Below are 70,949 nucleotides of genomic sequence, written 5' to 3'. Positions count from 1 at the left end.
ACCGGGTCTTGGGGCTGGCTCTCGCTATCGCGAGGTTGCCCTTCAAGACGGTGCGCGAGGTTTCGGAGGTCGTACCTCGAGCTCGTCGCTCGGGTACCCGCGGAGGTAGTGGGTAGATGACTCATCTCTCGAGAGTCGTGAGAACGAAGGGAGAAAACTGGTAGAGGGAATGCGTCGTCAAGGTCGAGAGATCCCCTCCTTCTAGCGCCAAAATGTTGTCGCTGTTTTTCGGACAACTATTTAGGAGCCAAAGACGGTTAGACCCAAGGCCGGACCAAGTGGTCTCGTCTTGACTCGAGCGTGTCGGACTTGGTATCCCAAGTCGTCCCTTAGCTGTGGATGTCCCTTGAGTTCGTCAAAGTACCTGAAAAAGAGTAGAGAACACGTGAACTACAAAGGGGAAACAGGGGGGGTGCCCCTGTTTACCTCTCCGACGCTCAACATTAGTGTGATTGAGGTGGAGTATAGAGGTTTTAGGGGTGTTTAGAGGCCAAAGATGAGCGAAACGAGCGAGGTACGAGTTCGGCAGCGTTTCGGGACTCAAAAATGGATTACCTGGGTCAAGGGAGGGACCCTTGTATTTATAGGCAGCCAAGGGGTGGTTTGAAGACCCCTTGGCCGAGTGAGCAAGGTTGGGTCGGCCATTGGCCGACTGAAGCTTTGCCTCGGCCAATGGCCGAGTGAACTGGGCCGGCCATTGGCCGGCTGAAGCTTTGCCTCGGCCAATGGCCGAGTGAGACCCTTGGGTCGGCCATTGGCCGACTGAAGCTTTGCCTCGGCCAATGGCCGAGTGAACTGGGCCGGCCATTGGCCGGCTGAAGCTTTGCCTCGGCCAATGGCCGAGTGAAACTTTGCCTCGGCCAATGGCCGAGTGGACTGGGCCGGCCATTGGCCGGCTGAAGCTTTGCCTCGGCCAATGGCCGAGTGAAACTTTGCCTCGGCCAATGGCCGAGTGAACTGGGCCGGCCATTGGCCGGCTGAAGCTTTGCCTCGGCCAATGGCCGAGTGAAACTTTGCCTCGGCCAATGGCCGAGTGAGACCTTTGGGTCGGCCATTGGCCGACTGAAACTTTGCCTCGGCCAATGGCCGAGTGGACTGGGCCGGCCATTAGCCTGCTGAGGCTTTGACTCGGCCAATGGCCGAGTGACACCCTTGGGCCGGCCATGGGCCGGCTGAGCATATGGCCGGCCATTGGCCGGCTGGAACTTGGGCCGGCCATTGGTTTGGGCCGGCCAATGGCTGAGGCAAGGCTCCGCCGTCAAAGGCCTCGCGCCGGTCGCGCGGGTCGAAGTAATGTCTTTTTCCTCGTCGGCCCTAGACGGGCCGACAACACCTAGGATCTGAGATTGATGGGAAGAATGTCATAGATATGATCTTAAAAACTCTCCCCGCATCTCTTGATACCTCCAAGATGAACTACTCCATAAACAAGCTAGAGTACACTGTTACCAAGCTTATGATGGAACTTCACACTGTTGTAGCTCTCACTAAGAGAAAGAGGAATAAAGGAGAGGCACCTGCTACTGAGCACAAAGCCTCCGCCTCTGAAACTAAGAAGAGACCTCACAAGGCCGATAAAAAGAACTGTCCTGCGTATCTCAAAGCAAAGGAACATAGTATTGTACTAGTTACCGAAGCATGCTTAGTAGCTGATAATGTATCAATGTGGATTCTTGACTCCGCTGCTACTAACCATATTTGTTGTTCCTTGAATGGTTTCAAGAAAACCAAAAGCTTAGAGGAAGGCGAGTTCTGTTTCAAATGGGGTGATTGGAGCCTGATGTCTGCAAAGACTGTGGGATCCGTGACGCTGTCTTTTGAAGACCGCACTTTAAACTTTAATAATGTTTATTTTGTTCCTACCTTTGGGAAGAACTTACTATCCGTTGCTCGTCTTCTTGAGCAAGATTATTGTTTAAAGTTCATTAAGAATGGAATTTGTATTTCGTTTCCTGATAATTCTTTTGTCACTGATGCATGTATGAAGAATGCTCTTTTCTACATCTATCCCACTCAACCTTCTCTTTTAGACACCGAAATAGATAATGATCTAATTAGGGAGCCAAAGAGGATCAAACTTTCTGAATCCTCCGATCTAACAAAATCCACATACCTATGGCACTTAAGACTTGGTCATATCAGTCTAGATAGGATTAAGAGACTTGTGAGGGACGGTCCACCCCAAGCCTCTGCAATAGGTTCACTACCTACTTGTGAATCCTGCATAGAAGGAAAAATGACTAAGCGACCTTTCTCCGATAAGGGTCGAAGAGCCACTGAGTTGCTGGAACTAGTACATTCTGATGTATGTGGTCCGCTCAGCCAACAGGCACGTGGAGGATACGAATACTTCGTTACCTTCACCGATGATTACTCACGATATGGTTTTGTCTATTTGCTCAAACACAAATTCGAGACCTTTAACGTATTTAAGGTCTTTAGGGCTTTAGTGGAAAAGCAAACTGGCAAAGTGATCAAAATCCTTCGATCTGATCGAGGTGGTGAGTATATGTCTGGAGAGTTTGATGACTTTCTTAAAGAAGAAGGTATCGCTTCTCAGCTTACCGCACCTGGCACACCTCAACAAAACGGAGTGTCAGAGAGAAGAAACCGAACTCTTATGGAGATGGTTAGATCAATGAGGAGTTACTCATCACTCCCTCTTTCCTTTTGGGGATATGCCCTTGAAACAGCCGCTTATATTCTGAACCAAATTCCGTCCAAAACGGTTCTTGGTACTCCTTATGAACGATGGACTGGCCGTAAAGTAAATCTTGGCCGCATCAAAATTTGGGGTTGCCCCGCACACGTGCTGAGGCAAAAGACTAGCAAGTTGGCTAGTAGGTCAGAATTGTGTCTGTTCGTTGGATATCCAAAGGAAACCAAGGGTTTTACTTTCTATAGTCCCGAGGACGATAAGACTTTCGTTAGCACGAATGCTCGTTTCTTTGAGAAGGACTCTATGAACGATGCAAAACCTAGAAGCAAAATTGTGCTTGAAGAAAAGTTGGGTGAGGAAGCTTCTACCTCATCTGTAAGAACTGTTCTTACCCCAACTGAAACATAACCTAACTCTTCAGAATCTCGTCAAGTAGTACTTTGACGTGGTGGGAGGGCTACTCAAAAGCTTGACAGGTACATGTCTTATGGAGACTCTCTCGTAGCCGTCTCTGACATGGATGATCCTGTTTCCTATAGCCAAGCGATGGCTTGTTCTGAATCAAACCTTTGGCTTGACGCCATGAAAGTTCAGATGCACTCGATGTATGTCAACAAAGTCTGGAAACTTGTAGACCTTCCTGAAGGGATTAAACCCGTAGGGTGTAAGTGGATATACAAGAAGAAAATGGGTCCTGATGGGAACGTCCAGACGTTCAAAGCACGACTTGTGGCGAAGGGTTATACCCAACAAGAAGGGATTGACTATGAAGAAACCTTCTCGCCAGTCGCGATGCTTAAATCCATCCGCATACTCCTATCCATAGATGCAGCTCTCGACTATGAGATCTGGCAAATGGATGTCAAGACAGCCTTCCTGAATGGCAATCTTGACGAGCGCATTTACATGGCTCAACCAGACGGTTCCACGGAAGGTCAAGAGACCAAGGTTTGTGAGTTGCTTAAATCCATTTATGGACTAAAGCAAGCATCTAGGTCATGGAATATTAGATTCGATGAAACTGTAAAAAGCTTCGGCTTTGAACAGTCAATAGATGAGCCTTGTGTTTACAAGTTAATACACGAAGGCAAAGTTGTGTTTCTGGTACTATATGTCGATGATATACTACTCATTGGTAATGACGTGGGTAAGTTATCTGAGGTTAAGGTCTGGCTAGCAAAGCAATTCGACATGAAGGATCTAGGAGAAGCCGCGTACATTCTGGGGATCCAAATCTTTCGAGATAAGAAAAACCGGACCCTGTCGCTCTCTCAAGCATCTTATATTGATAAGGTGATGGATCACTTCTCGATGCAAGACTGCAAGAGGGGTCAACACCCTTTAGGCATGGAGTTTCACTCTCTAAGGACCAGTCTCCCAAGACTGCACAAGAGATTGAAGACATGAGGAAAATTCCTTACGCCTCTGCCGTAGGAAGCCTCATGTATGCTATGCTTTGCACTAGACCTGACATATGTTTCGCCGTTGGCGTGGTTAGCCATTTCCAATCCAACCCTGGACCCGAGCACTGGATTGCTGTTAAGCATGTTCTTAAGTATCTTCGAAGAACTAGGAACTTGATGCTTACATACTCAGGTACTGACCTGACTATGACGGGATATACCGACTCCGATTTTTAAGCAGATAAGGATTCCAGGAAATCCACTTCGGGATCTGTGTTCATCCTTAATGGTGGAGCTGTTGTGTGGATGAGTATTAAGCAATCTTGCATTGCTGACTCCACAATGGAAGCAGAATATGTAGCTGCTTGTGAAGCATCCAAAGAGGCTGTATGGCTTAGAAAATTCCTTAAGTATTTGGAAGTTGTTCCAAATGTCGACGAGCCCATGACCCTTTATTGTGATAATAGTGGGGCTGTCGCTAACTCAAAGGAACCTCGAAGCCATCAGCTCTATAAACATATTGAGAGGAAATACCATTTGACTCAAGAGATCGTGTAGCGCGGAGACATGGAAGTGAAGAAGATCTCAACGGTGGACAACCTAGCAGATCCATTCACAAAGGCCCTAGCGAACAAGGTCTTCGACCAACATCGAGAGATATTAGGCATGAAGGACTACACACATCTTCTTTGAGTCAAGTGGGAGTTTGTTGTCAATGGTGCCCACAAGAAGGGTTGTAATCTTTATATTGCACATTTGATGTAATAAAGTCTCATGAAGACTCTTGCTTGTAATTGCTTATTCATTAATAAAAAGTTGAAACGTTCATTCATTCTTCCATGTCTGTTTGAAGCTTTATGATAAAACATTAGTCTTTAGTCCATAAACAAACTAAACAACTTAAGAAGAGACAAATGTAGATTTGCATGAACAAACTCTTCGTAGTTTGCTTAAAACGATATATTCGCAATCTAATGGTCAAAGGACTATTGACCTCAATATGATTGTTAGGAGAATCTATGATGTCTGGTTATGAGGCATTGAGAGTTGGAGACTCTATAGTTCTTCTAGGTATCTTCCGAAGGTACTGAATTGACCAGTGCACTTCTAGAGACAAGATAAGAACAAACCATTTAACCTCTTATGTCTCGAAGTCACTACGTATGAATTGCATCGTGCTTACCTTAATCCTGAAATGAGACATGCCATTTCACAGCTTACATATTCTCATTTGAGAAAGTCAGAGTTCGGACTCACTATGTGATTCCGAACAAAGCCTATTGGTGAAGTACTAAGTTGTGAGAATGTCATGAGTAACTTTGTGAAGTTCTCATAGATATGGAATTCATGTACAAGATTGCTGAAATACAATGTATATCACCTCATGCTTTGTTCCTTGGAGTGTGAATAAATGAACTGGCCAGTGTCCAAATTGAGCCCTGACTCTTTTAGATGAAACAATGTGACTTGTTAGCTCCTCGTCAATACATTGTTTCTTACTTATTCACAAGCGACAAAGGAGTTGAGGAAATAACAGCTAGAAGGGTCAAATGGTAATTTTGTAAATCCCGACTAGCTGATGATATTCATGAAGGGTAAACACTGATAATATTCTGTGGATCCACTCATTACAATTAGGTTGAATTCTTGAGTAGAAAATAAATTCATTTGAACCGAGAGATTTTCAGTGTCAACTCTTTAGTGGAGTCAGTTGACATTAAGCTAAACTTGGAAAAGGTTTGTGAACTTTTGAGTCCAAGTATTTAGCTCAACCTTTGTTCATTTGTATCCATGAGGTCACTGTCACAAATCACATCGAGTAGGAATAGTTAAACTGGAAGCTAAGTCAAAGCAAGAACGAAAATTGTCAAAAGGGTATATTTGTCTTTTGAGACATAGGATGAAATGAATGTCAATAAATTTTTTGACAAGGTCATTTGATGACTTGATATCACTCGGCCAAGTTAGTTCAATTGGGCCTTGTGGATTAATTTCATTTCATAAGAATTTTATTAAAAATTCTTACTAGGCCTTTTTCATGTTGTCATGAACAAATGAAGAAGCTTCTAGAAGCTCCTTCTAGAGTGAAATAGGCGCCCAACATACCCAAAGAAAGAGAGAATATTTTGTGCATAAATGTATCAAGATACTTGCCAAAAGAAAAAGAGGAAACAAATTACCTATGCAAGGCATAGAGGAATTCGGCCAAAGAGGGAGAAGATAAATGAGGAAACAAATCCATGTGGCATAGGTAATTCCTTACACGCCCAAAATGAAAAAGGGAAACAAGGGATTTGTTCATGAATATGTGATATTCAATATAGAAGAGGAAACTACCATATTGAAGGTAAAGCCTCTCCTATAAATAGGAGCCTCATTCTTCTCATTTTTCTCATTCCACATAAGTTAGAGATTGAGAGCATCTCTCTCTAGACCTTGTGGCCGCCCCTCTCCTCTCTCTCTCTAATTATTTTCGATTTTTGTTTTGGCACATAGGTCCTCATTTGACCTAGTGTTTAGCTCTGCGACTTCAAGACTCGTTCTTAAGTCGTAGTGTTTAAAAGTGCCCACCCACTAATTCTTTTTTTCTCGAGTGATTTAGTGATAAAAACTTTCGTGGTTGCTCGAGTTAACGAGGAAAGAAAGAGAGACGTGCTGCAAGGGAGACGAGCGTTGCAACTTTCTAAAAGCTTCTCAAAGTTCAAGCTTCAAGAAAGGTTAGTAAAGTTCTATGCTCATAATAGTTTTTATTTACATGTGCTTGCTCTTTGTCTAGGTTAGTAAAAACCGTTTTACTTTAAAAAGAAAATTTTTAAAATTCCGCCGCTTAACGAAGCGTTAAACTTTTTCTTAAACCCTAGATCAATTCCAACAGAAGGATCTCCTCCTGAGACTGAACAACGAATTCCTTCCAGAAGAATCAAGAAAAATCATCCTGCTCACGATGTGATTGGCGAAATCAGTGAAGGAATAAAGACTCGTCCAAAGCCTCTGGTTAACTATCGGGAGATGATTGGTAATCTCTGTTTTGTCTCTAAGATTGAACCTAAGAATGTTAATGAGGCTATTGATGATGAATATTGGGTTAATGCTATGCAAGAAGAACTTGTTCAGTTTGAAAGAAATGAAGTCTAGGAGCTAGTTCCTAAACCTGACAATGTGAATGTCATTGGAACTAAGTGGATTTTTAAGAATAAATCTGATGAACATGGTAATATAACTCGGAACAAAGCTAGACTTGTGGCGCAGGGCTATTCACAGGTGGAAGGCGTAGACTTTGATGAAACCTTTGCCCCTGTTGCGAGACTTGAAGCTATCAGACTCCTGCTGGGCATCTCTTGTCACCTGCACTTCAAGCTTTACCAGATGGATGTTAAGAGTGCTTTCCTCAATGGGTACCTGAATGAGGAAGTCTATGTAGCACAACCAAAAGGGTTTACAGATCCTAGCTCTCCACAGCATGTCTACAAACTCAGAAAAGCTCTCTACGGCCTTAAGCAAGCTCCTCGTGCATGGTATGAGAGACTGACACAGTTCCTTGTGCAGAATGGTTATACCCGGGGTGGAGTTGACAAGACCTTGTTCGTGAAAAAGGAGAATGGCAATCTCATGCTAGCTCAGATTTATGTTGATGATATCGTCTTTGGAGGAATGTCTAACAAGATGGTGGACCTTTTTGTCCGACAAATGCAGTCTGAATTTGAGATGAGTATAGTCGGTGAGTTAAACTACTTTCTGGGTTTTCATATCAAATAAATGAATGATGGTATCTTTATCTCTCAAAGTAAGTATGCCAAAAACTTGGTGAAGAAGTTTGGTTTGGAAAATTCTTCTCACAAGCGGACCCCTGCCGCTACTCACATCAAACTCTCTAAGGATGAGCATGGAGAATCTGTTGATCAAAGCCACTACAGGAGTATTATTGGCAGTCTTCTTTACCTTACTGCCAGCCGACCAGACATAGCCTACTCTGTAGGTGTGTGTGCGCGATATCAAGCCAATCCCAAATCTAGTCATCTGGCTCAAGCCAAGCGAATCATAAGGTACATCTCAGGAACTGCCAATTTTGGCCTCTTATATACTTATGATACTTCCTCCACGCTTGTGGGATACTGTGATGCTGATTGGGCAGGAAGCACGGTCGATAGAAAAAGTACCTCTGGTGGATGTTTCTACCTTGGAAATAATCTCATCTCCTGGTTCAGCAAGAAGCAGAACTGTGTTTCCTTGTCCACAGCTGAAGCTGAATACATCGCCGCTGGGAGTAGTTGCACTCGGCTTCTCTGGATGAAGCAGATGCTAACTGAATATAATGTTGGACAAGATGTCATGACATTGTTCTGCGACAACATTAGCGCAATCAACATCTCAAAGAATCATGTTCAACACAGTAAGACCAAGCATATAGAGATCATACATCATTTCATTCGAGATCTTGTAGAAGAAAAGAAGATCAAACTTGAATACATTCACACCAAAAAATAGCTTGCAGATATTTTCACCAAGGCTTTGGATGCTAACCGGTTTGAAAGTCTCAGATCCTCTCTTGGTCTATGCGTTATTGATCAATAGCAATTACTGTTTATCGGAGGGAGTTTTGGTCTTATCATATGTGCTGACCCCTCTCTGATTCTTGTTCACATTCCTTTTGTGAAAGTTCTCTCATGGGCCCATTTATCTGGTTGGCCCATTCGACTGTTTTGCAGGGCTAAAGTGCCAAGTGTTGTTTCTCTGGGCCTAAGATTGATCAAGGCCCACTTTATATCACGACGTCATTTTCCTCTGTGCCTTGCTCTCATTCGTGCAGACGGTTCCATTCTCGAGAAAGAAAGGGAAGTTACCTCGTGTTCGAATTTTGAAATTTTCTGTTTTTCTTCGTTGTTCTTGAGCCTTGATTCCCATATTTGCTCGCTTACCCTTTTCGATGGTTACCTGTGTGACAATTTTCTAAAAATTCTATTCAAAATGGTTGGCACCAGAAGCGGGATCAGCACAACCACTCCATCAGAGAAAGTGAAAGCCACAATGAAAAAGAAAAATGTCGCGACAAGGAAACCGGGCGCTGAAAGCAACATGCACGGGGTTAGGGTACGGGGACTGCACCCCAGTGAACGCGCCGATGGTCAGGCCGGAGGTGCAATCGCTGGGTCATCAGTTCCCCCTGAGAATCCATCCCTCTCCGCCGTCAGAAGCTCCATGCTCAAGAAAGCCGCTCTCTAGATCACCGACATTACAGGAGATGTAAGCTCCAGCAGTTCGTCTGATGAAGGAAGAAAAGATGATGATGCTCCAGAAGGAGAAACCCTCACCGGTGGATCTCCCATCGAAAGCCTTCACCAGATTGTTCAAGGTAATCATGTAGCCTCTGTTACCCCTACTGATATTCCTAGGGATAGGGATTCGCTTCCTCATGCTCAAGAGCCTATTCCTGTGGATGCCATTGGAGGCATGTTGAGTTTGAGTCAAGAGGTCGCGAAAGATGTGCCAACATCTTCTCCGGGGCAAGAAGGAACGACTATACAAGTCCACGATGTTGAAAAGGATATTCTTGCTTCTCTGAAAGAGAAGGTTCAGAAAGATGACGACGTGTGCCTTGCCACTCTTCTGTCGGAGAATAGAAAGAAGAAAAGAAAGGTGGTGGAAGAAAGTGATGCCACCACTTCCATCCTTGCTAAGAAGAAGATGAAGAAACCGGTGAAGATGGGTTTGAACAAGAAAAAGATGAAGGGAAAAACTGTTGAGGAGCCAATTCCAGATGTTCTGAAGGATATTGAGGAGGAAGAGGAAGATACCCGTCCTGAGTTCGTGTCCCACATCTCCAGGAAGTCTGTTGGAGGTCAAAAGCTTCCCAAGGATGTTCTCGCCGCCCCTCTGGATAATGTCTCCTTTCATGAGGAAGACCGCGTCAGAAAATGGAGGTATGTCTATCACAGATCTATTTTTCCGGAAAAGGAACTGTCTAAGGAAGCCCTGAAGATTGATGTGATCATGGAACTTTTGTCCGATGCTCAACTCGGCAAAATTGTCTCTGGAATCGGGCCCTATTATCCTAAACTAGTGAAAGAGTGCATAGTCAATTTGTCCTCTGAAGTTGATCAGCCTCATCACCCTGAGTTTGGGAAAGTCTACGTGCGTGGCCAATGCTTTGATGTCTCCTCCACTGCCATCAACGAGTATCTGGGAAGAGGAAAAATTGTCACTGTCGATCGGCTCCCCTCCTTGGATGTGATTGCCAAATAGCTCACTAACGATGAGAAGAAGACCTGGCCTTCTAAGGGTTCTCTGCCTTCCTCAGACCTCTCGGCGAAATACTCGGTTCTGTATAGAATTGGTATTGCAAATTGGGCCCCTTCCTCTCACGGTTCAAGCATCAAGTCAGACCTGGCATGCCTCATTTATCAGATTGGCACCCGGGCGTCTTTCGACTTTGGGGAGTTTGTGTTCAACCACCTGGCCAAGCATGCTAAGTCATATGCTGTGAAGCTTCCTATTGGCTTCCCATCTCTCCTGTCAGGTATGCTTGTGGCTCAGAAGAGAGATCTGCTAAGGGCTGATGACATTGCAGGTAAACCTCCCAGTGAACTCTCCTTCAGTCCTAAGTTATTTGAAGGGAAACATGCCAGAGATCTTGTTATGCCTTCTGTCGCAACTTCTGTCTCTCTTGGTCGTACCATCAAAGTTGCTCCCCTGACGGAAAATGCCAAAAGCGATATTCTCAAAGGCCTGTTGGAAGAAGTTGTTGCTCTCATGGAAGTCATTGACATCTCTACTCGAAGGAAGGCCGCTTGTGAGCGTCTTATCTCTGTCATGACTCCCTCCACCACCGCTGACGGTGCTACTACCTCTCAGCCGAGTCCTTCTGTTTGTCCTGATGATGAAGATACAGAGGATGATGTCAGTAGCGACTCTCAGGGTCCTGAAGGTCACGCCAACGATGTTCTAATCCCTCTAGTTGATGTTTATTTGTTCTGGTCTGTAACATCTAACTACCTCTTAGACATCTTTTTGTTGGTTTTCTTCGCTACTGTTGCTTGTGTTTCAGACTGAGTGTTCTTGATGTTTTGTAAGACAGCTTCATCGTACTTTTGCTGGTTTATGATATGCTTGTGTTCTAGTTCTCATTCCTTTACAGGCAGTTGTTCCTCCCTCTGTGTTGGTCTATCCTTGCCTTTGGTATTATTTTGAGGCAATCAGGGGGAGAGGCGTCATGAGGTCATTTATTTTGACTCTCTTCTTTGGTCATGACGCTGGTATGAGAACTGGTCCTGGAAGTTCTTGCCTAAAAAATAGTAAAAGGGGGAGATTGTTGATTCGTTATTTATTGGCTTTATTTTTTAGTGCAAGATGTGTGGAAAGATATCGGTTGTTATGTTTCATCTTCTGGTATGACATCTTTCCTCCAGTGTGCAGACTCTTTTTCAGGCAAGTTTCTAGTCTTTGACAGATTGCTTAGTTATTGCCTCGCTGCTGTCTTCATTACGAGATATCTGCCTTGCTGGTGCCTTCATTTCAAGATATCTCTCGCTGTTGTCTTCATTGCACGATATTCGCCTCGCTGGAATCTTTACTTTGTGATATTCGCTTGAGGTCGGGTAAGGAAACCCGAGATACCTTCCAGGATTGTTCAGCTGCTATAAAAGCCATGTGTTCCCCCTTAGCAGCCTTGACGATTTTCATCAAACACTCAGAGCTCTTAGACGTGCAAGACCGGCGGACTGGGAGGCTGTGTGTTTTGGTGATAAGCGGTGTTTTCTCTCAAACACTATTCCACAAAGATTGAGTGTCTGTGAGAGTTGGGTTTTGTGTTCTCGTGATTCAAGGTTCACGTACAGCTGAAGACTAAAGGTCATCCGAGCCAGGAGGTTGCTCGAAGGGTGGAATTGAGACGAAGCTCAAATTCAGGGGGAGTCCCTGACTAGGTGATCACTGGTGGTAATAGTCTCTAGGTTTTATTGATTTGTTGATTGTAATCAAATATAAACCTTGTGTGTACTATTGACTACAAGATAGTGAAAAACCTTTCCACTGGCAGCATGCCCCCAGATGTAGGTGTGTTTCACCGAACTGGGTAACCATATCGTGTGGACTTTGTTTACTGCACTGTTTTGTTGTTTATCCATAATCTGTGCTCAAGTAAGTTGTCGGACACATTGTCAACACATTGTGTGCGACATCTTGTCTGTGCGTCTAATCACAATTTCACTTATACTTCATCACCAAAAATATATATTTTTCCTTTGGTTTTAGGGCAATAGCTTTATTTAAGCTTCATTTATTACTTGTTTATTTTAAATGATTTTGTAAATTACTGATTAACTTGAATCAATCCTAGCGATCCAAAATCAGCCTAGTGACATAAATATTAACGAAAACATAAATGATTGACATTAGCAATTTTTCACGCAATTTTTAGAGTTTGATGATTAAAGTGCATCAAATCCAAAACTTTGACCCTTTTCACCGCTAATAACTCATTTAAAATAGTTATAAGATATTGAATAGTGCATCTTCAAATATGAAGATCCATTATTTTAATCAATTTCATTTTTTTTAAAATACATCTTCTTATAAAGATGGGGTGTATCGGTATCTCCATCTCTATCTTTAAGATAGTGATGGAGTGTAGTTGCTCTAATATATAGCATTTTGTGTAGATGTATTATAAGGTGATATATATATATATATATATATATATATATATATATATATATATATATTAATATATTATTGACAGACAAAATTAGTACAACAGTTGTCTTACGAAAAGGACTTGGTTCCGAGCACGCAGTCTCGAGAACTTCGAGTGTCTATGAAAGAGTTTTTCTAAGTACAAACGAATCTAGTAAAATAGAGAATGTAAATAAGGGTGCTTTGCAATAGGTCAGACTTCTGGCGTGTGCTTGTGTGTACAAAAAAATGTGAATTCCTCTTTTTATCCACCTCTTCTTGTATTTATAGGCCTTGGGGTCGAGTATGTAAGGTGATCAATCCTCCGTCACAGAGGTTATCAAGTAACCGCTTCCAGAACGTATGTAATGGGTGGTTATTTCCTCGTCTTCTTGGCATAATCGTCGAGATGATCCTTTTTACTTAGGTTTGAATTTGTTTACATGTGTATATATTTGGTTTGACTAGTCTTTGACCTATCATCTTCTCTTTTCTCCGAAGTTCTGCTTGATAGGGTTCGTTCATGATTTATGAACGGGTTGTTCATTATCCTTAGTGAGCCATCAGGCCTATTTGACTCGAGCTCGATGTTGGATTCCTTCCGTTTTTTGTGCCTCCAAGCTCTTGCTCGGAATATCCCGAGGCGCTCTCTTGTAAGTAGTATATGTGTGTACTATGTGTGTTGTAGAGTACACAAACCTTAAGAAAAAATTGTTGTCGGTGCTACCCACAAGTCACTGACTTGTACTGAGGCCACGACGTCCGAGAGGTCATTGAGTACTCATACGGGAGTTGCCTAGAGCGCCTCATTCTGCAATAAGTGAAGGTCGCCAAGTTCGATCCCATTTTCCGTGCCAAGGCAGAACGACTGCGCCGACGTCCTCATGAAGATGATACCACTAGCGGATCCCAGACAATCGTTAAAACACCTAGGCCGCCATAAGACTACTGCTCGAGGTCTGAGGTTGGCTTCTTGTCATTCTGGAGATCGTAGCAGAGAGGCTGTACGATTTTGCATAGCGACAAAGTGATTAGATAGAGTGTGGCCATACGTTAGTTATGCTCTAGAACTAGTTTAATTATGCATCCTTATGTGCTTGTTTGCACGTCACATGACATTAGTTGTTTTTTCTTTCTAGGTTATACTCCCGCTTACTGAGCCATTCGACTCATAGCTTTATGACCTTTGGTAATGTAGATGAGGACAAGGCTGCGATGCAGTAGTGAAGATGAAGACAGAGACCGGGTGCGTATCTCTTGACTGACGGACTAATGGGGTCTCAAACTTGGGGACAAACTACTACTATACTAATATTCTGTCAAACTCTCTTCTAGTCTATGCTCTGAAGCTATAATCTATATATGTACATATAAGCGAGGAGCTTAGAAATCTGAGTCGTTATAAGACTCAAAGTTTGTAAACTAAAAACAAAAAATTTCTCCGGATTTTGCTAACTACATTCATGGTTATTTACTTCCGCACTTAAAATTATTATATGTAATTGCTTATGATATCTTTAATGACTTTATATTTCTGCCTTGAATATCCTTCATTATATCATGTTTCGGGTTGATCGTTCCCGGCTCGTGAGCGAGCTGACGCTCGCGAGTCGTGACATATCTACTAAAAAAGAATGAGTAGAAGACGCCTAAGTGAAACTTAACGGATTAGACAATAAATTCTATTCGGCGGTGTGTGTTTGGCGTATCACAGACAAAAGATACTTAGCAGAAATTTCATGAATACAAAGTCTCTACTCAAAATGAATGACTCGATGGCATTTAGGGGAAATTTCACGGATAAGGCAACAAAGTCTATTATGCAATGTCTATTCAGCGATACGGATAAAAGACACCTAGAAGAAATTTCATGAATATAAAGTCTCTACTCAAAAGAAATGAGTAAAAGAGGCCTAAGTGAAATTTCATGAATAAGAAAACTAAGTCTATTCGACTGTGTCTGTTTGACGTATCACGGATAAAAGATACCTAGCAAATATTTCATGAATAGAAACTCTCTACTCAAAAGGGATGAGTAGAAGACGCCTAAGTGAAATTTGATGAATAAGACAACAAAGTCTATTCGATGTTCTCTATTCGGCATATCACATATAAAAGAGACCTATTAAAAATTTCATGCATAGAGAGTCTCTACTAAAAAAGAATAAGTAGAAGATGCATAATTGAAACTTTACGAATTAGACAACAAAGTCTATTTGTCGGTGTCTGTTCGGCGTATCATAAACAAAAGACCTTGCAAAAATTTCATGAATAGAAAGTCTTTACTCTAAATGAATGAGTAGAAGATGCCTGAGTAAAATTTCACGAATAAAATTAGAATGTCTATTCGGCGTATCACGGATAAAAAAACACCTAGCAAAAATTTCATGACTAACTCAAAATGAATGAGTAGAAGATGCTGAAGTGAAATTTCACGAATTAGACAACAAAGTCTATTCTACGGTGTATGTTCGGCGTATCTTGGACAAAAGACACATAGCATAAATTTCATGAATAGAAAGTCTCTACTCAAAAGGAATGAGTCGATGGAATATAGTTGAAATTTTACGAATAAGACAACAAATTCTATTCGGCGTTATCTGTTCAGCGTATCACAGACATAAGACACCTACATAAAATTTCATGAATAGAAAGTCTCTACTCAAAAGGAAAGAGTAGAAGACACCTAAGTGATATTTCATGAATAAGACAACAATGTCTATTTGGTGGTCTCTATTCAACATATCACGGATAAAAGACCCCTGACAAAAATTTCAAGAATAGAAAGTCTCGACTCAAAATGAATGAGTAGAAGACACCCAAGTAAAATATCACAAATAAGGAAACAATGTCTATTCGGTGGTCTTTATTCGGCATATCACAGATAAAAGAAACCTAGCTAAAATTTCATGAATCGAAAGTCTCAAATCAAAGTGAATGCATATAAGACGCTTGAGTGAAATTACCGATAATTCAATAAAAATCAAAATATATACACATTGACTCAAGTATGAAAACAATCAAAAGTTTCTTAGTAAAAATATCGGCCTCCTACCCAAAAGACGATGAAGAAATACACATGAAATAAGTTTCTCACTGTTTTTACAAAACACTAAGAAACTGGAAGGCAATGTTATAAGGAAAAAAAATATCATCGACCAGGTGATTCACCGAACAGTCAAATATATATCGAATAGCCATTTATAGGCCAAACATATATTGCCGGTAATCCCTAAACAGAATCGAGAAGATCGGAGAAGTTAGCGGTTACTAAAAGAGTAGTCAAAATAGAATGTTTACAACGGCCACGTAAATTCCAAACAAGTGCCAATTGGCCACATAAGCAAGTTAGTTATCAAAATAAATCACACACATAAAATGAACGGTTATCAACATAACCGTCAGAACATGGGTCTGATCAACTCATGTCCAGACAATCCAGGCTATAAGGACATCAAGAAGGTGGAAATGTGGGGATCTCATTTTGGGACACCCGTTATGCTTCTCACATATTATCAACACGTTCAGTATTTATTATTCTCCTTATAACTAGATTAGTCTATTATACGGATAATCCAACCTAAATTTTCATCTAGTCGACATGTTCTGGTCGACATATTCTAGTCGGCATATATAAACTTTCGTTGAGATTGTATCTATTTTTTGACATCAAAATATATATAATATATAATAGCAAGACACATTTTCTAATCTATCTAACAATTTTTTAGTTTTTTTTTATAATCTTTTCCTTTTAGGTGGCTAAAATTAAAATCTACCAGTCAGCTGGTCTTTCTTTTAATTAACGTAAACCTGTCTGTAAGTGTGCGAATTACCAAAAACAAATTAAAAAAAATAAAAATAAAACTAATAATTATAAGAAAGGCAAACAAAACGCGGTATAGTTTGTTCCACAGTACGCATTTGTATTTGATCAAAAATCTTTATTGGAACCTGAAAAGGAAAAAAAAAATGGATTTAATTGTAGACGTAAAGTCTCGGAACTGGGAACGAGAATCGTACCCCATCTCCCAGGATTTCATAGCTCTTCCTATCTTCGCTCTATTCTTTCTCTCGGTTCGGTTCTTTCTCGATAGATTCGTGTTCGAGGTACGATTTTTTTGTTTGTGTCTCCATATAAACATATATATGTTACCTCGATATACTTCCTTTTTAGTTAATATTGACGTTTCTGTTGCTTTGCTTGTTGGAGGGTTTTTTTTTTTTTTTTTTTTTTTTTTTTTTTTTTTTTTTTTGTCTATGTTATTAAAGCAACTTAATGTCACTGAAGAATTTGGCTTTTACGATTTCCAAATCTAATCTACACATATGCATTGAATCCAGATACGAAAACGATAAATGTTTGACTCTTTTTTATATTTAAAAAAAAAAAAAAAACTGGGAGAGTGTTTTACTTCAAGGTATGAGCGTCTATAAATAAATAAAACAATCGAATGGTTGGTTTTTTATTTATTTTTTATCTTAATAACTGTTAATCGGCTTTGAAAGGTTCAAGATCTGGTTGATTTTAATCAAGGCTTTTGAAGTTTTTTTTTCTTACTTCAATATATGTTCACTTTTTGGATTCTGATCCGGATCCTAAGATTCAGTTCTGATAACCTTCTCACCTGGGCAATTAATCCAGAAATTAGGGAAGAGATTGATTTTTGGGAAAGGGCATAGAGAACTAAATCTGCAGACGAAAGATGAGAGGAAGAAGATTGGGAAGTTCAAAGAATCAGCTTGGAAGTTTGTCTACTTTCTTTCGGCTGAGGTTTTGGCGCTCTATGTCACATACGATGAGCCTTGGTTCACCGATACCAAACACTTCTGGGTCGGACCGGGAGACCAAGTCTGGCCCGACCAGAAAATCAAGTGAGCATCTGAATGGCGAATCCAAAAAATCAGTGTGATTGTAGCGATATTTTTTTTTTTTTGGGTTACCTGATATATATGTTAAATCAGGTTGAAATTGAAGGGGTTATATATGTACGGCGCGGGGTTTTACACATACTCGATATTCGCTTTGATGTTTTGGGAGACGAGGCGGTCCGATTTCGGGGTGTCGATGAGTCACCACATTGCGTCGCTCGCTCTCCTCGTTCTCTCTTACATAACCAGGTAAACCTTTTTATTTTATCATGGACTAGGAATGATTTCGATAATTTCAAACCCCTAGAAAACAATAATTTAGATGGATTATTGCGATTACAGATTTGCCCGTGCTGGTTCGATCATCTTGGCACTTCACGATGCTAGCGATGTGTTTCTAGAGGTCGGAAAGATGTCCAAGTACGGCGGTTATGAAGGGATCGCTAGCGTTTCCTTTGTTCTGTTTGTCTTATCTTGGACCGTATTGCGCCTCATATACTATCCGTTTTGGGTTCTTTGGAGTACAAGGTTCGCATGAAAAATCCCAACGTCATCATAAAATTTATGTCAAGTAGATTGTTTGAATAGAGTACTAATCGGCATAGTTACACATTTCTCCTAAACGTGATTTTTTTTTTTGGTTCTTATTCTATGGCAGCTATGAAGTTATTCAGTATTTGGATTTGGATAATGGCAACCATGATATGAAGGTGCCAATTTACTATTACTTGTTCAACACTCTCCTCTTCAGTCTACTTGCTCTTCATATCTATTGGTGGGTCCTGATGCTTCGAATGCTCGTCAAACAAATCGAAGCAAGAGGCAAGATTGGTGAAGATGTTCGATCCGGTAAGGACCAACAAAAAGAACCTGTGTTATTAACCAATATCGGTTTGGCTTTCCCTTATGTGATTTTTCTATTTACTAATCTAGTTGGTCAAGTATTGGAGGTATCAATTGAGCTATTAATAATGCTTCTTTTATTGGTTTTTTTTTTTTTTTTTTGGGCAGACTCGGAAGGTGAAGATGAACATGAAGATTGATGAGAGAACATAATTTTCAGGTAGTGTTTTCGCAATTCAAAGGATTCTCTTGGCTTTAATAAGAGGCTCTTGACTTAGTTTCTATTAGCAGAATCAAACCTGGTGTTAGGCAACAGAAGTCATTGCTTGTAGGCAATTCGTATCCATTTATTAAGAGAAAATTAATGGTCCTAGTTTTTCATTGATCATAACATGATTGACAAACTCGTCACATCATACTGTGAGACCTGCATTGCATATATTATGTTGAGCACCAGAAAGTTTAATCGTTGCTGATGAAATTCCTTTTCAAAATGAAAAAAAAAAACACAGAATCAAGTCTAGGACAAGGTATACAAGTAATTTGCCCTGCTGCTACATTATGCAATAAAATTGCCCTGGAATTCCTTTGAAGTTTTAGACACCATTTTATCAAAATAATAATATATTAATAAATTTGAAACCACCAAAGAAGATGACCGCAACAGGGATTCATTATTGTTAAATGTTTCATTTATTTTTTTTATATTATTTATTTATACGCGAAAATTGAGTATAATTTATTTGGCTGTCGTGTGAAAAACCAAAAAGATGATAAATTAATTTACAAATTGGGCTTTAGAGTTTGGTCGATTTATTTGTTTCTCTGCAAAATATAGGCAGTCCATTTGGTACCATGAGCCGCGTGGAAGAGAAGACAATATCCATATCCAAATCCAAATAGTTTGACTCTGATATTTCTTTACTGTTGAGACTGCCATCGTTTTACTTTCAAGTGATTTAGTGTTCAATTCCTTGTATGTAAAAAAAAAAAAATTCATTTTTAAATTAAAAATTTATTCATTGTATTTTGTGGTTAGATTTTTAGTTTGTAAATTATAGTGTAGAAATGAAAATACAAGCTATAGTTTACTTCCATATGGAATGAGTTAAACTCTTAAAAACGCATATCAACCATCCTAAGAAGACTAATTCCTAAAGAATTAAGAAAATCATATAAAGACGAAGCATATGGGAACGATACACTCTTATTGTTCGGTCTTCCAAAGCCCTTTTAACCAATTATTTTTTTCTTAAACTCGTGCGTACAGCATTGGTCTAGTAATCGGGTGAAATTCTCATAAATAAAAAACCTCAAAAAATAATAATAATAATAATAATAATAATAATAATAAAATCTCTAATCTTATGTATGCAAGCTTCTGACATATGCTTGAAATTGAACTCTAGTTTGGCTCTTCGAAAACGCTTATAAAAAGTTGGTGGACAAGTAACGGATTATCATTCCTTAACCGGCGTATAAAAAATCTAACAGTATGGAGATCTTGGATGACATGTGGAGGAGGTAGAGTTTCAGTGCCCTCACTTTCGATCATCTCTTCCAAGATTAGAATAGAGCATGGGATACTGCTAAAATGGCACAGATCTATGGGGAAACAAACATGCGAAACATCATCGATATCTGTATTCGCAGAAGTCCGGGAGAAGATTAGCTTTTCTGGGAGAAGAATCAAAACGGGCATTTCTTGGCCCTTACTATAGTCCGGGAGAAGATTAGCTTTTCTGGGAGAAGAATCAAAACGGGCATTTCTTGGCCCTTACTGTTGACAGCAAAAACCCAGATTGGTTTCAGGGCTTTTGCGGAAAATTTGGGTCTTTAATATCCACGAAATGGCCAAACTGTTGTTTTGGAGATCCATGAGGAGTTGCAGAAGCACTGTGAAGTGAAGACGGAACTCTTGATTAGAGCATGCAAATCATGGAATTGGTCTTCGTTTTAGAGCCTCTGAGATGGTGCCGGCCTGAACAAGGCTTCCTAAAACTAAATGTAGCTGCTTCGTTTAAAGACGGAGCTGTGGCTGAAGGCATCATCGCGCGAGGTGAAAGATGGATTTGACAGAGTAAAATCACTCTGAGCTCGACGATCGAAGCGGAGATGCAAGCGGTGCTGGAGTACTCTCATCGCAAAATTCAAGAATGATCTTAGCAGTGTGGTTGACGGCGATAAGGGGCGTTCATGAAATATGTCAAACCGAAAAACCCGAACATCCAAACAAAATTGTACTTTTTTTTAAACCGCCCCATTAAAACCCGATGAAGTTTGAGTTGTAGCCAATTCAAACCGCAATTATTTTGGGTTAGTTTGGTTTTTTATAGTCGTGAGATTGTGTTGAACCAAACTAACCGGATTGTTTAAATACTTTAATTTTGTTTAAGATTGCAAATATTTTATATTAACTATTGTTAAAAAAATTATCATTTTTTAATAATATTATAATTAAATAAAAAAAATATTCAATATTATACTTTATTATTCGCGAATACATGAAGATTTAGGAATTAAAAGGATTATTTACAGTAATGCCCTTGAACTCCTGCACGTGTAACACTATGCCCTCTCAATTTGAAAATCGTACACAGCCAACCTTAAAATCTTGCATCGTAGCAAACTTAGGCATTTTATCACATATTCTTGACGGACGTAGGGTGTGTGGTCACGTTTTTAGCACGTGACAAAGGAAAGTATCAAAACGTCCCTATCGTTGACGAGTATAAGACGTAATTTGAGAATTTAGGGTTTTGAAATTCCCAAATTAACTCGGGTCAATGAAAATGGAATCCTCTCCGTCTAGAAATAGCGTTTTGATGAGCTGTGGTCGGCATGATGAAGCCTAGTCTTCCGGCAATGCTCGTCGACGACCTTATTGTTTCTGTGGTCACGTTTTTAGCACGTGACAAAGGAAAGTATCAAAATGCCACTATCGTTGACGAGTATAAGACGTAATTTGAGAATTTAGGGTTTTGAAATTCCCAAATTAACTCGGGTCGATGAAAATGGAATCCTCTTCGTCTAGAAATAGCGATTTGATGAGCTGTGGTCGGCATGATGAAGCCCAGTCTTCCGGCAATGCTCGTCGACGACCTTATTGTTTCTGTGCAGCGTGGATCGATGACAACCCAGGACGATGGTTCTATGGTTGTGCTCGGTATAAGGTATGAAAAGTAATGTGTATTGGGATTTGACGAGTAAGCTGTGGATCTCATTGTCAAAATGGATTTTCAAAATGTCTAATACACGACCTTATTCCTTTCTGTGGATCTCATTGTCATCTGATTGAATTTGCAGAAGGGTGCTTTTACTGGATGTGGTTTTATAGACTGGATCGATCCACGAATGTGTAAGAGATCGATTGAGGTTATACCTGGATTATTGAGAAAGATAAATCGATATGAAGTTGAACTCGACAAGGAAAAAGAGTTCGATCGCAACGAAGGAGATGTGAAGGGTTGCAAAAAGAATGAAAATTGGCGACAAATTGAAGTTGAAACCAAGAAAGTGAAGCTTATGTTGATGATAATTATTGTACGATTACTGTATTTAATTTTAGTGAAGTAAAATTGTAGGCCTCTGTAATCTAAGCCCCTGTTTGGTTAACTTTTCTATTTTTGTTTTCTGTTTTCTGATTCTAAATTCTAGAAAACAGTTTTAGAAATCTGTTTGGTTATAAATTCAGAAAACAGATTTAGAATCATGTTTCTGTTTTCTTTGAAATTTGTTTAGAAAACAGAAAACAATGAAAAGTTGTTTTCTGTTTTATCTCTATACAATTGAATGGAAAACATAACCAAACAACATTTAAAATATTTTGAAACGTAATTCTAAATCTGTTTTTTAAATTTAAAAATTAGAATCAGAAAACAGAATTTAAAAACAGAAAACGAGTTTAGAAAACTAAACCAAACGGCCCCTAAGTTTTTCTGTTTTGGAATGTAATGAAAGTGAACTTAGTCATGTTCAGCTACGTTTTGTATGTGGAGTTGAAATTTAATCGAATATCAGTGAACTTACTGACATCTTTTTAGATAAGAAAGTACCAAAATAGAGTACACGTACAATATGGTTTATAAAGTACCAAAATAGATGTTCCATACATAGAAGTAATGTGCCCGATTACAGGTTTTAGTACACAAAAAATAAGCCAATGTAATCAGAGTTGTTATTTCACAAAAAAGACATTGATCTTGGCTTCCTAAAGTTAAATCATCTAGAATATGACCCTTGGCTGCAATCCATTCTCATTTCTTGGCACCATGTTGGTCTAGAATCGTGTACTCCTCTGCACAAGTAATAAGATAAGTTACAAAGCAAATGTGGCTTGGCTTTGACTCTGATTGTCACTTACCCTTAAACTTGGAGTCTGGGTTGGAGCAAATGTGGTTTGGGTTTGTCTCTAACTTTGTTGAGTTGGACCAGCAGTGGTTTGTGTTTGGGTTTGACTCTGACTCTGTTGAGTTGGACCTGCAGTCGTGGTTTGGCTTTGGGTCTGACTCTGACTCTGTTGAGTGGGACCTATAGTCGTGGTTTGGCTTTGACCCTGTTCCTGGCTTTGATTTCCACTAGCACCGGTTGTTTGGCGTTGACCTTGTTCCTGGCTTTGATTTCCAGTATCACCGGTTTGTTGGCGTTGACGATGTTCCTGGCTTTCATTTCCACTAGCACCGGTCTTCTTTTATCGTCTCCGTGCAAAGAAACAAGTAAACTAAACTGAACAAGTAAGCAAAAACTAAAGATGATCAGAAGCATACCAACTGTTCTTGTTTCCTCCTGAAACAAGTCTTTACATTATGTTCATTCTCACCACACTGTGAGTATTTTATGGTGATGTACTTTCTTGCTATCACAGTTGCACCAGGAGGAATAACTTCATCATGCTCAACACGCTGAAGCCTTTTTGGCCTTCCTGGTTCAGCTCGGTCAGGTGGGCGTGACATTGGTGTTTTGCCTTTTTTTAGGCCATTACTCCAGTGGATTAATCAGATTGATCTTGTATTTGTACGTGTTTTCATACGCTTCCTTTTTGTACATGTCGGTATCGCCACTGGATTCTCTTGCTTTTGCCAAATGCAGGAAATGGCGTGTCCAATGGTATACCTGAACAACAAGTAATATCATTACCATCTATAACTGTATGAACAATACCTGAACAACAAGTAATATCATTACCATGACATAGACATACCTGAAAGATCCCACCTTTTGCAAGAACAACTTCTGTTGTTTAGGTCAACTGCATACATTGACCCGTACATATTTGTAACTGGTACTGACCTCCTCCATCCCATAATGCAATATTCTCGGCCGATTGAATTTTATTTTTCTCATAAATCTTTGAGACCCGAGGTCCTAACTCACCATGCCATTTGGAAGCAGCAATTCTCTGTTCTGTGAATCGTTGAAGGATGTATAGTCTGATTCGTTCAAGCATTGACAAAATTGGTTTTTGTCTTGCTATAAGGATGGACCTGTACAGTAGACGTTATACACTTGTTAGTTCATCTATTGGCCCCAAAGAGGATGCCAGTTGTTATACCTGGTTCCATTGAAGCATTCACATAGATTGTTCAAAAGGATGTCACATTTCGAAGTGGCTCTAAACCCACTCCTTGCCCAATGGCTTGTACCCTTCTCGATTAGCCACTCATACACCCTGTTGTCCTCGGCTTTAATGAGATCCATTTCAGCATGAAATCTCTCAACTGAATATTGCATTGCCACTGTCATCATTTGTTGCTTTAAGAATTGACCCTTGAAAACCTGTAAAGATTTTGTTTATCAAGTTAGTAACATTTATGTTTACTAAATACAAGTAAGGAACATGTTCTCACCTTGTTAAAGTTACCCTGCAGATGTCTTGCACAATGGCGATGCTCAGCTTTACTAAACCTTTTTCCCATAGACCATTTAAAGCCTCTTTCAACCCCTTCTGCTTGTCTATGATGAAAGTCCAATGATGGCCATTGTATATTTGCACATCCTCTTTAAGCCACTGCAGAAACCACGTCTAAGTTGATTTCCCCTCGGACTCAACAACAGCAAATGTTATAGGGAACATACTGTTATTAGCATCAATCCCTATTGCAATCAAAAGCTAGCTTGTATGGTCTTCTTTAATGTGGCAACCGTCAAGACCAATGACTGGTCTGCAACTTCTGAACCCACTCTTGCACCCCTCATAGCAAATGTATACCCTCTTGAACACAGGGTTGCCTTCATGGTCAACATCACAGTCGAACTCAACAATTGACCCCGGGTTAGACCTTTTGATCTCAACTCCGTAATCCCAAAGAACAGCATACTGCTTCTCATAAGTCCCTTGAATATCAAGGTCTGCAGCTTTCTTTGCTCTATATGCCTTCATCCTAGAACATTCCAAAATATAGTCTCTTTGTACCTTGCTCATAAAATTTGATGCTAACCATGACTCATTGTCTTGAAATCCTGCAGATACGTCTTCGACAGCCAGGCAGATGGAGCAAATCTGTTTTTGTTCGTCCTTGCACATGTATGTTCACCTCTGAACTTTTTGATCATCCAAGTTGATGAATTGCCAACACACATGATGCAAAGCATACCTAATTACAGTTAAGGCCTCTGCACTCAGCACGTACTCTGTTAACATCATTCTTCTTAAAGTATATTTCTTTACCAGCCTTTATTGAATACTTTTTTATTGCGTCCTTAACCACTTTACCACTCGGGAACACTATTCCAGGCTTGAACTCCGGATTGCGCATATCAGTGTCTGGTCTAAACTCCAGGAACTTGGGTAATTTCTTCTTTGGATATCGTCGTGACAGCATATATGTATTACTGCCTCCTTCTTCTTCTTCTTCACTCTCTGACTAGTCACGTATCCTCACATCGAACTCATCTTCGTAGTCACTGTCTTCATTCAGCTCTTCATTGACTTGGCCTTTCCCTTTCTTATTCAACCTACCGAGTCCGACATCTATCCCTTGTCCGTCAATACCAAATTCATCGTCACTGCGTTCATATCCACTATCTTCTTCTACCGGACCTTGCTCTTCTACATCATCTTCTTCTTTCTCTTCTTCATCTACTTGGTCTTGCTCTTCTTCATCATCTACAACTTGCACTGGTTCAGTGGCTTGTTCTCTTTATTGCCCATGAGGATGATCACAATAAACAACTACTTCTCATGAGATGTCAATTAACTTGCGCAATGAAATAAGAAGGGCTTCATCAGTACAAATGTGCTCCTTCTCAGTCGGGGACCCTACTACAGGTACGTAATACTTTACTCCTTTCGCGTACCCTAATTTTTTTTTTCTCAAAAGGCTGTCTAAAACGACGATGGATATCAAATCCAAGTCACATTTGTCTATGAACAGATGAACCCCACCAACATACGTCATAACTTCATCGATCAATTTCATAAAACCCCCGTGATAAAGTTTGATGGTGAACAAAGTCGATGTCAGATATGAAAAGGTCAAAATATTCCATTTTAAAGTACTATTAAATTACCTTGCATTTCTATACTAATATTCCAATGACATATACGAAGGAATATAAAATGGGACCACAACCACCACCAACAACTCGGGTATAGCAATTAAATAGACAAAACCCTAAATCTGGGACCACCAAAATGAATACTCACTACAACACAACAAGACAAAAACCTAAGTTTGGGACCACCACAACGAACATCTACCAACCAAACACCAGACAAAATCACTCGATTGCAATAACCATTTTCATATAAATACGTACCATATTCAGGCATTTTTTTCTTTAGCGGCGGCTTTGCAGAGCTTCTCGAACTGGGCTCTTCTTCTTTGCCGCGATTTCGCTTTGGATTTTCGAACTGGGATCTACTTCTTCGCAGTCGACTTCATATTCGCCAAATCGAGTTTACGATTTTTTTTTCTTAATTTCGTAATGTCAAAACAATTACATTGTAGCAATTATATTATTACTGCTATTTATCCAATTACATTTTTACCTTTGTCATGTTTTAAAAACGTGATCACGCACCCAACGTCCATCAAGAATATGTGACAGAAGGCCTAAATTTGCTACGATGCAGGATTTTAAGGTTGGCTGTGTACGATTTTCAAATTGAGGGGGCATAATGTTACACGTGCAGGAGTTCAAGGGGCATTGATGTAAATAATCCTAATTAAAAATATGCGTAATTTTTATTTTAATATTTAAACTTTCTAAAGATAAGTAAAACTTTGGTTTTATTTGACATAACGTATTAGATATAATATACATATGTGATTTTCATTCGAGTTATAAAGTCATTTGTTGAGAATTATAATCCGAAAAAGTCAATCTAAGCCAATTCAATTATTTTTGGGTTGATTTGGTTTGATTTTACCTTTCAATCGGGTTCGTTTGAGTTTTAAAACTAACTAAAATATTAGTTGTAGTGGTTCGGGTTGATAGGACATGAAAAACCCGACTAATTCAACCCGATTACATCCTTAATTTAAATGTCACAGAGAGTTTAGCTACCTAACGCTTCCGAGGTCACACCATTTGTGGATATTGATTTGAATGATTTGAGAGCGAATAATCCAAAGAAAGCTAGAAATTAAAAATAGTTACAAGAAGAGCACAACCGTTTGTTTTAGTAGTGGCTTGGAAAAGTGTTATTTCAAGAATCGGGACATTCAGTCACGCTGTATAATATCTGGAGGGCATTCCTCAATGGCTACAAGGTACAATGTTTGGTCTGTTAATGAGTTTACATTTTACACAAGACAAACAGACAACAAGTATCCCGCTCAAAATAGTGGTGTTACATTATTTGTTGAAGCATTACATGTTTCATCAGCAAAGGATAAAAATCCAAAACAAGATTTTATAAACTATTATGGGTACATTGAAGACATCTAGGAAATTGGTTATTGCGGTTGCGAATCGCATTGTTCAAGGGCAAATGGGCAATAACAATCATGTTAAGTTGATAATGAAGGACTTACAATTGTCGACTTTAGACAGACCACTTACGAGAATGATTCATTTATTTTGGCTTAACAAGGAAGTCAAATATTTTATGTTTCATATCCAATCAATCCAGAGCTTACTACTACAAAAAAAAGGCCTTTAGAAGCGACAAAAGTCGCTTCTAAAGGCCAAAAAGTCTCTTCAAAATGACATTTAGAATTTACTTTAGAGGCGACTTTGTCGCTTCTAAATGTCCGTTTCTAAAGGTCAGTCGTTTCTAAAGTCGCTTCTAAAAATTAGAAGTGACATTTGTAGATGCGACATGTCGTCACAAAAGCCGCTTCTAAAACAAAAATTTGGCGCCGGAAAAAGCTCCTACGAAATGGCGAGAAGAGTTTAGAAGCGACATTTGAAGCGACATTATACAAAAATACGTAGTAATAAAATTAATTAAAAGTTTAAACAAAATAAAAAATTTTGATTAATCATTAGTGGTTCATATGAAAACGAGAAATATTGACGAAGAAGAAGATGAAGACATGTCTAATATTCCTTCGTTCACATCCGGCTTACAGTCTATTGATCAAGAGATCGATGATTTCGATGATAATGATGTTCAATAGATCATATTTTTGTTTGAAAAACAATGTTATTTTCGTTTGAAAATGTATTATTATGTTATATAGTTTAAAAATTTCACAACCTCCGTCGTGGCGAGGTATATTTTGCGCCACGGAGAAATTTTGTAGGGCTTTAAGGAATCCTTTCTCGACGCGGCGAGATGAAATGCGAAAATTCCTTCAAAGTTTTTGCCACCGCAAGAAATGTGTAGCCGCGGAAAAAAATTTTAGGGCCGCAAGGAATCCTTTCTCGCTGCGGCAACACGTATATCTTGCTGCAGCGAGATGACTTGCAAAAAGTCTCCAAAATTTTCGCCGCAGCGAAATTTTCAAGGGCCTCAAGGAATCTTTTCTCACGGCGGCAATATATATATCTTGCTGTAGCGATGACTTGCAAAAATCTCAAGAATTTGTCGCCACGACGAAATCTTCCAGGGTTTCAAGGATGTCGTTCTCGCCACGGCGACACATATATCTCACTGCGCACGAGATGATCAAAAGTCTAAACAAGGTCATTTTTTTACCTGTTTTCATCTAACAAATTAACCATTCAGTTAATATATACAATCTTAAACATTAAAACTCTCATAACATAACAATATCAAACAAAAAAGTCTCAAACAATCTTATAAATAAACAAATAAGTCTCAAACATTCTCATAACATAAACAAATAAGTCTCAAACATTCTCATGTCATAAACAAAAAAGTCTCAAATGAAAAATACATAAACATATTTTGAAGTCGTAAACGAGTCTTTACCACTTACAAATTGAAAAAAGCATAAAACTTGAAAATGATTCTAATCCTGCAAATTTAAAAAGGGTGATGTAGCTAAATAGCCAATTTAAAGTTATGAATTTGCAAAATAGTCAAAGTTTGTCTTAATTTAATGAAATAGCCCAACGTTACAATGTAGAGTTGTAGAAGCTTCATTGTATAATCCCATATTTGTACTAGTGATCATTGAACCAACGAAGTCATGTCCGTTGTTTTTACCATATTTGCTTGAATCATTTGAGTTTATTTGTTTGTTTCTATTCACATACCAAACTTTGAAGAATCCCCATCTTTTATTTGTTATCCTTTTATAAAATTCGAATTAAAAAGAAGTTGAAAGATTTTAGTATCGAGCGTCTAGTCTTCGTGGGATCGAACCGTGCTTAGCACGTATATAACTTGATGATTCGTGCACTTGCGAAAGTATAGAGAGAAATTTCCTCGCACAAGCTATTATTGAGAAAACATACTCGTGGTTAGAAAGTGATGTGTAATAGCTGCAAAAACTAATGTTTTACATTAAATTTACAACAATGTTTGTGCTCGTAGATAATCCTAGCAATAGTAACAATATCAAGCTTTAATTTTGACTTCATGATAAAGTATTTTCTAAATTTCAGTCAAATTAATTTACTATGTTTTAGTTTCCATAGCTCATAAATAGGTTTGATCTTTTACACGATAATTTTTTCTCTCTAAGTCACTTAGTCCCGTACCACCATTTATCTAACTTACTATTCTTCACCAAAGAAAACCCTACCACCAAATACTTTGAGATAATCTTTTGGAGTCTAAAACTACTAGTAAGCATTCATCTTACAACATAGATTGAGGACGAAGAGGTGATCCACCTCTTTTGGAATGGGGTAACCAATCATTTGAAGGTGAAAGGAAAAGTTATACATACCTCCCTCAAAGTCTTTTGGGACTACGCTTGTAGAATTTCTTTCAGACTTGGAATTTGTCATAGACCTTATAGCTTATATATCTTGCAAGACAGACTTATCGATAACCCTGATGGTCTCAGTAGCGATGACGATGATTTAGACGGAAGCTCTCAAGCATGGATCCACTTGGAGAAGAATAAGAGGAAGACCTTCAAAGGATGACGCAGACGAAGGCAATTCTATTGTATAGATTATATATGAAACAGTCTAGAGCTACGTATTGAAACCCTTAGATATAAGGTCAGTCAAGGTGACCATTTTCTCCTATACACAAGCGGTTAACAACATGGACTAGGAGTACAACTCATCTTCTAATCTGCCAGGCTCTAATAAAATAGTCTTTCGTTGTACCATGAATGAATAAGTAAAGTTTAACTTTGGTGGTTGTTGATGTCGATTTTCACAACGATCAACAATCAAAAATAAATAAAAGAATTGCTAAGGTTATATTTAGGTGGGTTTCGAAGAACGTCGTATAAGAAGCAATAATAAGGCAAAAATTATAATAATGGGAATATTAATTTAAATCTATTAATTTCGAAATGAGTTACAAGAGGGGCGAGGTGACGAACTCAAAAAGGCGAGCTGGAGATCGTGAATACAAGAATACAATAGAATTAATTGAAAAATGAGACTGAGAGCTTGCATGTGCGAAAATCGTCATCTCCTCTTCTATTTATAGGCGAGATGGAACCTTCTGGCCGAAGACACGTGTTCTTCGATCCACACTCCTCGCCAAGGCTGAAGTCATCCGAGATCCAATCTTCGCGGCGTGGTCTGCTCTTTGATTGACCGATCCTTCTGCTCAGGAAGACGTGGCCGAGCTGGAGTTCTTCATTGGGCCGGAAAGTGTTGCTGGACTTGGGCCGATCTGCCGAGAGCGAACTAGGCCCATAATTGATTTTGTGGGCCGGTCTTCAACTGGATTATGGGCTTTAGTCGGGCCAAAGCCCATCCGAAATAATATTAAATATTTGAATTTTTATGCCCCCACAATTAGCCCCCAAATATTTTGAAAATATTTCGCTATTTTGAAAATATTTAGCGCGGAGAATTTGAACTATTCCGAATAAAAAGGGGGAGATCGAAGATTCGGGATCACGTGGCATCGTGTGAGAGCGCGTCCTCTTCACACGTGGCGTGACGTAACCGTATTTCGTAGGTCGAAGTCGAAGAGTCGGAGAATCTGTTATCTTCGCAGATATCGATGGAAATTTCTTAGATTTGATTCGATTTGATTTCCGAAATCATTAGATTTTTTCGGGATTTTTGGTAATAATGAAACATATAAATAAGCGGACCGAAGAGTCGCTTCTTCTCATTTATATTCTCATCATCCGTGGTTAAAAAGGTAATTCTTCCTCTTTCTAACTTCTCGCTTTCTTTCTGACTTCGAGTTCTCTCTCTAAGTTCTTTAGCTTACTTGCACTTCGACTATTATCGACTATCAGTTCGACTAGCGAACTCAAACGAATTTATAGATTTAAACACTTCGTCCGTAGAACACGTTAGAACTAGATGTCGAACTCAGGACTTCGTCCATCGAGGTCTCAACCTCTCGGGAACGAGGATATTCTATTACCCTCTGCTGTGACCTCGACCAACCTTAGGAGGATCCGTGAAAAATACCAGATTCCCCCAGAAATTAATATCCTTCTTCCTCCTCCTGGGGCTACAGCCGATACCATAGTGGAGGGTTTCTGTTGTATATACGAGATCTGGCTAGAAAAATATGGACTAAGATTTCCTATTCACCCTCTCATTTTCGATTTCGCCCAGACTCTAGGATTGACCCTTCCCCAGATATGTCCGAACTTTGTTAAGATGGTAATGGGTCTGATAATTGTGGCCTATGAGGAAAAGGTCGAACTCACTTTGATGGATTTAGTCCGTCTCTGTGTGGTTAAGGCGAATTCGAAACACGATCCGAAGTGCTTCTACCTTTCGAAAGCCGCAGGCAAGGGTGTGATCTCGGGTCTGCCCTCGAAGGACAAATTTTGGGGGAGGCGATACTTTTACTTCGCCGTGAATGAGAACTCACTCGGGGATCGAGCTCGTTCTTTCTCGTCAAAATGGGCGAGCTCGCCGAGTATGCATAAGAATTCAATTCGCCTGGATTTATATTCTGCAAAGTGAGATATCTAATCATTTTTTTTTTGTAGAGAAAATCAAAGCGCCATCTCAAGGGGTCGAGTTCGCCGAGAAGTTGACGCTGCTGCAATTGGGTGAAACAGAGTGGTCGAGCTTCACTCCATTCAGATTTATATCGGCCAAAGTTTGGCCTTACCCGCCGAATTTTTCAGAACACTTAGAAGAAGGTTAGTTCAACAAACTCAATCTTATCATTTTTTTTGTTCCAAATTAATCGCCTTTATTAAAATATTTTTATTTTTTCTATAGTCGTTGGAGACAATATGAACACTCCCATCAGCGCCCGGGAGGCGAGAAAACAAAAGAAAGGGGGTGCTGCTTCGACTTCGACTCCGACTCCAGCTGCTCCTGCGGACGCTCCCGAGGTCGAACTGACCGGGGTTCGCTTGGTATCCGGGAACCCGGTCGTCTTGGTGCCTTCCGACGAGGTACCTGAGACGGCCGAGGACGCTCCAACAGGCGTCCAGGAAGCCGGGGTTCCTGAGGCCGGGGAAGATCAAGTCCCCGGGATCGAGGACGACTCCCCTGAGGGGGGCGAGAGAGTTCGAGTCCCCGAGAGGGCCGAGGTCGCGGGCGCGGCCAAAAAGAGGAAGATGCCGGCGAACCGAGTCCCTGAGGGGGGTGCTGCCGGAGAAAGGAAGAAGAAGAAGAGGAAAGAGCCGGCTCCCGAACTCGTCGGCCGGGATGGGGAAGAACCCACCCCTGAGGCTCCTGTGGCCGCGGTGACTAGGGCGGACAAAGGAAAAGCCGCAGCTGAAGGAAGCAAGTCTTCCTCGAAGTCGAGGTCTGGGGGCCGAGATGACTCCGCCCCATCTGCGTCCCGGAAGAAGAAACACGTCATCAACTTCCACTACGCGCGGGATCACCTGCTGCGTGACGATATTTACTCCTCGGCGGGGCTTCTTCGTTAGGTGACATGTTCTGGGATGGACCTTCCAAAGGTTCCTGAGCTCGCCGAAGCGGACTGGTATAGGATGATGGCATCGGCCATAACTGAGGTGAGTTTTTTTTTTATATTTGTATATAACAGATCTGTTATACTTGTAAAAAAAATTATTCTATTATGGTCGAACTAACGAGAGAGGGGTTAATTTCAGTTGTTCACCCAACTGAACCGGGGTACTTTTCGCTATGAAAAACGCCTTAACGACGCCAAGGTCAAGCAAGAGAAACTTTCTGAGGTTCAGAAGGGGACGGAGTCTCTTCAGACCGAGCTGCAGGGGATGAATGATAAGATCTCCACCCTCCAAGACGACCTCCTGGCCGCCTTACCGGCAGGGTTCAATTTCTGTCCGTCGACCTCGACGATAAGAAGGAGAAGATCAAAGGGTGGACAGCTCGCTCTAGCAGCTTCAAGAGGGAGAAGAATAAGCTATCGGCCGACCTGGAGGCTCGGGATAAAGAGCTGAAGGACGCTCTGGAAGAGATCGCTCGGATGAAGAGGACGGCGAAGGCGGAGCGAGATCGGGCAGTGCATGCGGCGAGGAAGGCGACCTCGCTGAAGTATCGCGAGTAGATACTCAAGCACCGTGCGCAGAAAGAGAAGATGGACGAGGCCGTTCTCATTCTCAAAAAGCTCAAACAGTGCCGGGGGAACAAGGAATTGATCTCGGAGGCCTTGAAGGGCGAGATCTCGGACTGGACGGCCGAGATGAAAGATACTGAGGACAACATCGCTCAGTATGAAGCCGATTACTCGGCCATCTCTATCCCCGAGATCGAAGACGTCCCTTTCACTCCGTACTCTGACCGATCTCCCACCGATGCGCCTATGACCGATGGGGAGACTTCTGTCATCAATGAGCACGGCTCCATGCTTGGCCGTGCCGACGAGGTCCTCAACTCTATCCCAGAGGGGAACGAAGAGGCGGCGGCGTCCACGCCTACCCCGGAGCATCGAGATGCCGAGGTCGAACCCCGCGACCAAGCTTAATCTTTTCAGCCCGTTCTCGTCTTTTTGAATTTAATAAATTGTTTATTTTGTTTTTAGGGCCCGTGTTTTGGGCGAAGTTTTTATTGGTTTTGATACAATCATAGGGGACTTCGGTACCTCTATTTTATTTGAATTATTAGTTATTGTTTTATGCAATTTCATTCATTTCTTAATTTTGCCAAGTTTTTTAGCTCGCCAAAATCTCTTAGGAATGCATGAATGTTTATTCTTTTATTCAGTCCGTCCGGCCGATCTGAATATCGTTATTTTGTTTGTTCCTGAGACAGCTCGGATTAGTATAATATGTTGGTCTTTTAGGTCGCCCGTACTCGGCCCAAAATGTTTCCCTTAAAGATTTCAGATGATTTCGCTAAGTTATTTAGATCGTCATGGAACTAAAAGGTTTCCCTTAGGCTAAGGTTTGAAATTGGTTCGTCGTTCAAAATCTGTTTAGTTGTCCGGATTATTGTTGGTCCGAAACGTTTCCCTTTAGATCTAAAGCCGAATTCCGTAATTAAATTTGGTTAAAATTTTAAGTCTTTTAGATCGTCGGGGACCTAAAAAGTTTCCCTTAATATTTTCGGACGAGGTCGACCCTTGTGGGTGCGATCTCGGATGACTCTGTGAGATGTCGGCTCTCGCCAGAGTCGTCGTGAGGCGTTTGCACTGCTAGCCTAGTCCGTGGTCGGGGTCACTGGCCGAGGTGCGAGCTCCGTGGCTCAAGAGGGTAGGGGGACTGTGCCTTTGTGGTAAGAGGCTGCCTACGTACCCTTATGCAGGGATCAAGTCAGACGTAGTTCAATTTTTACTGGTTTCAACAGTAGTATTTTTTGAGGTTTGAGATGTTTCATGATCTTAAAACCGGGATTCCGTTGAGTGTCTCAAGTTCATAAACGCCGGGATAGGTTACTCTGGTGACCCTATAGGGGCCTTCCCATTTTGCCCCGAGTTTTCCGGCGTTCGCCTCAGCAGTGTTTTGGAAGATTTTTCGGAGGACCAAGTCCCCTACATCGAATCTTCTTGTATTAACATCTTTGTTGTAGAATCTAGCGATGGATTGCCTATAACGGGATAACCGTGATAGGGCTGAATCTCGCTTTTCCTCCACAAGGTCTAAGGCATCGCATAGAGCCTCGTCATTTGTTGGTTCATCCTCAGGTGCGTATTTTACCCTAAGGGTTTGCACCTGATGCTCGATTGGGATGACAGATTCGACTCCATGGACGAGGGAAAACGGAGTTTCCCCTGTCGGCCTCCGCGGGCTGGTTCGGTATGCCCATAGCACGCCTGGCAGCTCTTCTGCCCATCCCCCTTTCTTGGCATCGAGCCTTTTCCTTATGGAGTCAACTATGGTCTTATTAGTTGCTTCCGCGTGTCCATTTCCTTGAGGATATCGTGGTGTTGACATTCTTACCTCAATGTTGTTATGGAAGCAAAACTTTCTAAACTTTTTCGATATGAATTGTGATCCGTTGTCCGTTATGATCTCGTCGGGAGTTCCATGTCGACAGATTATATTTTTCCAGATGAATGTTGTGACGTCGACGTCCTTTATCAAGACGAAGGCGCCGGCTTCCACCCATTTTGAAAAATAATCTGTTAAGATTAATAGAAATCTTAACCCGCCAGGGGCGGCCGGCATTGGTCCCACAATGTCCATAGACCATTTCATGAATAGGTATGGAGCCGAGATAGAGGACAATTCTTCCGCGGGTCTTTTTATCTTGGGAGCATGGCGTTGGCATTGATCGTAGCGGCGTGAGTGCGCCTCACAGTCTGCCAGCATGGTCGGCCAAAAGTAGTCTTGCCTCTTTATTTTGATGGCAAGCGCTCGTCCGCGTGCGTGATTTCCGCATTCCCCTTCGTGCACGTCTTCCAGGATTCGTTTAGACTCCTCCATCCCGACGCACTTGAGGTAGGGTCCCACGAAGCTTCTTTTAAACAGGCTTCCATCTATGATGCAAAATCTCGCGCTTCTCAGCACGAGCTTGCGTTTTGCCATCTTATCGGATGGGACCGTACCAGTCGTGATGTAATGTAGTATTTCATCTCTCCAATCCCCCCTTCTATTGTTATGACCGCGGTAGTGGTTATGTCAATGGAAGGTTGTTTGATTGTTTCGACTGGGATGATCCTTTTGAGGTCCGGATCCGAGGTAGATGCCAAGGCAGCCAATGTGTCGGCCGAAGTATTCTCACCCCGAGGAATCCTAGTCAGGGAGAATTCTTCGAATTGTTTCGTGAGATCTTTTACGACTTTCAGGTAAGCTTCCATTCGCTCGTCCCTAGCCTCGTATTGCTTTGCCACGAGTTGGGAATCGCAGAAAGCTTCCACTTTCTTTGATCCAACTACGGTAGCTAACCTAAGTCCGGCGATTAGTGCTTCATATTCGGCTTCGTTGTTTGATGCGACGAAGTTGAGCCTGAACGATTGTTCTATGGTCTCACCGTGGGGGGACGTCAGGTGTATCCATACTCCTACCCCTTGCTTCGATGACGCCCCGTCCACTTTAAATGTCCAGGTGCCTTCGACTTCGGTCACGGTGGGATTTTCCCTCGGGAGTTCGATGATGAAATCCGCTAAAACTTGCGATTTTGCGGATGTCTTTACTCGGTACTCAATATCGTATTCGCTCAGCTCCACGGCCCACTTAGTTAATCTTCCTGATTGATTAGGGCTATGTAGGAAACTTCTGAGCGGATGTGATGTCATTACTATTATGGTGTGAGATTGGAAGTATGGTCGAAGTTTTCGTGCGGCGGAAACGACGGCCAAGGCCAACTTCTCCATAATAGGATATCGGGTTTCAGCATCGACTAACGACTTGCTTGTATAAAATATTGGTCGTTGGTCCCCTTGCTCCTCTCTGACGAGTACTCCACTAACTGCCGCTTGAGACACTGCGACGTATAGATAGAGTGGCTCCCCCGAAACGGGTTTTGCCAAGATTGGGGGCGTCGATAGATACTCTTTCAATTTTCTGAACGCCTCTTCGCATTTGTCGTCCCATTCGAGCTTCTAGTTTCCTTTAAGGAGCCGGTAGAAAGGAAGACATTTATCTGTGAACCAAGAAATGAAGCGGTTGAGGGCAGCGATGCGTCCTGTCAACCTTTGGACTTCACGCCTATTACGGGGTGAAGGCATTTCTCGCAAGGCGTGTAATTGATCCGGGTTAGCCTCAATTCCTCGTTGGGTAACTAAATACCCAAGGAACTTATCGGATGATACTCCGAATGAACATTTGGTGGGATTGAAATTCATTTGATGCTTATTCAGTACCTCGAAACATTCCTCCAAATGTCCTACGTGGTCGTTCTCCCTTAGAGATTTAACCAGCACATCGTCGATATACATTTCCATCGTTTTCCCTATCTTTTCTTTGAACATTTCATTGACTAACCTTTGATAGGTGGCGCCAACGTTCTTCAGTCCAAAGGGCATGAACTTATAGCAATACGTGCCTCGGTCGGTGATGAAAGCTGTTTTTTCTTGGTCATCCGGATGCATCAGGATTTGGTTATATCCTGAGAATGCGTCCATGAATGAGAGGATTTTATACCCCGCGGTCGCTTCGACTAGCTGGTCGATGTGAGGCAGCGGGAAGCTGTCTTTGGGGCATGCTTTATTTAGATCGGTGAAATCGACGCATACCCTCAATTTCCCATTTTTTTTCTTTACGACGACGGTGTTTGCCAGCCAATCCGGGTATTTCACTTCGCGGATTGAATCTACACTGAGCAGTCTTTCGACTTCGTCGTTGACCACTCGTGCCCTGTCGGGACCGAGCTTTCGTCTTTTTTGTTTTACGGGTTTAAAGCTGGGGTCAACATTAAGTTGGTGAGACGTAATGTCGATGCTTATTCCCGGCATATCTTCGGTTGACCAGGCGAAGGTGGATTTGTTTCATTTTAAGAAGCAAATTAGTTCTCGCCGGATACTACTACTGAGCTTGGTCCCGATTCCGACGCACTTGGAAGGATCGGAGCCATCGAGCTGTACTTGGGTCGTTATTTCGGTACTTGGCACATCAAGGGAGTCGGGTTCTTTTAGCGTAGAGATGCCCTCGTCCGACTCCACGTTCATTAATTGCTATTGTTCTTCTTTAATTGTTTTAGCGCAATGTTTGTGGCTAGTGAGATAGTAGCTACGGGAGGTCGCCTGATTACCTCGGATCTCTTTTATCCCCTCAGGCGTAGGGAAGCGAATACATTGATGAAAGGTTGAAGGCGCATCCCTCATCCTATGTATCCACGGTCTTCCCAAGATAATATTGTATGGGAAGAGACAGTCTAGTACTTGGAATTCTACTATTTTATTGATTCCATGTGTTTTTACGGGTAACCTGATCGTTCCTAAGGACGGGGTAGTGGACCCATTGAAACCTGTCAAATGGGTTTGTTCCCTTTGAATCTCGTCTTCGTTGATTCACATCCTGGCCAGGGTATCTTTGAAGATAAGATCTACAGAGCTACCTCCGTCGATTAGAACTCTCGCGACCTCACAGTTAGACACGTCGATCGTGATTACGAGTGCGTCGTCATGCGGTTCGGTTGTCCCTATTGCTTCTTTTTCGGAGAACGAGATTTGAACATCTTGTTCTAATCTGATTTTAGTGGTTTGGTTACTTAACCGACGTTGATGTGTTTTGATGGAGTTAACCGTTTTGTTGAAAAATTTTGAGCCGCCCATTATGAAGTCAACCCTGTGTTTTGCGACAGTCGGCGGGGAGTTTGGTTCCCCTTCCTCCTCGGGTCTTGCTCTCTTGGGGGAGGGGTTGCCCATTCCCCTGTTGTTGCTATTGAAGATCTTCTTCTTTGGCGGGGGTCCTAGATCAACATCTTTTAGTTCCCCCTTTGCATATTTCTCGGCTAAAGCCTTTCGCATGGTCTCACAATTAACCGTGTCGTGGCCGTTAGCCTTGTGGAAACTGCAATACGCATTGGGGTCCCGTGTCCATTTCTTAGCCTGGGGACCTCCCTCCTTAATGTCGTCATTGACATTGAGCGTATAATTAGGAGGGGCGTGTTGCTTTTTGGTGTAAGGTGCGGCGTCGTGGGGATTAATCCTGGGAGGGTTATTCCCAGGATTTGTGGGCCTCACCCATGTATTGGAGGGTGGTTTCTTTTCGGCCGCGCGTTGCCTTTTGTAGGAAGCAAATTCTTCTTCGGCCTTTGCGTAATTCGCGGCTTTATGAAATGCATCCTCTAGTGTGAGGGGGCGGTTAACAGTCATCTCCAATTTCAGCTTTGAGTCGTGCCTTAATCCGTTCCTTAGAGAGGTTATGGCAGACTCGTGGCATACGTTAGAGATTTTCGAGAGTACGTCCTGGTAACGGATCATGACATTCTTCAAAGATTCGTTCTCTCTCTGTTAGATCCCCCATAAGTCTGCTATGGTCAGATCGTCCTCCACGAACATCGAATAGTGTTTCAGGAATGCAGCCGATAGCTTATCGAAACTATCAATGGAGTTTGGTTCGAGTTTGGAGAACCATTCCAAGGCGGGTCCGGACAAGCTTTCAGCGAATAGTTGGCAGTATCCTGCCTCTAATTCTCTCTCAGCGAGCATAACCCGTCCCATTGCGACTCTGAGGGACAATATAAAAGCTTTCAGACTTGAGGTGCCACTGTATCGTGGAAGGCGAACCTTTCCGGTATCTCCTAGTTGCACTTCAGTGATATTTCTGGCGAAACGAGTTCGCCTTGTTTCTTCAACGAGACGATCTATCTCGGGAGCCGAGCTGGTCGCAGAATGAAATTCTGAACGAACAGCTCTCAGCTCGGCCGTTATAGATTCTTTGAACTTGTCCAGTTCGGTCATACTGGGTTCGCCACCACGAAAGAGGCGAGGTCCCGATTGTGCCGGACTGACCGCGGTTGCACTTACCGGGCCATGACGGGTCTGATTCATCCCGCCAAAACGCTGAGGGGTGAATGTTTGATAGATCGCTGGAGGGCGAGGTCCCGAATCAGTCGGGAAAGACCCGGACGGTGCTCCCCCGAGCGGAGGCGGAGGGAGTCCGGAAAGATCGATCGTGACTTCTGTCACGACCTCGCCAGCAGTCCCTCCAAGCTGAAAGCTTGTGATGGGAGACTGGTCTGTTCCTCGGGCGACCTGTATCCCAGAGAAATCCAGACGGACTCCGGGAGGGATAGCTCAGCTTGTTTGCGCAACCGAGGTTGCTTGGCGAGCTGACTCAGAGGCGGTCATATCTCCGGATCCCACTTGAGGATCCGGGGTGTTTTGAGGAGTCGAGAGAGTATTCAACCGGTCATTAAGAGCACGGTTGGTCTCGGCTTGCTCATCTATCTTTTTGGTCAGCATATCCAGGATTGCCCTGATCCCCGGGGGGATCTCCTCTCCGGATTCGTAATGAGTCGGAGTGGAAGACATGATAAAAAAAAAATTTACGAACTGCTTCTTCCGAGATTGGTCTTTCTGAAGATTCCCACAGACGGTGCCAAATTGTTGATGTCGATTTTCACAACGATCAACAATAAAAAATAAATAAAAGAATTGCTAAGGTTATATTTAGGTGGGTTTCAAAGGACGTCGTATAAGAAGCAATAATAGGGCAGAAATTATAATAATGGGAATATTAATTTAAATCTATTAATTTCGAAATGAGTTACAAGAGGGGCGAGGTGACGAACTCAAAAAGGCGAGCTGGAGATCGTGAATACAAGAATACAATAGAATTAATTGAAAACTGAGACTGAGAGCTTGCGTGTGCGAAAATCGTCATCTCCTCTTCTATTTATAGGCGAGATGGAACCTTCTGGCCGAAGACACATGTTCTTCGATCCACACTCCTCGCCAAGGCTGAAGCCGTCCGAGATCCGGTCTTCGCGGCGTGGTCTGCTCTTTGATTGACCGATCCTTCTGATCAGGAAGACGTGGCCGAGCTGGAGTTCTTTGTTGGGCCGGAAAGTGTTGCTGGACTTGGGCCGATCTGCCGAGAGCGAACTAGGCCCATAATTGATTTTGTGGGCCGGTTTTCAACTGGATTATGGGCTTTAGTCGGGTCAAAGCCCATCCGAAATAATATTAAATATTTGAATTTTTATACCCCATAGTGACTACTCATAAAGAAGTTCACAACATTAGAACATTGTAATTGTCACAAAATGGTAGAGGGAAAAGAACAGATCACTTTCACCTTTTTATCAGAGTAACCAAATAGTGAATCAATACATAACCAAATTACTCCAAATCTGCATCATGTCCACAAGATTCAATCAAGTTATATATATATATATATATATATATATATATATATATATATATATATATATATATATATAATATCACATGTAGTATTTAAAAAAATAATAATAACATGTAGTAACATTCTCCTTCATTATTTGGATTTCTTAAGCAAATGTCATACTACTAAGCAAATACTAGTGAAAAAATACATGAATTAAAATGCAAGTGTAAAGACAAGAGAGGCAAGTAAAAAAAAAAAAAAAAAAACAAAAAAAAAACAAAACAAAAAAAAAAAAAAAAAAAAAAACTCCTGTAAAATAAAAGCCAATCTTCTCTTTTTTCTGAAACTACGATAAGTTAATATTTTCGATATATATGTTCGGTATTTTAAATCTTGATCTCATTCTCATCCACATGCTATAATAAAAATAGTCAAATAATATTATTTAGTGTCGTCACTGGTCAAACTCAAATATTTGTAGATTGGGCCCATATGTTAAAAATAAAAATAAAACGTAGTAGATCCATTAAATCTGAGGGGGTCATATTGTACTTTCACAATACGTTGAACAAAAACATATTCCCCATGATGAGCTGGACTAGTGGAGAGAATAGGGAGATGATTCCTTTTCCTTCAACTCAACGTGAGAGAGCCTGCAAAAACCAACGAATCTCTCTCTCTCTCACTGAAGTCTCTGAATATTTTGGAGCTAGCCGCACTTACACACAAACACACCTCGTGCTCTTTTCTCGGTTACATATCAATAGATATTTACGCGCACACACGCATTACGATTGTTTTTTGATGCATTGAGATCATTCAAGAAAGAGATTTTTCGTATTAGGCGGAGACAATGGATATAATTGAAAGCGTGAAGTCCCTAAATTGGGAACGAGAATCGTATCCCATGTACGAAGATTTTATTGTTCTTCCTCTCTTCGCTCTGTTCTTTCCTTTGGTTCGGTTTTTTCTCGACCGATTCGTGTTCGAGGTAAGGAATACATGAAAATCGCCTATTGAATTTTGGTTACGATTAGTTTTTTGGACTTTTTCCTCATTTGTTCGTTTTAGTACCGAGAGCACTGTTTGAAAAAATCTGGATCGTTTTTTTGTTAAGTGTTAGATAGAACCTGATTTGATTATTATGTTATGAGTTCGGTAAGTAGTTTGGTGAAAATGAATATTTAGTTGCTCTAACTGTACTTCCCTTTTTGCTTTTTCAATCCATTCTTTTTTTGGTATTAGAGATTAAGGTTGTTTTTACCTTTTTTCGTAGTCAGATTCGGATATGTTTTTTTTTTCGCCTAGGTCGTGCATGTTATTTGAATCTGAATATTTCGAATTCCAGACGTATTAAATATAGGATTAAAAACATTGGAACTTTGGCCTTTGCTTTATCATGTCAGAATATTCTACTAGGATTGGATTGATCGTCGACTTACTGATTAATGTTGTTTGATTAACCAAACACATTTAATTATTAAGCTTTATCGGTTAAGAGTGGTGTAAAATATGATATATATATATATATATATATATATATATATATATATAGGATTTTTTTTTTGGGTTATAATTTAGCCTAAGATTTGATTTCGTTCACCCCAGAGTTTGGGAAGGCGATTGATCTTCGGAAAAGGGCACCGCAATCAGAATTTGGAGACGGAAGATAAACGGAAAAGAATTGGAAAGTTCAAAGAGTCAGCATGGAAATGCATTTACTATCTTACAGCAGAGCTATTAGCTCTCTCCGTAACTTGTGACGAGCCTTGGTTTACTGATACGAGAAAATTTTGGGTTGGTCCAGGGAATCAAATCTGGCCTGACCAGAAGATAAAGTAATAAATTTCGAGCTTCGACTTCATATATCTATCTGTGGCTTTTAAAAGTTGACCGTTAAGTATAATTTTTTTTTTCTTTTGTTGATATCAGGTTGAAATTGAAGGGGTTGTATATGTTCACGGCCGGATTTTATACGTACTCGATATTTGCATTGGTTTTCTGGGAAACTCGGCGGGCCGACTTTGGGGTGTCGATGAGTCATCATGTTGCGACGCTCATCCTTATAGTGCTTTCATACATTTTCAGGTACCTTGCATGAACAATGAATGAATTCTGCATTGTTGCTTTACCTGTTATGATTGCTGCAGACGTTCTAAGGAAGAGTCTTATGTCACCGAATTTCTTGCAGATTTGCCCGTGTTGGTTCGGTTGTTTTAGCACTTCACGATGCTAGTGATGTGTTTCTAGAGGTCGGAAAGATGTCCAAGTACGGTGGTTATGAAGGAATTGCTAGCTTTTCATTCATCATCTTTGTTATATCGTGGGTCCTATTGCGCCTCATTTATTATCCATTCTGGATCCTTTGGTCTACAAGGTTCGTATAAAATCCCAAGTCACAGTAGACCTGGCTTTTTTTTTTTTTTTTTGTTCTAGTTTCTGTTGTTTTGTCTTGTTTCTTAGGCTGTTCAATTGAATGTAAAAAAGGTGAAAATGTTGAGAATATGAACTTCGATATCGGTGTTTGTTCTGACGTGGTAATTTTTAAAGATCTAATTCGAACTTCCATTGGTGGTTTTCAAGGAGTATATAGTTTGATTATAACAGAAGTGATTGGTGTAATATCATTAGTCTCTAACAATCACAACAGCAAAGTTTTAGGTCTTTATATTTATATTTTTTTAATTTTGTTTCTATGTATTCTTTATGTGGCAGTTACGAAGTACTTCTTACCCTGGACAAGGAAAAGCACGAGACAGAGGGACCGATTTACTATTATCTCTTCAATACTCTTCTCTTCTGCTTGCTTTATCTTTCCATTTATTGGTGGGTGTTAATGTATCGAATGCTTGTCAAGCAAATCCAAGCAAGAGGCAGGCTAAGTGAAGATGTTCGATCCGGTGAGGAAATATCTTTGCCTCATCCACGGTCTTAATTCATGTTTTGAACGTCAAGGGATTCCTATAAGGATATATTAGGTCTTCTGGTACTCAATTTATTCAACTCTACTGCTTTAGGCAAGAAAAAGTAACATTCGAATTGATTTTTCTGCGACACAATCCATGACTTGTGTATTATACTTTTCTGCCAAATTAATTTGTAGTTTTCTCGAATAATTTTGTGACATGGTTAGGAATCACAAGAGGCAGTGGCATCTTTACCTTTCACTTCTGTTATGAATGCTTGTAGCTTTTAATCTAATTTCCGTCTGGTCTTCCTGATTTTCTATTCAGATTCCGAAGGTGAAGATGAACACGAAGATTGACCAGGAAATAACTTCTACAGATAATTTAAGTTTTGACCAAGCAAAAGGTACTCTTAATATTTATTTTAAAAAGCTGTTAAGAGTAGGAGCTATATTTATTACATGGTATAATCACAGTAAAAGACATTTTGTTGGCTTCAAATGAAATACAATAAAATATAATGTATTTAGTATCATTGTCTGAGTATAGGAAATGTTTTGTTTTTGTGGCCATCTTCCATTCAAGATTTCTCTCTTTTTTTTTTTTTTTTTTTTTTTTTTTTTTTTTTGCAGATGTAAGTGAGAAGGATATAGGCTGAGAAAGTCCCTCCCACTCTAAGGGCTTGTGTTCCTTAGACCTTTTCAAAGTTTGGGATCAGTTTCAGAAAAGTCTCAACTGTTTGAATCATAAAATCTCAGAGTTTGCATCATCGGTTGCTTTTAGCTTGATTTTCCTTCGCAGATTAACCCTTTTTTTTTTTCCAGGATGTCAATATTAATTTAAATAGCATTATTTGGACAGGACAACACTAGATTTCTACGATTCAATTCCATTATTTATATTTCTTTTTCTTACCTAATGCTCGGTTGAAACTAGAGTTTCATTCATGGGTGAATAGATTTCCCCCCCTATTTTATTTCTTAATTAGGTTCATGTCCATCCAAGTAAAAGCAAGAAGAATTTTTTTTTTTTTTTTTTTTTAGTTTGAAAGAATAAAAAAAAACACGAGAATCAGAAAGTGTGTGTACAAAGGATTTCAAAATGCCTGTTCGAACTATAAAATTGTACTAAATAATCACTGTATCATGCAGATATGAAGTGTTCCGCACCAAGCAGGAACAGGGGGGGTCTAACGGGGACGGAGCGGGCTTAAGCCTCCCATAAATTTTTTTAAAAATATATATATGTAGAAATTGCCAAAAGTAAGATTAAATTAAGACCCATTTCCAATTTCCTACTTTTTTAAAAAATTTACCAAACTAAGACTAGTAAAAAAAAAAACAATTAGGGTGAGCTCGATGGACTGAGCGAGAAAAAGAGAAAGAAAGATAAAAAAGAAGAGATTTTATTGGGGAAGATGGTAGGTTGGTAATTAGTATGAGGGTATAATAGGTAGAATTTTGTTATCTCTCATTTGACTTTTTTTTTACTAGTCCTAGTTTGGTAAATTTTTGAAAATAGTAGGAAAACGGAAATGTCCATTAAATTAGTCCTATATAAGGAAATATCTCATATATATATATATTAGAGCTCCTTATAACCAAGGATCGCCTTACCGTTATCGTACCAAGACTTCAATTTTAGGAGGAAACCGCTTACCGGAGTGGAAACCGAAGGGGATTCAGAGAAAAAAAAAAAAAAAAAAAAAAAAAAAAAAAAAAAAAAAGGTACCGGTAGGAAACCGCTTACCGTAGAGCAAACCGATGGGTATTCACACAAATATTTTGCAACAATAAATACTTTTTCATATTTTGCAAAACTAAATTACTTATATTACAAACACGTACGACAAAATATAAAACACAAAATTCAAACCAAGATAAAATTCAACATAAAGTACCGTAAAGTCAAACCTTGTTGCAACACGTACGAAAAAATATAAAACACAAAGTTCAAACTAAGATAAAATTAAACATAAAGTACCATAAAGTCAAACCTTAATTACAACACGTACGACAAAATATAAAACACACTATTTAGTAATTAATTATACGTGAAATGTCTCTCGTCACTAGTGAATGAATAATCGAACGTCATAATTCATCATCAAATGAATTTTAATTCAACATAAACATGATCAAAATCATCAATTCATCATCAAATTAAGTTTAATTCAACATAAACATGACACAATCATCAATTCATCGTCAAATTAAGTTTAATTCAACATAAACATGATCAACATCACAATCATCACCGAATTAATTTAAATTCAACATAATCATGACAATAATCATGAATTTCTCATCAAATTAATCAATTCAACGTCATATTCTATGATTAAGACACAAATTTTTGAAAAAATTGAAAAAATCCTCAAATCTCCGAAACCCTATACTCATACCTCTCGGAAACCTCGGTTTTTTGGCAAATGAAGGTAGTGACGAACGGAATCTTCCGGGAAGTGCAGTCAAGTTGACGGAATTCCCGGAAAATGGTCGGATTCCTACCGGGTACACGACACGGCAACGGTTTCTTCACGTTCCGTCCCGGTGAGCTCCGGTTCGGCGAATCCCGACCGGAATCCGACCGGAACCCCCGGAAAGCCAAACCTTGCTTATAACTTATTCTACAGAGTAATATTTTAGATTTTTAAGTTAATTTTTCACGTAATTTTAAATAAATAATAATTATGATTAATTAATTCGGTCTTAATTACTATACTTAAATTAATAAGGTTACCCTCTCTCATGTGTTCTATTGCTGTTTAAGGTTTATAAATTATAAATTGATAGTAATAATATAGTATTGATCTTACAATTATTAACTCTAAGACCATTTTATTGAGTTATAATTTATTAGAAACAAAAGACCAACATAAAAATCAAAATGGTGTTTTCATGATAGTTTAGTTTATAAGAATTTTTCACTACCAGCTTGGTCTTAATAACAACATCTCTTGGCTATCTTCTGCCAAGTAAATAATTTTATATATTTACCATTCAACCTATACTAAAATTATATGTCCGCAACTGTTCCAACTACATTAAAAAGTGAAAAATAGATGAGTATTTGACTAAATAGTCACATTATCATGTATATAGTTGTCTGCGTTCCTGCCATAGAAAGCTCTAAAAACTCAATGGAGGACCCATAAGAATAGCAATTCAATAAAGTGGACTTAAATGTGTAAAAAAATATCATTACTAGATCACATTTTTTAAAAATATCTAAAACTGAACCTTTGACTTCAAAATGGACGAAAATACCCATCTAACCTTATAACCACTCTTTCTCTCACATATTCTCACTCAAATAATCTCTCAAGCTCTCAAATCCTCTCTATTTTGGAGTAATCATGGGTAAGTAAACTAACTTTGTCATTTTGATTATATTTTTGTCTAATATTTAGGGGTTTAGGGTAACTTAGGGTTTAGAAAACTTTTAGATCTAGGATTTTTCGGCTAAAATCTGGAAAATTAAGTTAATTTGCGACCATTTGTGATGAAATTTAAAAAAAAATTCAAGATTGGGACCATTTGCAACTAGTTGCGACCAAATGCGACCATTTGCGACCAAATGCGACTGGTTGTGACCATTTGCGACAAAATGCGACAATTTGTGACCTGTTGCGACCATTTGTGACATGTTGCGACCAATTGCGACCCTATTGATTTTTTGTTGATTTTTGATGTATAACTGATTTTGTTGACTTTTTGATGTTGTTTTTGTAGTTTTCCTCCAAATTAATGGCACTTGGGAGAGAAATGCGCATTTATGGGTGTTCAAGGATGTTAGAACTGAGTCATTCGATGTTCCGAAAGATCTGACGTACACTGAATTAGTGGATAAAGTGTACGAGATGATCAACGTGGACAGATTCTCGTACGACTTAAAACTTGAAGTCCCATACACAATAGATGTACTTCCAATAGCATCGTAAGTTTTGATGAACGATGTGAATGTTTCGTATTACTTGAAGCATAAACACCGAAAGAGATTTCCGATATGAAGACATGTGGGGCGTTCCACATGATATTACCACAATGGTAGTTAAAGAACCAGTTGAAAAGAAACAAGTCGGACGACCGAAGAAGCAAAGTAAACAAGGAAGACGAAGAATCAAACGATTTCCATCACAAGGTGAAAAAATTACGATCACTCACAAATGTAGCAAATGTGGTGGTACGAGCCATAACAGAAAGACTTGCAAATGGAGGGATGAGTGATTGCATCGTTATTTGATGTTGTTTTTTTAATTCACATGTTGTCTTTTTGTAATTCTTATAACAGAATGATGATTTGTATGCGAACTATCATTTAAATTTTAGTTTAATGTTGTATTTTTGTTAATTGAAGTTTAATGTAAAAGTACTTAATGATAGATAACAAAAAAAAGTCTACATATAAAGTACCATTCGAACTACATATAAAGTACAACAACGAAGAGAAATAATCACGGAACAAGATGACCATAGAATAGGTCACCACACCATTTGTTCCTAAAAGTCTTCATGTTCACTGACATGATCTCGCTAAAATCTATGTCGAGTAGTATATGCTCCACGTATTTGATTGCGAACATCCTGCAATCACCGCTAAAAAACATAACAATTTAAACATAATTAAAAAAAAACTTGTCAAAATTTTGTGACATGTTTATTAAAATTATCATAAAAATATAAGAAAAGTACCTGTAGGTACACTGCGGGGCTTCTTCATCAACGCGCCACTCCAATGGAGGCAGAGTTGGCTCCCCGGTCTCTAAATTAGCATACACCTTCTCATGTCTAGCATATGCTCCACTCAAGACCATCGCCCGAAGTATAGCTCGACACCAATTCTGCAAAAGTATTAAAATTAAGAAATGAAACTACTATATCAAATGAAACAAAACAAAAGTTATATTCATACACACCTCCATCAGCTCTTGGAATACTGGCGCGCGTTCTGGATCCCTGACCAGTTCTCTCTGGCAGTCGAATACAGTGATATGCCAGTCGTCTAAGTTGACGAGGAATGTGATCCAATGGTTGTTTTTGAAGTTGGCCATGAACACTATCTCTTTTGCGGACTTCCATGGCAATATTTTATTGCCTCTGTGTCCATGTATCTCCCTAAACACGAGATTACGGTTCCACTCCACTGGCTCGGGATTCTGGCCTAGCTTTATGCCTTCTTTTTTGTTATCTTCTTCTTTAAGAAAGCTTGAGATGACGGAGCTGCCCCATCTCATACTCATGACGCGAACGTCCTGTCGGTAATCGTCGAGCTCTAGTTGGCGTCTCCGAATCACGTGCGTAATAGCATCAAGATGCTGTAACACGTTAACATAGCTTATTATAGAGCAATATATATGACAAACATGCTAAAATTTTAGTATAACAAAAACGTACCGAATCATCGTTTACTCTCAAAACCTTAGGTCCCATAAATTTCTTCCTTGGGTTTGAAGCTTCTCGAGACAAACATGGCCTCAATCTCACTCAAACAAAAATGCATCAAAGACCTCCTTAATAAAACTGACATGTCAAATGCAACCCTTTGTCCCACTCCAATATGTCCAAGCCACAAACTTCACAAAACAGACAGTGCACCCTTTAGTCAATCCCCTCTCTACAGAAGCACAATTGGGTCCTTACAATACCTGACCATGACCAGACCAGATATAGCCTTCACAGTAAATCGCCTAAGCCAGTTCTTACAGGCCCCTACTGAAAAACACTGGTATGCCTGCAAAAGGCTATTGAGATATCTAGCTGGAACTAGAACTCATGGCATTCGTTTCACACCACCACCACTACTCAACCTCACAGCATTCTCTGATGCTGACTACGCTGGGAAATTGGATGATCGCAGATCCACAACAGGCCTATGTGTATTCTTAGGTGATAGCCTCATCACCTGGTCCTCCAAAAAGCAAGAAGTAGTGTCTAGAAGCTCCACATAATCTGAGTATAGAGCTCTGTCAGCAACAACAACACAGATTGTATGGCTGTAATCTCTCTTCAAAGAGCTCAATGTGGCTGTTGAAAAACAACCGTCGGTGATTTGGTGTGATAACTTGGGAGCCGTATCATTAGCCTCCAACCCAGTGTTCGACGCGTGAACAAAGCACATTGAAGTAGACGCCCATTTCATTCGAGAGAAGGTGGCTGCCAAGATCGTGGAGGTCAGATATGTACCAACTGAAGAACAAGTTGCAGACGTGTTTACCAAGGCATTGAACATCCCTACGTTTGACTACTTGATATCCAAGCTAAACATGTTGCAGTATGTCTAGCTTGCGGGGAGGTATTAGAGTAAAGCCGGAGAAGGCTTTACAACCGTTAGATTCAAACTAAGTTATGTACATGTGTAAGGCCATGATATAAACGATTGTATGTATATGTAGTCAAATCAAGTTAATGAGAAAGTTAGTTGAGCAGTTACACAAATCATTCTTCATTCTCTCTCTCTCTCTCTCTCTCTCTCTCTCTCTCTCTCTCTCTCTCTCTCTCTCTCTCTCTCTCAACTTGAGTTCTTGATCTTAGCATGCTTCATTGTCGATATACTGTAATCTTTATACATCAGATGTTCTTGTTATCATCAATTTATCAATTTGGTGTATTGAACCATCTCTTTTTCTCTCCTAAATTTTTTAATTGTTGTTCCAGGTTATGTCTTTTTCAAACGTTAATTAACGTTGTTTAAACATATTTTCTCATATTTTAATTTTACAATTTATATTGTAAATTTTTATTAATTAATGTTGATGATGTGCTATTTTATATGATATTTATGTTTTTTTCTTCATATTTATGTATTTGGATTCGCGTATTAACGTTAATAGGTTATGGGTGTCTATAGTTTCTGAATTTTTGTGTAGTTCATCGCTGTTACTTTTCGTAAATTATTGTAAATAGTTACTGTTTTTATTGTTAATAATTTGTATATGTTATAATTGGGTTTATTCGCAAGTAATTTAATTTTTTCCTCGGTTTTTATTTTTAATGATTTGAGTTCTTAAAGGATGATTTTAATTATAATTTTTTGTTTTTTGTTTTTTGTTTTTTTTTATTATAAAAAATGGCAGATTTGAGTAAGTTAATAAAAGGCAATGACTACTTATCTAAATGATTGAAACGTTGGCTGATTAAAAATACAACGTTTCGAATTGGCTAGTTTGTTAGGGTGCGTTTTTTATATACGTTTTGTTCTTTTTTCATTATTTAGTGTTTAATTTTGCTCTAGATATATAGCAATATAAAAAATTCAAGTTTTTTCATACATCCAATCTTTGGTAAAATGACCACGAGATTTTATTAATAAAACAACAAAAAAAACGTTAATAATCGTAAATAACCCTTAAATATTGAGGACATTAATGGAACGCTAAAATTGTTCAAATAATGTCATATCACCATATGGACTATTTACTTAAAGAATAAATGAAATTTTTTTCCCCTCAATTATGTCGTGTTTAATGCCTGTCCCTACGTAGTATAAAACTGTATTTTTGCCCCGTTCAATTTGTGCGATTTTGTTTAAAACCCTTCTGCTAAAGTTTTCGTCTAAACTAACACGAATTCAGCATGTGCCTCTCTCTCTCTCTGCTTGCATATCCCTTAAGCTTCTTCATGGCGGCGATAATCGGCGAGATTGGAGCTCTGTGAAAGAAGAAAATGAGGTTACTACAGAGCCGGAGAGAGAAGCGAAACTCATGCTCGTGACATTTCCGCCTCTCCAATCGCCGCCTCCTATAATTTAATTAACAACACGAGGTGCTGCATTTTTTCGACATAAATCTCTGTCACAACATTATGTTTCCAATGCTCTACACTAATTCTTTGTTCATACAAGAGCTTTGGCCGCAGGAAGAAACAGATTTCTTCTTTTATATTTATGGAGGAACAAAAGCTTCGGATTTACGGCTGCATTTGGCCAAGGCCGTGAGCGTCAGGTTTTTCATCTAGGAAGGACTGAACGAAGTGAGATATTGAGCAGCCGAGAGAGAGGCAAAGAGAAGAGAGAGTTCAGACAAGGCTCGAGTGGAGCTGCTTCTCCATCAGTGATTTCTTGCTTTTCTCTGTCCGATTCGGAGCTCAGAGTCTGATACTCCGAAGGCGGCTTCCTAATTCTCAGCACTCTCTATTTTTGACAGGTACTTCAAAATCAAACTCAATAATGATATGTTATTATCTTATCGAACAAACGGTTCATGAATCATGATAATTTATGCTTCCCTATCTTCAATGATTTTTTTTTTCTCTATCAGATCGATCATTCTCATGGCTGACTTTTCTTAGGTTTCCTGATTCTCAATTCTATCTCTATTTTGGCATGTACTTCAAAATCGTCCTCCCTTCCCTTTCCTCTGCTTTCTCTGAGTAAGGATTTCTTCTCAAATCTCTATGGCTTCATGACGAAAACAAAGCTTGAGCGCTGCGAGGATGGCGCCCAGAGAGAGTATATTTTATTCATAGGAGGGTAGTTTCGAATATTTACGGTTATACTGTTATTCAGCCGATCACGTGAGAGGCACATGACGAATTCTACTTAATTTAGACGACTAACTTAATAGAAGGGTTTCAAACAAAATCGCACAAATTCAAGGCAAAAAGTGCAGTTTTTAAACTTCGTAGAGACAGGTGTTAAACATGACATAGTTGTAAGGGAAAAAAATGTAATTTGTTCTTACTTAAAATTTAACAAATCTTTAAATTTTGATGATTTAATTACTTATAAATTTGAAGAATGAAATTCATAAAAAGAAAACCAAAACCTATAAATAATATTAATTGCCAATTACGAAGTACCACCAACTAGTAAACCCAAAACGAAGCACCGCCTCTCAATCAAAATCAAACTCTCCCTTATCCCATCAAATCAAATGCTCATTCGTAGCATCCCCCTCGCCATCCCCGATCCCCTCCTCATTTTAGTCATCGACTATAACCTTTAGCGGCAGCAGCAGCGGAGTTTGATTTTGAACAAATAAAAGGCTTTTCATTAAATAATGGGTAAGATACCCATAAGTACAAATATCAAACACCAATCCACATAGAAAGGTAGGACCTCAAATTGAATAAAATTCAAAACTAGAATCGAATGATGGAACATCGTGTATAAAAAATCGTAAACGCTATATTAGAGAAAATTAATGGCTCTTTTGATAGACCATGCAAAGTTAATGAATGAATTCAAACTCCCGAGAGCCGCTCACTACGAGGAAAACCCCAAAGACAACAAATACGTCTTCGGGACATAAACCCACAGTTGAAATGTGAAAAACACAAACTAGAGTCCAGACACTAGAGTATAAAAAATAAAGAAAAAATATCAAATAACAAAAACATAAATATTCTACTTGCTTAAGATGAGAGCTTCGAAATCGTCGGTGGCTCGGGTGAGTGAAGAAAGCAATTTTGAGAACAATATTGTAGTCCCATGACGATGGTGGTAAAGAAACGGTGGAAGAAGAAGCTCATTCGCAACAACAAATTGAGACACAAATGTCTCTAGAGGGAAAAGCAGCGTTTTCAAAGCAAAGAATTTAGGCTTTGGTTATAGAGAAAAAGGGGAGTGTTATTTTACTTTTTTATATATGTTTTGTTCTTTTTTCAATATTTGTTTTAATATATGTATCATTAAAGATTATAGACAATATCAATGCTAGAATATTTACCAATCAATGGTAAGATTACAGACAATATAATTATGGGCGATTCAAAGTGGCCTTGCCATAATTATATAACCATCTTACTCTTGAAAGATAGAAGAAAAAAAACTAGACACATGAGACAAACTAGACCTAGACTCAATACAAGAGAAAATCATTGTGGGTGTAGGACTTAACCTCACCACTCAATACCCACAAATTCGAGCCAACAGCACAAAAACGACCTGAGTTGAGAATCAGGCACAATCAGCTCGCCACAAGCCCAGTCTAAAGATGCTCAGCGTCCTACCAATCCAAGGTCAAGACCATCTGCGCGTTCAACCCGGAAGAACAGGTCTTCCCCCATCTTCTCGCCACCTCGACGCCGGGCCAGCACGCACGTTGCACCTTAGAGTCCTCCGGGCTGACCACGTGTCCTCCAGATCAACAATGGTGCAGCATCAACTTCACCTATAAATAGGCGATGAAATAAGTTTCTTAGGCACGCAATTCCTCATAATCTTACTTTTGAATTATTGTATTGTTCTCATATTGTTGAGCTCGTCAACTCCCAGTTTGTGATTGAGCTCGACCCCAATTGTAATCAGTCCGATCAGTTTGCAAAAATGTCTTTTATATTGGTTACCCTTTATTTTTAGTCGTTTATTTTTCGATTTTACGTTTTACTTCAATTCTTATACGACGAATTCTTGAGATCCACACAAATATAAATAAATACGATTCACAAATATATTATATAGTTTCGTGATTATTGAAAGACCGAATCCGACATCAACAATCGTCTCTCTAAAGTATGGACCACCATCTTATGCAAGTGACTCCACAAAATATATAGACAACCTCCTCCAAAGCCCACGAAATGAGAAGACGTAAGACCGCCTTTACTTTTTTGAAAGAGAAATTGTCTTGAAAGTGCCGAAACCATCGTGACAAATCATGTGAAAATGATGATAGCTTCAATGCTGATGCAATTCGAAAAACGGGGAGAGAAGCATCGACATCTAACATGGAGAAGTTTGGTTAATGCGTTTTCCTCCGTATTGGGAAGCGATCTTGTTAATGAACAAGACCTTACTTCCCCAAATGACAACTTAATTTGTTGACCTGCTCTAATTTTCATAAACACACTATACGTGACATTTCATATAAGTATGATGATACAATGATAAAAACGAAGAAATATATAGGCTTCTGTTAAAAAATAAATAAATAAATAAACAGTCTTATTGTTTCATATATACCAGATATTTGATAAGAGATATACCAATAAGAAAAAAGATACATATAAAATAACATCAAATCCACATTTTTTTTTATTGATAAAAATTTTGTGCCTAAAAAATATATACTATATATTTCTTGTACACCTGAACCCAAAGATTATAATTTTTTTTTAATAAATTCTTACCAACATAAATACTTATGTTTTTGTAGTGAAAATGTTGTCTATTTGTGGTTATAACAATACATAAAAAAAAAAAAAAAAATTAAGTTCACATGGTAATCATAAATATGCTTATTTATTTTTGAGAAATTTAGCTTATTGCATTTATAAAAAGTTGGTTTTAACTATATACCCTCCTCTAATTTTCGTTTTCTTTTTTTTTATATATTTTTAGCCCACATCAGCAAAAAAACATCCGAAATTACCTATATACCCATCATATAACCTTTTTTTTTAAATAATAAGAAAAAAATAAAACTCTTCACTCCCGCTCTTCTTTCACACTCCTTCTCCCTCGTCTCCAACCCTCTCCAAACGGCCAAAAACAAAAAGAAAAAAAAACTTCTCTTCTCAGTGGTCTCCTTCTCGCCGTGCTATCTCAACTCTCAGTCCGCGAGAAAACCAGCTCCGACTGTTCAGAATCGAGAGCCTCTTCTCTGTCTCTCAATCCTCGAAGTTTGGATTTATTATTATTATTTTAATGGTGATTGATTAGAGAGAACCCTAGATTGAATCGGATTGGATTTTGCTAGTAAAAATCCTTACTAAAAGTCCCATATTTCGTGGATGTCGATAATTTTCCTCAGGAATATTCCCTATGCTCTCTTGAAATGCAATAGTTTATCGGCCCTTGGGAAAGTCGTATTTGGGATTTTTCTCTGTCGATTTCTGTGATTGAAGGTGTATATGAGATTCACAAGTTATCTGTTTGATTCAATGTTTGAAGATTAGGGTTCATAATCATGTGTTTAGTAATAGATTCATTCAAAGTATGAATTATGTTAAACTGACAGACTCACCGGGGAGCTGTTATGCTGAAGATGATTTGTTGAACTCTCCACGCAAACACACAAAAATCCAGAAAATAGTACTATATTTGTGAATTGCGAGCAAAGTCGGCAGTGGAGGAGTTTAACAAAAGCTATAAAGAATTTTATAGCAATTGAATGAGCTTTGATATTTATTGCTTTTTTTTCTTTCTCTTCTACCACGCCGAAAGTGAAACAATAATTCATGTAGTTAGTGGGACTGTGGAAGAAATAAAGTTTTTCATCCTTATTTTTTTAAGTAAAAGCATTAAGACATACACGGTTTCACGCATTTAGTAATATAAATGTAGAATTTTTATGTTGTGATTAAGAATTGCAGGCTGTAAATGTTATGAAAAAAGATTAGATGTGTTGTATTATTGACAAGCTTTGATGTTGTATTAAAAACATCAATGCTTGACTAGAAAAAAAAAAGTTGATAGATTCACGTAAAAGGTTGGGTTTTTAATTGTTCTAACTACTTTATTGTTTATAAATTCGAGATTCAAAATTCACAGAGATTAAATCTGCGATGCTTTAATCTACTTACCAGTAGAACAGCTCTAGTGGCCACAATTAATTGATCTACTGACAATTAGAGCTGATCTACTGGTCAGTAGATCAATTAATCGTGGCTCTACTGACCATTAGAGTTCATCTACTGGTCAGTGGAGTAATATGAATTATTTTGAATGTTGTATTAAAATACACTCTCTTTTTTGTAGATATGGATATATGAGATGGTACCTGCAATAGCAAAGGAACACGTTGAGTTGATAAGTGAAAGTACGTATCCACGTATTTTACGATGGAAAACTAAGAAGTGGAATAAACGAAACTCTCCTAAGTTGAGGTCTGCTAGTAATTGAATCTAATATGACCATGACAAGAAGCACACAAAATTGAATAAATGACAATTGGTTTAGATAGTCACTGAAATCTTACCTTGATGATATGAGAATATTTCAATGTGGATACGGACATTGTCTTAAACAGATTGCTTGGTTCGCTATATCCCATTAGTGAGTTGAGTGGTTGGTTGGTTTTGGAATATGATGGATTTGTTACCAATAAGCGTTTTAACTTTTTTTTTTCTTTGTAGAACAGATTCTGCTCCAGTCTACAGCTCAGTAGACTACTCTACTGAACTGTAGAGTAAAAAAATATTAATAGAATTAAGAAAAATAATAATTATAACTTGTTTGCTACTGTTCTTACGTTTTTTCAGATCAAAGATTTAGAACCATTGAAGCCAGTTCTTAAAGAGGACGATTGTGGCCAGTAGAGCTGCATTTAATTGATCTACTTACCAGTAGATCAGCTCTAATAGCTACAATTAATTGATCTACTGACCATTAGAGCTGATCTACTGGTCAGTAGATCAATTCATCGTGGCTCTACTGCCATTAGAGCTGATCTACTGGTAAGTAGATCAATTAATCGTGGCTCTACTGACCATTAGAGTTGATCTACTAGTCAGTAGAGTAATATGAATTATTTTGAATGTTGTATTAAAATACACTTTTTTTTTGTAGATATGGATATATGAGATGGTACCTGCAATAGCAAAGGAACACGCATAGAAACAAAAAGCGCTCCTTGTGGAATACATGCAATCAAATATATCGAGTTTGATTCCGCCGGAGTAGGCTTTGAAGATATAAACGATGCTAACGTTCCACTCTTTAAGAAGAAGATGGCCGTTGATATTTTTAAGGCAATTGGGAACCTTGACTTATATTCAATATATGTACTAGTTAAGTATATTATGTGTCTTGATACTATTGTTTTTAGAAATTAATATGATGAACAAGTCCTTGAGAAGGTATTTTAAAGGCATTAACGTTTTTATAGAAATCCAAGGTTCTACCGAGCGGTAGAGCTACTCTACTGGTCAGTAGTTTTAGTGGTTCTACTGAGCATTAGAGCTACTCTACTGGTCAGTAGATTAATATTACTAGTGGTTCTACCGAGCATTAGAGCTACTCTACTGATCAGTAGATCAATATTACTAGTGGTTCTACCGAGCATTAGAGCTACTCTACTGGTCAGTAGATCAATTAATTATAATTAGATTCATCTATAACATTAGTGACAAATTTACTGCTCTACTGATCTACTGCAAATTAACCAATATCAGTAGAGTTCGACGATCATCTTCAACATTCGAAAATATTTTCCAATCAAAGTTTCATTGAGTTAGATACATATTTTTATGGTTCAAATCTAACAAAGTTTTCAATATAACACAACAAAATAAGTATCAAACTCGAAATATAAAAATTTAATGGATGAATTTACCTAAAACAAAGCCCTAGTTTGTTTAGAGCTTGAGTTTTTGCAACGTCAATACCGTTCAAGTACAGTCCGACCGTTGCCAAAACTCGCCGTCGCCGGAACTCATCTTCGCCGCCGGAACGTCAACTTCCGCCCGAATGAAGCTTTGATGGCTGGTGTGGTGAACGAGCCCAAGCACGAGAGCACCTTCTCAAGATGTATCTCCAGGCTGTTTTTTTTTTTTTAAAAAAAATTAATAAAAAAAGAAAAAGAGAAGGGTATATGAGGTATTATTTGTTTAAGAAAGGTATTCACTTAAAATTGTAACTTTTAAGGGCATGGAACAAAATGTGATAATTTTTAAGGGTAAGAACCAAAATCACCCTTTATTTTTAGTTATTTGGATGTTTAAAAATTATATTTTGAATTAAAGATCGAAAGGAAAGAAAGTGTCGAAAATAAAAAAATAAACTTGAGACATGAGACATCTAATATATCCTAAATAATAATATTATATTAATTCATAAAAAAGAAAAGCAAAACCTATAAATAATATTAATCCACAATAGTACACCCAAAAGGAAACAGGAAACACCACCTCTCAATCAAAGTCAAAGTCAAACTCAAACTCCCTTATCCCTTGAAATAAAATGCTCGTCATCCGCAGCATCCCCACCCCCAATCCCCTCCTCCGCCGCCGCCGTGTACAACCCTCGGCGTTGGCGGCGGCGGAGTTCTCGGTCCCGGACTCGGCCCTGGAGTCCCGCGGGTTGTCGCTGCGCCGGACGGCGGATGGCCTGGACATGGCGCGGCTGAACGACGTGTTCGCGGCGGTGGGGTTCCCGCGGCGCGACCCTGGGCGCATCCGGACGGCGCTGGAGCACACGGACGCGCTGCTGTGGGTGGAGCACCGCCGGTCCGCCGCCCCCGTGGCCTTCGCGAGGGCCACCGGCGACGGGGTCTTCAACGCCATCATATGGGACGTCGTCGTCGACCCATCGTTCCAGGGGATCGGGCTCGGAAAGGCTGTGGTTGAGAGGCTCGTTCAGGATCTCTTGTCTAAAGGGATCTCCAACATTGCGCTCTACTCCGAGCCTCGGGTTTTGGGCTTCTATAGGCCTTTGGGATTCGTGTCTGACCCAGATGGCATCCGAGGGATGGTTTACTCTCGCAACCCCAACAAGAAGAGATGATTCATTATGAAATTCATCCATGTGCTCCTTTTACAGCGGAGATCAAAGCCAAGGAGAAGAAATTTCTTTTTGGTGAAAATTTGTTTCTTGCAGTTAATCTTTTTTTTTTCCTTAAACTCCAATAATGGGGATTAATTACCGTTAAAGTGTATTGATAAGTTCTGTAATATATATATATATATATATTGCTTCAAATATATAAGTTTCGAATTGAAAATACGTACTACGAGAGAGCTCAAGGAAGGACTCCAATGATCGAGAAATTTTGTTTCAATTGTTAAAAGGTTAAGAAGTTCTGAGCAAAAAAAAAAAAAAACTGTTAAAAGTATCGGGATAGTAAATGTGAAATAGAAAGGAACCAAGAGTCAAAATTGATTCATTTATTGATCAGTTAAAAAGGAACTGGAAAACGGGTGAAGCGAGAAACAAGTGATACACACCGATCTATAAAAGCGAAATAGAAAGATCTAAGAGTTGTCTTTGGCGTTTTGGACGAATGCAGCGGAGCAAAGGATCGAAGCGATGAAAGCGAAGACTCCGAATCCAATCACCAGAGAGAACCCAGCCACCGTCAAGTCCATCATGGACTGCAAGCTCAAACCCATCAAAGATATCATCTTTCTGCTTCTTTCGATGGAATCAATGTCTCGACTCTCGAGTTCGGATTTGGGGCGGCTTTCTTTCCTTAGATTTGGAGAGGACATTTACACAAAACCGGGTTTTTATGGGGTTTCGGTTTCTGGGTTTGTGTGCTTAGCGATGACAATTTGCACGTGTCATCTTAATAAACTTGTTGAGCAGACAATATCAGTGATGTGTTTTCGGGGTTGCGTTGTGGGCTTGGTTTTGGGCTTATCTAGTGGGTTATGTAATTGGGCTCGCGTAAAGTCTCGCTTTTACACGAACCTTATCCTCACGCGTTTAGTATTTGTTTCCCAAGACAACATATATGTATATATATATATATATATATATATATATATATATATATATATATATATTTCTAACAAAATTATATATAACAACATAAATACTTACTATGTGACAAAGACAATTATGAATTCATAGTTCTAAAAAGATATTGTAGAGCAAGAGAAAACTTGTGGGACCCACACCACAAAACTGTGGGATCCTCCCCCATTTTTAACTCCGTCAGAAGAAAAAGAATAATAAAAAATTAAATAATTTTTTTAGATATGTTTGATAGAAATAATATAATGATAGTTTCATGAATTGTTTAGAGGATATATTTAAAAAAATCAATATTTTCTTCTCTATTTCTCTTTTTTTTTTTTAAATTGAAAGAATTGAAAATAGTGGGATCGGAGAATCATGAATTCCTTCAAATTTTTCATATTTTCTTTTTTTCCTCCCTATCAAACAAGTGCACGTGTCACATAAAAAAAAAAAAAAAATCCCGCTCCCTCGCCTTCCCCCTCTATCAAACAAAGCTTTAGCGGAATGACAAGTCTAACATAGATCCTAAATACGTACAAAACAGACATGTAACACATATATTAGGTTTTAGACTACTTAACCCTAATGATATAGTCGATATTTAAATTCTCTTGTCAAACACTACTAGATTATATTGATTGATGCGCTACGATAAAGCAGTCTATTTTGGTTGATGATTTTGACTCCTTACGTTGCAAGCCTTGAGAGGAGAACTTAGTTGAGATATTATTTGCTGAGATGAACTTGGCTGATATGAATTTTGTTGAGGTCAATTTTGCATCATTTACTGCTTCTTCTTCTTCTCCTTCTTCAAATGAAAAACTTTCTTAGGCTAGAGTTCCTTTATGTTCTTTGGAGAGTTTCTAACATCACCAGTTTAAGCAATAATATTCTTCAAGGGAATGCTAGCGTTTTTATGAGACATTTTTGCGAAAAAAAATTCATAACAACAAATCTAACGTTCGGATTAATTCAAAAACTGTCGTATCTTTTTTATTTTTATTTTTTGAAGCTAAATGGAAACAAGATGGATAAATTAGACAGAAAAGTATAATCTATAAAGAATAAATTAGAATGTAAAGGTGACATGATAAAAATGGGTAACATTTCTCAATTATCATCAAGTATCGTGCATATGTAATTAAATTTATTATTTCGAATAGTGCAAGTATAAAAAGTGATTTTGCAACAAACTGTAAATGAAAAATAAAAGTCTGTCGTATAGAAAAAGAAAAAATTGTGTCCACGTCGGTGTCCAAAACTTTATTTCCATGATAAATAAAAAAAAATCAAAATATTCAATCGTTCGTAACTGCTATATATGGCACATCGAATCAGAAAAATTGGCCATGGTAAATATCTTGTACAATTTTACATGTAATTTACATTATGTAGACCTTATGCTTTGGGAAAGATGAACTCCTCGGCTGCTACGAAACATGAACAACATGGCCACAAGACATTTCCTACGTATTGAATTTTCCTTTACCGTTTCAGAAAGGAAAAAAAAAAAAAAAAAAAAAAAACCTTAATAGAATAGGTGTACTCACCAACGCAAAAACATAGAGAGGACACACAAGTTATGTTTGGGCGAAGTTTAGGTACCTACCATTGCTAAAATCGTTCTACATACCGATCGGTCCTAAACCTGAATGCACATATAATTAGGGTTAGAATATTCAAAATATAAATTACGGGGAGGGGAGGGGGACTGATATGCACAAATAATTCGAAGCGGGCGTTAATTTGTAAATTTTTAAAGTAAAAAAAATTAAAAAAAGTGAAAAAAACTAGCCAAATCCAAGGCCTACATTGGCTCCGTCCTTGCAAAAATAGAAATTGGTACCTTGGCGTGGTAATCTCGGCATGGAGGGTCTCCGTGATCGCATCGGTGGCGGTCTTGAAGGCATCGGAATTGGCGGTCTTGAATTAGGTGGCGGAGTTGGCATTCGCATTGGAGTCCGGTATCGCCTTTTTTCCAGCGTTGGATTCGGAGCATAGACTACCACCGCGTCGCATGTCAGAAAAGTCTTTGCCACCGAAGCCGCGTGCTCTAAGCAACATCTAACTACCTGCCAATCCGAAAATAAAAATAGAAAATTTGATTTCATAAGGAAAGAAAAAATACTAAAAATAAAAATAAAAATTTCTCTTGCATTTAATCTAGGAATTGGAATACCACGGTACGCGGTATATTTTTTTGCAGTACACTACGAATTATATGAAAGCAATTTATACACGTCCCTCTGGACATATTCTCAAATCATTTCGCTATCTGACGATTGAATTATTTATCATTTACATTATTGTAATAACTTTGGCATCATTCATTTATTTTTATTTTTTTATATATATATTTGCGCATTGTTTTGTAAACATGTCAAGTGGTCATATGAAACTCTGTTATTCTAGTAAAAAAATTAAAAATAAACGTTATATCCATCTGTAAACAGTATATTCATCGGTGTAAGTATTTAAGATTTCTACGCAATATCTTCGTTAGTAATCGGTATCTCTGTAATTGTAATATGAAATCGAGTGTAACCATTAATATCCGTATTTCAATCGAACCGAACTATTTAGTACCTTTGTAGGATCCATGATTCCTGCTCTCATAAGATCCTCGTACCGATCTTTTGCCGCATTGTACCCGAACATCGCATCGTCATTTGACAGAATCTGCAAATAATATAAAGAAACTATTTCCAAAGCAGCAACAAAACACAGTCACTTGGAAACCGTAATGATGCGTGGACTTACCTTTTCCACAACAACACTTCCATTTACGCCGGAGTTTTTCGCTATCAGCTTCACCGGGTAGCTCAAGGCTCTTCTAAAGATCTCGGCTCCGATCTGCGTTTATCAATTATTATTAATCATCAATCATCGTGGAGATCTTAATCGATTTAATTTGTGTTTGAAAAACAAAAAACAAAAATACCTTTTGTTCTTCGTTGTCCAAGGCTTCTTTAATGACATCTATTTTCTTCGAAAGCCTCAAAAGGCTACAGCCACCGCCGACCACAACACCTTCCTCGATCGCTGCCTGAGATTCGAGAAAAAGCTTTAGAAACTGCATTGGCCATGACAAAGAGAGAAAGCTTTTTTTTTTTTTTTTTTTTTTTTTTTCTTGCCTTTGTGGCATTTAAAGCATCTTCGATCCTTAGCTGTTTGTCCTTCAACTCCACTTGCGTTTGCGCTCCTACCTATTTGTTAAAATCGTCAAAGAATCAATTGCATCAGAAAAATAACAAAAAATTGGCTACGTAACCCACCTGAACTATAAGAATTGTAAATTAACCAACCTTTGGTAAATAATTTGTAAATAGCCAACTTGCATACGTGGCAGCCTATTAACTATCTTTTTTACATGTTTGGCTGGATTAAATAAGTTTTTTACTAATCTGTTAATAAGTTAACTTGGCTATATACAAGAAATTAACGAAAGGTGGGCTATATCTCAATTCACTATAACCGTGTGGCTATATAACTTAATAACCCGAAAAATAATCTATTCGTTTTTGAAATGGAAGTTGGATTACGTACCTGGAGAATCGCAATCCCGCCCGATAACCTTGCTATTCGTTCATTCAATACCTTCTTCGGAAACTTTTCTAATGTGTTCTGAAAATTAGCGAAGTTGAAATCGGCCAAATTTTAATGAGAAGAGACAGTCTAAATATTAATCCTAACTGCTTAGATTGTGTTACTCTGCCACTGTTCAAGTCTTCCTCTTGTTTGAGGTAAATGTTTAAATCCCACCAATGAAAATGTTCAATGTAATTGTTTGTCCTTACTGAAACTAAAGGGTGTTAATTTGACTCACTTGCATGAGGTTTCGGAGCTGAGAGACCCGCTTTTCAACCACTCCACGTGTGCTTCCATCGGTGACGATCAACGTCGAGTCTTTGGTGATAACGACCTTCGTGGCCGAGCCCAACACCTCTTTACCAGCCTTTTCAAGCCTAAGACCCATCTCATCTCTTATAACCGTGCCTGCAATGCAAATCGTTTGAATCTCTCAACGGAACCAAAAAAAAGCAAATAGTTCCTTCATTCCCAAGTAACTCCAAAGCAAAATACAAAGGTAGAGAACAATACCACCGGTTAGGATTGCGATGTCATCCAAGCAATGACTTTTGCGCTCCCCAAAAGCCGGGGCTTTAATTGCGGCGGCTTTGATGTTGCCTTTGAGTTTATTTTTAATGACCGGAGCCAGAGCTTCCTGCTCGATTCCTTCGGCAATAATCACAATCGGAAATTGTTCCTTCACCGCCGCATCAAGTATTCCAAACATCTCCTTCGCGTCCGCTATTTTTTTGTCAACCAAAAGCAACTAAAAAAAAAAAAACAGAATTAAACCGTGCGCTCAATGGAATGTGACAAAAGATATCTAGTCTTTAATTATTTTTTTTTGTAACCTTGCAGTTGTGAAACTCGACGGTCATCTTTTGCCGATCGGTGACAAAGTAAGGCGACAAGTAACCGCGATCGAAGTGCATTCCTTCCACAATTTGTAGACTGTTCTCCGTGGCCTTCCCTTTCTCAATTGTAACGACGCCCTCTTTGCCTACTTTGTGTAGAGCATCAGAGACCATGTTTCCGATGGTGTAGTCATTGCCTGCGCTGATAGCTGCCACGTGTGCCAGCTCGTGATCCTCGATCTAAATGCGACAAAAACGAATATCAAATATAATGTTGATCCGTTAATTAACACGGTATCAGAGCAAATTTGTAATAAAGAAAAAAAATATATAATACTTGCAAACAAAATATATATTAATGACCGTCATATACCTTGCGAGACAAGAATTTGAGCTCAGAAACAAGGGCATTTCCAGTCTTCTCAATTCCACGAGCGATTTGAACTGGGTTCATGCCAGCTGAAATTACCTAAAAAAGTTTCTATGCTCAATTGAACAAAAATATTATAGACTGATAATTATATAGTGGGTTTTTCGCCCATACCTTGACACCCTCTGAAATAAGACCTTGAGCAAGAATAATCGAAGTAGTGGAACCGTCACCGGCGAGATCGTTGGTCTTTGCTCCAGCTTGCCTCACTAGTTTCACTCCCACATTCTCCACAGGATCTTCTAGTTCAATCTTCGACCACGCCAAAATGAATTTCATGAACGCATTTTTTCACATTGTTCAAAGGCCACATTTGGAGCTTCGATTTTACAATGGAAAATGAAAATTTGAAGCAAACTGATAATTTGAAAACCAATTGTGAGGAAACCTCAATTTTATCTACTTAATCTCTTTTTTTTTTTCTTTTTTTTTTTTTTTTTGAAGAGGGACACTCATGTGCCCATTTACATGTTCAAATTTGTTGAAAAATTTACTTGGATATATATTCTCCATTTTCTCAACTTAGCAAAATGAAATCTCAATTTCAGTTAAATATTTTTCTTCAGATGTTCAATGCTCTAAACAAGTTACCAAATTTTAAGAGTGAAAAAATATGATGCGAGTAATACCTCTTTGAGAACAGTCTCACCGTCATTAACAATCTTAGGAGGTCCATATTTATTTTGAAGCACCACATTCCTTCCCTTGGGACCCAATGTGACGCCGAGCAAATCCGCTACCATATTTACCCCTGCCTGCACCTCATTATTACCCAAGAACCGGAAAGCCAATAGTCTTTTGAAAATCGCTGGCGTTTGCTTTTAAGGTTTTAATATATCACGTACCTGAAGCTTCTTTCTGGTTGAACCGTCTTTGTTGAAGTGAATTTCTTTGGCATCGGCTCTTGGGTTTAGTGCAAAAGAAGAGGCGCTATGTCTTTTCGGCCGTGGCGATGGGTTGGTTTTTAAAACTAGAGCAGAGATTGGGTTTGGAGAACAAGCCATGGGTTCTCGGCGAGCTTCGTGTATTTTTCCCGAGTAAATTGTCGCCAAAATATCTCAGTGGTTTTTGATATGGCTATAACAGAGATAGTCCTCTACTGGAGGATAAGAGGGAGAAAGAATATGATGGATTTACGGGCTACAAAGAATATTTTGGCGCTATTTGGTGTGGCATAGAGTTTTAACTTGTGGTGTTAATGTTATTTTTTTCCGTGCGTATTTATTGTCAGAAAATTTAGATTAAATTTCACACACACATATATATAAATTAAATTTTAAAATCAGAAAATTACATATTACCAAATATTTTCACCACCATCAAATTAGGGACAATTAGGTCAGTAGCCAAATATTTCACCTTTCCTTTAAAAATATCCAATATTTCACTAATTAATTAAGAAAATAGTCCACCAAATCGAAGTTAATTAATTTATTGCGTAGCTTAATTTAGTTTACTTCAAAAAATATCACATCAAACTTAAATATATTAAATCAAATGATTTAATTAATTAATTAACTTCGACTTGATGAACTATTTTTTTTTAATAAAATGAAACTTTAGTTAAAATCTTAAAAGAAACTTGAGAATTGACTAGTTATACAAATTCTTCATTAAATTATACACATTGACGACGAAAAATTTCATTATCAAAGACTCAATTTTTCTTCTTAAAAAAAAGATCTAATTCTGCTAAATTTTGTTATGTAAAAAATAATCTTAAATAAAAATTTTATTTATACACCCTTAAGAAAGGATTTATGTTAATTCTTTTTTAATTTTATAAAATGCCTCTAGATTAATATATACCTCATTTCAAATATCTCATTCTCTCACTTCTATATAAAAATTCAATTGACTTAAGTTAACATTTAACTAAAAATTTAGGTTAAAAAGTTAACCATTGAAGCGAAAGTTTTTTAGTTCGGTTAGCCGAAATTAACTAAAATTGAATTATTTTTAAGGCTTTAAAAAGCTACAAAAGTTGTTTCTAAAAGCTAAAAACTCGTTTCTAAACGTGTGCTTCTAAATGTGTTCGACACGATAAGTCGCTTATAGTGAATCGTGTAAATATGATTCCTCTAGGTATCATCAACTCATTTGGAGTCAATGTTGCTCTTTTAAAATAAATAAATAATAATTTTTTATTTATTAGCTATCCAGTCCCGTAACGATCCCACACTCTTAATTAAATTATAGCTTATTTATTCAAGTATTATTTATATAGACCAACTCATATATGTATATACATATATATATATATATATATATATATATACTGGTCCGAAACACGTGCTTCGCACGTGGTGTTTGTAGTTGTAATCAATAAATAATTAAAATATGTATGATTTAATTTACCAAGTTTTTATTCAAAGCATGAAGTTATAAATGAATATTAAGATATCAAATATTTCAACCATACATAATACTTAGGCAGTTTGACTCTCATAATAATTGCAAACATTCAAGGAAATATATAGTCAATGACATACTTAAAAAAAATTGACATAAGTAAATAAAAAGCCAAAAGTTTGGGGTCTTGATAGAGAAGTAGAAGGAAGGAAAAATTAACAAACCAAAAAGTTTTAACGTAACTTAAAAAGACATGTTTTACTCAAATTTTTTGCTTTTTGTTAGAGGTTGATGTTGTTGGGGAGTGATCTTCCTCTGTATTTTGGACTGTATCTTGTTGGTCTTGATCATCGTGTGCTTCTTTGTTTTCCAGCTCTTGGTTGAAAGAACGAAGCTCAGTCAGTTTGTAAACTTGATTGACAGTAATTTGTCGTTCCATTCCTGTTGAATTGAATTTTCTCGTGTATTGAATCGAAAATGCTTTTGTGATAGCTTCTTCGGCCTTGAATATTGGTTCCAAAGAAGCACTTTGTGAACCCTGTATAGCAATATATGAAGAACCATTATTTTTTAATTAATTATTTAGATAAGAAATACACACGGGCATATATTATTGATTTACCTGTTCCAGAATGTTGTATATTTGTTTAGCCTTGCACGAGAAGAGCTTTTCAGCGATATACCCAAAACATGTAACTTCCAGCTTGTTTGAACCATCTGTCAAGATAAATTGAATGCGTAACCTACAAATTGTAATTTCGTATAAGTAAACAATTGTAATTGGTGTTAACAAATACTATGTGTAGCACATATATACCATGGCAGAACTTTGCTTTTTTCAGTTCTACAATTTTGGCATGTGAAGTGTTGATTTATCGGTATGTTGGTTCCTTTCTTGCATCTTGAACAACCGTTATAGTAGAAACGTTGTTCATAATTTTCGACGAGTGTTGCCGCTTTGATCCAATAATTTCCCGATTTATCCTCCTGTTAACATTTAATTGTTTAGACAATACATATAGCAATTGAAGATATAGTTGGTAGTTGACAAAGAAGAATTACGTGATACCTTCGTTGTCATATTTATGAATTTTGAAATTATCAATAAATCACTTCCTTTGGGTGGCGGAATTAATTGCGTCGTATGATTTTTTTTTGCTCTTTGGCCAACTTTTTTAGACTTAATGCATTAGCAATATTCCTAGATTTATATATAAAAAACAATGTTACAATGTAAATAATAAGTTTGAAATGTATTTAAATGAAACAAATATATGTGTATATATACGTATATATTTGTATATACCACAATGAAAGTGTTTTGGCCACAAAAAATTCAAGATTGATGAAAATTGTGCTCCCCCAGTTTGTCGATAAAACTACGCCACCTGAAAATATTAATTCCAAAATGCTACAGGTGATGAATAAAATTCAAAGTTAATAAAATGGGATACACAGACTATGCCTTATTTAAAAAGGTTTGAAAGTGATAAACTTGTGTAAACTTGTTTATTGAAGACATAATCAAGTACTAACCAAAATGTTGAATACTTTTATCACGGAGCTAAAAATATTTCAGTTGATCTTGTGTAAGAAATCATAATACTATTTTGATAAAAGTCAAGAATGATCTAATGACATAAATTCGTTAATTTTGTAGCAATGTCCTACTCCATCAGATACATATTACATATTCAAACCGTAAACTAAGGTGATATTCTGGCCCTTTGAATGCAAAATATATAGTTAATCCATGACGGTTGATATGTATCTAAGTTTAGCTTTGTTGAGTTGTGCTTTCATTATGAGTATATAGGTAGTTTACTCTTATTCCACTATGAGTATATAACAAAAATATTCATTTGTATTGTATTGCATATATATATATATATATATATATATATATATATATATATATATATATATATATATATATAGAGTGTACGTACACTATAAACAAGGTAAACATAGAAGTAAATAAATATACCCGCTTTCAAATTGATTGTAATAATAATCGGCCTGGTTTTTTATGATAGCTGATATTTGGTTTGATTCATTGGTCGCAAAATTATCCCACAACGCTAGCCTGATAACATCAAAACTGACATAAATGTATAACACTTTTAGAAAATAGTAAAGAATAAATAAAGTGTAGGAGAAATGTATTCGAAAAAACCTTTGATCAATCAAAGTGATCTGACAGAAATCAACGTCATTTTTCTTTTCTTGTTTTGAAATGTTTATCACGACTCCTACATCTGCAAAAGAATCGATGTTAAAGGAGATTAAATAGAAGGAAATAAAGTAAGACATTAATTTGAATAAATGAATTAACAATTATAATAAAATAAATAATAAAGTACATACTTAATGCAGTTGTTGTATCAACGAAATTCTCGCACAAATCAAGTGAAGTGAATTCGTACAATCCTTCCACCATAGCTGTGCTATCTTCTTGGACTTCATCAATTTTTGTTTCTCTTCTGAACGCCAAATGAGTTTCCGTTTCGTATCATTTGTATGAAGGTTTTTCACCTGCTACTATTGCATTTGAAACGTTATAGGTTTTACCCAATTCTAGAGTGTTTTGGAGAGGTTTGATGTCGTGGTTGAATATTGTTCCTCGTATCTTGTTTGCCTTAAAAAAGAATGTGTTAGAAGTGTTATTTTTATTAAAAATTAAATCTTAATGTTAAGAAGCGCTAACCTCGTAATCAATTAACACCATGCTTTGGTGTCTCATTCCAGTTTGAGTATTTTTCTTAGGACTTTGTTTTTCAGCTACCGTTAATTTGGATGTTCATTGATGGTCTTTCGATTTCAATTCCTTGATTAATTTAGATGATGTACTAACGGCGACGTCACTTGTGTCTTCATTGTTTGTGTTATTGGCAAATGAGGACGAACTGAGGAAAAAAAGTAGGTATCATACACGTTTAGTAAATACAAATTAAAATATGTGATAGATAAACAAAATAGTATCATATATTATTGATATGTACTTCCTAGCTGATGTTTTCGGTCACATAGAAAAGAACAGGTAAAAGTTACCGAATTTGCCTATTGTTCTTCTTTCAGCACATTTTTATTTGATCCTTACAAACTAACCATTATTTTCTACATTATGTGCTCATCCTCAGAAATCGACTCGGTGTGGCTGAATACAGTATCAGCCAATCCAATCTAAAAACCATTTTTAATCATTTTGCTACGAACCCATGACATAGTTTAGAGATAATTTATTCAGGTCTCTTCCTCTCTCTCCTTTTGTATATCTGTTTGTAAATATCACCACAAATCACATATAGAACCAGTCGCAAGTTATATTAATTAAAACCAAGTTAGTTTGGTTCCTCTACTACTGAATCTGCCGCCTATTTACTAAAAAGGAGGAGAAAAGTATTCATTTTTTAATAGCATAAATAAAAGTTCAATGAAGACACCGAGATATTTGATACTAAGTTCAGAT

The 70,949-nt window shown here is 38.5% G+C and overlaps 6 protein-coding genes across 10 annotated transcripts; 3 read left to right on the top strand and 3 right to left on the bottom strand.

Annotated features, from left to right (window-relative positions):
• The first annotated feature begins 16,632 nt into the window (after positions 1–16,632).
• LOC149402622 (ceramide synthase 1 LOH3-like) lies at positions 16,633–19,541 on the top strand. The gene is made up of 7 exons (XM_089609904.1): positions 16,633–16,839; positions 17,375–17,604; positions 17,695–17,850; positions 17,944–18,129; positions 18,260–18,450; positions 18,613–18,664; positions 19,283–19,541. Exons 1-6 carry the CDS (start codon positions 16,702–16,704, stop codon positions 18,642–18,644), a joined length of 933 nt encoding a protein of 310 aa, XP_089466030.1. The 5' UTR covers positions 16,633–16,701; the 3' UTR covers positions 18,645–18,664; positions 19,283–19,541.
• Positions 19,542–38,242: 18,701 nt separating this feature from the next.
• On the bottom strand, positions 38,243–39,049 carry LOC149402621 (uncharacterized). The gene has a single exon (XM_089608464.1). The coding sequence runs from the start codon at positions 39,047–39,049 to the stop codon at positions 38,243–38,245; it is 807 nt and encodes a 268-aa protein (XP_089464590.1).
• Positions 39,050–41,628: 2,579 nt separating this feature from the next.
• LOC149402620 (ceramide synthase 1 LOH3-like) lies at positions 41,629–44,847 on the top strand. The gene is made up of 7 exons (XM_089610096.1): positions 41,629–42,018; positions 42,636–42,865; positions 42,960–43,115; positions 43,219–43,404; positions 43,743–43,927; positions 44,261–44,339; positions 44,566–44,847. The coding sequence occupies exons 1-6, from the start codon at positions 41,881–41,883 to the stop codon at positions 44,290–44,292; spliced, it is 927 nt and encodes a 308-aa protein (XP_089466222.1). The 5' UTR covers positions 41,629–41,880; the 3' UTR covers positions 44,293–44,339; positions 44,566–44,847.
• A 13,700-nt stretch (positions 44,848–58,547) lies between these two features.
• LOC149402619 (Acyl-CoA N-acyltransferases (NAT) superfamily protein) lies at positions 58,548–59,599 on the top strand. The gene has a single exon (XM_089608178.1). It carries the CDS (start codon positions 58,775–58,777, stop codon positions 59,315–59,317), a length of 543 nt encoding a protein of 180 aa, XP_089464304.1. The 5' UTR covers positions 58,548–58,774; the 3' UTR covers positions 59,318–59,599.
• An 83-nt stretch (positions 59,600–59,682) lies between these two features.
• On the bottom strand, positions 59,683–60,089 carry LOC149402618 (chaperonin 60 subunit beta). Its single transcript, XM_089608179.1, has one exon. It carries the CDS (start codon positions 60,019–60,021, stop codon positions 59,785–59,787), a length of 237 nt encoding a protein of 78 aa, XP_089464305.1. The 5' UTR covers positions 60,022–60,089; the 3' UTR covers positions 59,683–59,784.
• Positions 60,090–61,494: 1,405 nt separating this feature from the next.
• Positions 61,495–66,273, bottom strand: CPN60BETA4 (TCP-1/cpn60 chaperonin family protein). 5 transcript variants are annotated; one of them, XR_016296094.1, is made up of 15 exons: positions 65,974–66,273; positions 65,758–65,883; positions 65,243–65,380; positions 65,072–65,167; positions 64,696–64,938; positions 64,376–64,610; positions 64,101–64,270; positions 63,821–63,898; positions 63,409–63,480; positions 63,216–63,320; positions 63,035–63,127; positions 62,861–62,953; positions 62,121–62,346; positions 61,825–61,922; positions 61,495–61,740 (listed from the first exon to the last, which is right to left on the bottom strand). XR_016296094.1 is itself a non-coding variant. In XM_089609452.1 (15 exons), the coding sequence occupies exons 1-14, from the start codon at positions 66,130–66,132 to the stop codon at positions 61,900–61,902; spliced, it is 1,857 nt and encodes a 618-aa protein (XP_089465578.1). In that variant the 5' UTR covers positions 66,133–66,273; the 3' UTR covers positions 61,495–61,757; positions 61,884–61,899. The 5 variants fall into 5 exon arrangements, 4 of the variants coding, with proteins under 4 accessions (XP_089465578.1, XP_089465579.1, XP_089465577.1 ...); XM_089609452.1 differs by having other exon boundaries at positions 61,495–61,757; positions 61,884–61,922; XM_089609453.1 differs by having other exon boundaries at positions 61,884–61,922.
• Between the last annotated feature and the right edge of the window lie 4,676 nt (positions 66,274–70,949).

The sequence above is a fragment of the Urtica dioica genome, chromosome 3, assembly GCF_054948205.1.
Source record: "Urtica dioica subsp. dioica isolate 48M chromosome 3, U.dioica_male_clone48M_v1_H2, whole genome shotgun sequence".
Lineage (NCBI taxonomy): Eukaryota > Viridiplantae > Streptophyta > Magnoliopsida > Rosales > Urticaceae > Urtica > Urtica dioica.
This window is presented reverse-complemented; position numbering and strand designations above follow the sequence as displayed.

Coding starts and splice junctions, on each gene's coding strand:
- LOC149402621 (XM_089608464.1), bottom strand. CDS start 39,049: ATGACTGTTAACCGCCCCCTCACACTAGAGGATGCATTTCATAAAGCC.
- LOC149402620 (XM_089610096.1), top strand. CDS start 41,881: ATGGATATAATTGAAAGCGTGAAGTCCCTAAATTGGGAACGAGAATCG. Junction 42,019..42,635: donor TCGACCGATTCGTGTTCGAG/GTAAGGAATACA, acceptor CGTTCACCCCAG/AGTTTGGGAAGGCGATTGAT. Junction 42,866..42,959: donor TGGCCTGACCAGAAGATAAA/GTAATAAATTTC, acceptor TGTTGATATCAG/GTTGAAATTGAAGGGGTTGT.
- LOC149402622 (XM_089609904.1), top strand. CDS start 16,702: ATGGATTTAATTGTAGACGTAAAGTCTCGGAACTGGGAACGAGAATCG. Junction 17,605..17,694: donor TGGCCCGACCAGAAAATCAA/GTGAGCATCTGA, acceptor ATGTTAAATCAG/GTTGAAATTGAAGGGGTTAT. Junction 18,451..18,612: donor TGGTGAAGATGTTCGATCCG/GTAAGGACCAAC, acceptor TTTTTTGGGCAG/ACTCGGAAGGTGAAGATGAA.
- LOC149402619 (XM_089608178.1), top strand. CDS start 58,775: ATGCTCGTCATCCGCAGCATCCCCACCCCCAATCCCCTCCTCCGCCGC.
- CPN60BETA4 (XM_089609451.1), bottom strand. CDS start 66,132: ATGGCTTGTTCTCCAAACCCAATCTCTGCTCTAGTTTTAAAAACCAAC. Junction 63,481..63,820: donor GCGGGATTGCGATTCTCCAG/GTACGTAATCCA, acceptor TTTAACAAATAG/GTAGGAGCGCAAACGCAAGT. Junction 62,347..62,860: donor GAATCATGGATCCTACAAAG/GTACTAAATAGT, acceptor TCGGATTGGCAG/GTAGTTAGATGTTGCTTAGA.
- LOC149402618 (XM_089608179.1), bottom strand. CDS start 60,021: ATGTCCTCTCCAAATCTAAGGAAAGAAAGCCGCCCCAAATCCGAACTC.